The sequence below is a fragment of the Telmatherina bonti genome (genome assembly GCF_933228915.1).
Source record: "Telmatherina bonti genome assembly, chromosome: 8".
Lineage (NCBI taxonomy): Eukaryota > Metazoa > Chordata > Actinopteri > Atheriniformes > Telmatherinidae > Telmatherina > Telmatherina bonti.
Genome location: NC_136626.1, coordinates 7,161,915 through 7,234,003, shown reverse-complemented (window position 1 = coordinate 7,234,003; position 72,089 = coordinate 7,161,915).

Sequence of the window (72,089 nt, the reverse complement as noted above, 5' to 3'; positions counted from 1 at the left end):
TGACAATATTGCCGTCTCTAACTTATTTCTCCTTTTTTCCGCAGGTCTTCCTGAATAAGTGCAGTTGTACATGTTGATCTGTCTTTCCTGTCCTCTCCACCCCAACCAGTCGAGGCAGATGGCTGCCCTCCCTGAACCGGGTTCTGCCGGAGGTTTTCTTCCTGTTAAAGGGGAGTTTTTTCCTTCCCACTGTCGCCGCGTGCAGCTCAGGATGGAGGATTGGATCCAAGTCATGACTCGATGCAATCAGTTGGTTTCTATGATAGGATATGTATGAATTGGCTTGAAATGATGTTTATGTAAAGTGTCCTAAGACGACGTTGTTGTGAAGTGGCGCTGTACAAATAAAGCTGAATTGAAAACGGCTCCTGAAGGAAGAGATGGACCAGAGTTGATCAGCAAAGAAGCAGTTTGAAACTGGATCTTTTAGCTTCTTTGTTGAAACAAACATCATTTGTTCTCATTTCTTCACATGAAGCTGGATGCATGGAGGACAAAAGAAGACGAAGCAGGACAAAAAGACACCTGAACCAGGACCTGAGAGACACATCTGGACCTTTCAGCTGATCCATGCTGGCCGAAGCCTCATCAGAAATGGTCTCCGTGGCAACGGGGCTTCAAGAAGCCAGAAAAGGCTGAAGTACGTCGCATGATACAAGAACTGGACTGAAGATCAGTGGAAACGGGTCTGATGGAGGGATGGATGGTCCCCAGAACCAGGACTGGAACAGGACTGAAGGAGTCTGGGAGCATCCGGACAGACATCTGAACAAAGCAGGAAGAGCCAAGAGGAGTTTAGAAAAAACCTTCCGGAAGCCTGGAGAATGTTCATGAAGAGAAATGACAGAAGTTTCTCTAAGAGGTTCAGACTTTTAGAAAGAATAAATCAGTTTTTATGTTTCCTATGGTGTGTTTCCACAAATCACGGCTCCACTTCCTGCTTTCCTCACGATACATGAAGGACTGATGGAGCGAGACTTAAGTACGGTGGCTGGGAAGTCCAAAACAAATTAAAATCTCAGAAAACACACTTCAAAATTCAAAAACTAAATTACATTTTTAAAACCAATTCATGATTTAAAAAACAAATTTCAATTTCAAAATCCAAGTTTAAATAAAAAACAAAACAAAATATATATATATATATATATATATATATATATATATATATATATATATATATAAACAAATTCACTTTTTAGGAAATAAATATATATTTTAAAAAACAAATTTATATTTCAAGAAACATTTTTACATTTTTAGGAAACACATATATATTTTAGAAAAATAAAATCAAATTAGGAAAACAATTTTCTATTTGAGGAAACAAATTTATATTTCAGAAAACATGCGGAGACAATCTACAATTGGCAGAACATTTTTACAAATCCTGAAACAAATGAACAAAAGGAAAGGGAGGGACTTAAACACCGGCGGTGGCACAATGGTGATGTCATCTTGTAGGAAAAACTAAGATTTTGTAGTTACACAAGCAGCGTCAGTATCATAGTGGTTAAAGCAAACTGCTGTGGTGAAGATGTTTGTGGGTTCAATTCCTGCTTGTCTGTTTTTACAAATCATATCAGGTAATTGTGCTTCTTCTTCCCGTCAGATGTAGGTTGCTTTGGATAAAAGTCTCAGCTAAATGACTTTATGATGTTTCTGATTTGTGAAAGTTTTATTTTATTTGTAATATTTCAGTCCCGGTTTGAAGAGTAAGTTAAGTGGTTTTTGTCAGGACCTGGTCCAATGTGGTCCAGATGCTAAAAACATCAGAAAATGAGCCTAATTTGCATTTTCACAACACAAATTAGGCTCATTTTATTAGATTTTTAGCATAAAGGCGTAAAATGTTTTAAGTTTGCTCCACATTCTATTCTATTCTACAGTCATTCAGAACCTTCATATTTAACATCGTGGAAGTTAAAACAAGTTGATTTTGGTCTGATTTGTCCCTTTTCTTTTTTTACTACTACTAATATTTCTGTCTGAGTGTTTTCTGTGCACAGATCCCAGATAGATTGTTGACCTAACGTGACCTGTTGACTGGCAGATGACGCTTTCATGACACGGTCAAAGGATGGAAACTTGTCAGCTCTTCAGCTGTCAACATGAAAACTTCTATCTGCAACTTACAGGCTACAAACATATAACGGGTTTAGCAGATGACTGGAAAAAATCCCAGAGCATGCTGTTATTAAGGATTTTCCCTCCGTTTGCAGACAGAGGTGGTCCATGGAAGCTGAGCCGTAACAGGGAGGACTGGAGCGAGACCTTCTGTTCGGAGATTCTTCTGCAGGATCTGTTGTGTCGCAGAACTGTGGTGTTTTATCATGTAAATATTCTGAGGACCAAAGCAGGACATACTGATCAGTAACCAGCAGAAATGTTGGATTTGTGTGTTTGCAGATCCCATGAGCCTCCTGCTTGCATTCTGTTGACTTTGAGGACAAGGACGAGGCCCATCTGCAGCCCGTCGGGTGGAGTTGGGGCAAAGTTAAGGTTAAAATGTGACATTTCTCATTTGTGAAATGCCCTGCGGTGTGCTTCCTGCGCCTCCCGACGACCGAGCACTGGAGCGTTTGGTTCAAACCTCTGGATTTACGTCCAGAGAAGAAGGCTAGTGGAGATTCATCACACCTGTCAGGAGGGTGGTGGGTGGGAATCCCCCCTGGAGAGGGAGCTCACCCCACTCCTGATGAGACAGATTCATCTTCCACATCCTGTCAGACCACCGCAGTTATGTAAGGAGAGCGATGAATGAGTGGCAGCGAGGGTGGAAACGAGAAGGATGCAGGGCCGTTGCCAAGACAACCAGAGATGTGATACCAACAGAGCAGTGAGGTCTAAAGAGCTCGTGCCTTAAACGTCATGAATGCCGACCAGAGATTGAATCTTTTGCTACGGACGGCGTGTAAACACAGAACACGTTTGCATCATGATGTGTTTGTGGTGCGCCACTGTGCAATCTGTAGGTCTAACAACGACGTTGGCATGCAGCGCTGCCAGAGTTTCATGCAGACTTCTGCACCTTTTAGGCCTCATGAATCAGCATGTTCCTCCAGCTCCCTCACTCTCATCTTTTCCTCACATCTTCACATCTTCCAGCCTAAACGTGCTGAAAAGATGCAGGAAGGATGCAGCTGTGAAAGGATTGACAGAAAGCTGAAGACGTCTCTGCTGCTGAACATATCTGCTGAGAAGAGATGCTTCACAGACAGACCGCGCATGCAAATGTCAGTTTAATTTCATTTAGAAGCGTATAGGTGTGCATGTCTGCATGCAAGTGGCTTGAATGCAGAGGAGAAACGCTCTGACTTCTGCACCGGGGAAACTTTCTGCTCACAGATGTTACAGTTCTCACACGTCTGCACTGAAATGTTCAGGTAACACCTGCTTCACTCGAGATAACAGGGAGCTCGGGAACCTGTTGGGTTTATTATTCAAATAAACATGAAGTCATTAGGAACAAAAGGAGAGTGAGGGCAGAAAAACGAAGCCCTGTTACGAACATGAGCTCTTTTTTACATTTGCCATGAAGAGTTGGCAGCAACGACAGAAAAGCAACTTTTTTCCAACAATTTCTAAAGCTGTTGTAGTTAAATATGTTTTTAAAGATACTCCAGAAGCATTTCATCAAATGAACGTGTGACCCCAGTGGGGGAACGGCAGTCTGTATTTACCTGAGAGAGAGATCAAGAATGTCCCAGATTCTGTTCAAATATTCATAAATTGCTCTTAAAAATAAACCTCATGGCGGCTCTGCATCCGGCCGAGCGGAGGATCTCCATGTGCAAGAGGACATGATACTCCTGACTGTATCTGACTGTAGCACATCATCTTTACAACAACCGGCTTAAATAACATCTGATTTTTTAGGTGAAAAATCTCCAAAGCGTTTAAGTAAAAGAAAACATGCAGTAGTAGTTGCACATTCTGTTGCGTGTGTTGCTAATGAAAAGCTGAAAACTGATGAAACATTCATAGCACGTCGCTTGACCAGACTTCACACCACAGTGACCGGATAACAACCAAATCATGACGATAAAAAAATAACAGAAAGACGGAAGGAAGGCAGAAAGGTTTGTGAAATAAAGTAAATAAATCTGAGCCAGACTTTATGACATAAACAGCAAACAGAAAGCATTAAAATATTAAAGCTTTTCTGTTTCCTCCTCCAATAAACTGTTACATGATTATTTACTGAATTCAACTTGAATATTTAGTTGTTTTTTTTTTTATACATTTCAGTTTCAACAAATTACCTGAATGAAAAAAAAACAGCTACACCACATAAGAGCAACAGAAAGTTAATACACTGAGAAAAAGCAGCAGAAAGGAGACGTTTTATATCATATTTACATTTTTATCATTAATCAATTGTAAAATTAAACTATTATACACACATGCGTATATCTATCTATCTATCTATCTATCTATCTTTAGAGAAAGATTTGTGTACTGTATGTATACTGTATATATACACACACAGTATATATATATATATATATATATATATATATATATATATATATACATATATATATATATATATATATATATATGTGTGTGTGTGTGTGTGTGTGTGTGTGTGTGTGTGTGTGTGTGTGTATCATGTCCTTAAAGGAACACTACTTGTGACTTTTACACCAAGCTGAGGTTGTTAACATCATCAGAGCCTTTTTCCTGCATCATCCTGAGGCTGAGAAAACACACTTTGTTTTTTCTTTTCCTGATGGGGCAATCATGTGCATCACATGACAACTTAAAGGCAACATGTTACACACCAGCAACACAATGGCTGTTTTGAACCTGGGCCTTGCTGATTTAGCAAAGAAATGCAAGAAGACATTATCAGAATGGGGAAAAAAGATACAGAGCAAGAGGTAAGACGAGAGTCACCATCAGTTGACTTTTACCGGCTAGACAGAGCTCAGAGAAGAGAAAGGATGCAGGATAGATGCTGAATTGGTCTTCGTTCGGGAGATAGCAAAGTTCAGAAGTGCAGCTTTAACACTGATGCTTCTAAATAATCATGGAGAAGGAACATTGAGTACACAGAGATACAGGTCGTATCAGCAGACAAAACACTTTCCTGTAAAATAAGTGATCTCTATGCTGCATGGTCATTAGATGATCTTCTCAGGAAAGACTGGAAACGCTGGAAATCTAGACAGATATGTTATTTGGATGTTAACATGTGATGTATGTTAACTGTTCACCCCTAAACAGACAGAATGGATCGTCGTCGGTAGGATGACTGCTGCGGTTGCCACCTGAAACTTCCCCAACTCTCCAGTACAACTCATACTCACAGCGGAGGTAACAGACTATAAAGTCAAACCTGTGAACCCCTCCACTTTTTGTTTCTTTGACAGTCTGAATGTGTGATGTTACCAGAAGAAGAATCTGTGCTCAGACTGCTACCTCTGTCACCTGGTCCTGGAGGATGGACAGTCCCTGTGTGCAGGTGAAGATAAACCCAACCTGCCTCTTCAACGTGAGAAACGACGGTAACGGCCACAAATCATCCACTCTTCATAAGGCAACGATACATTTCTCACAATCTGTCTGCATGTTGTCATTCAACCAAGGTGAGAAAGCAAAGAGGAAACTCATGTTCATGTGTGTGTGTGTGTGTAGGAGTGTGTACCTTCTTTGGAGGTAGCGGGTTAAACATTGACTTCTGTTTAGCTCACATGGGATGCTCCTAATCTGATCTGATACTGCATGTCATAGAACTAGCTCTCATGAAATATTCATGAAACAGGCAGCTGTGTGTGTGTGTGTGTGTGTGTGTGTGTGTGTGTGTGTGTGTGTGTGTGTGTGTGTGTGTGTGTGTGTGTGATGGGTGGTGGGATGTGTTGGGGGTGTCGGAGCACCCAGTCGGAGGTCAATTTCAGAAGCAAGTAGGGGGAAAGGTGCTGAGTTACCAAGGAGATAATTCTCACTCCAGCCAAGCAGATTGACACTCCTCAAAGACACACACACACACACACACACACACACACACACACACACACACACACACACAGCACTGATTTCAACCTTAATGCCAACAATACATCCCCAAGTTGCACCATAAAGAACCTTTAAAACTGATAAAATCATATGAAACTATCAGAAAATCTGAGAAGACAAGAGTCACCATCAGACTGACTTTTACTGGCCGAAGAGAGTTCAGAGAAGAGGCAGGATGCAAGATGGTTGCAGAATGGCCTTCATAAGACAGCATCTCACTGAGAAAATTCAGTCGTGTGGCTTTTAAGTCCAAATAAAAATTTATGCCAAAAGACCATCTCATTCTTCGCACTAACAAGATGTTTTGGAGTCATTTTAATAAAACTCGACAAAGGAAGGGAAAACTCCTTTGATCCATCCGCTTGCAGATTCGTTCACCGTCCTGGTGTTTTCCCTTCTTTGCTTTAAAAGCTGTAACTATAATCTGTGTCTGCTATGTCTGGAAGAAACCCAGCACCTCTGATCACCCCAAAAACCACCATCCCCACAGTGAAGCACGGTGGCGGCAGCATCATGATGTGGGCATGTGTTTTTACCAGGGAGCTAAATACTAGAAGAAAACTTGCTTAATTCTTTGAGATTTGAGATTGGGATTGATTTAATCTTCCAGCAGGTCAATAGCAGCAAATATGATTGTTAAATAAACCCCCTAAAAAACATTGGTATGCCTAAGATGAGCACGATGCAGGATTTCCATTTGATTTAAGCTCATTTTTTCCCAGCCAAGGCTTGATTTGATTCATGATTAAAATCCCAAATTTCCCAAATTAAAACCACTAAAATGTACCTGAAACTACTGTAAAATCTAAAAATCGGTTGGCAAACCAGAAGATGAAGATGGGGCAAAGAGAAAGTGGTCAATCAAAAGGAAATCTCAGTGAATTATTCAGTTCCATCTGTAGCTGCTACTCCACCTTCACTGCCATCTCTGTTAAAATCTACACCTCTGCAACAGAAAGGGATCCATAACTGCCTGATAATGTACAGTACGTGTGTTAGCGTTTTATCTATTTTGATGTATATTGTTTTATTATGTAAAGCACTTTGTATTGTTTTTAAGCATGAAAAGTGCTATAGAAATAAAGTTTGATTTGATAAACATCGACAGATTTCTGCTTCAGGATCCAGATGTTGCGTTTGTTTTGTGGTGTTCTGTGGAAGACCAGCTTAGTTTCAGCCGATCCTTCAGCCATCCAGGCAGCTACTGATTAATACATCTGTTCTGGGTGTAAATGTGTTGCGGTGTACAGCTCTCTAACGGGGACAGTCCATTTCTGTATCCATTTTCCTGAATTATTGAAGGCGGGGCTAAAGCCAGGTGCTGTACATGAGTGGCAGCTGTTCTCTCCGAATGACACGAGTCAACTTTGAGATTATTTATGCATCTACAGCCTCTTGCCAAGCACATTTACTCATTTCTTCATGCTCAAAAAGAGGTTAATATGAAGCTACCCGCAGGTTCCACCAGTCCAGCTTAATCTAAAGGGAATTTTGCTGTTTTTTATGCATTCTGACCAAACTGTGGTCGAGTCTGTCTGGAAGACATCGCTCCAGAAGCCTTGTGGTTTGTTCAGATGATGCTTTGCCAACATCAGCTGTTCTGTTCCTTTTAGATGTACTTTCTCCTGCTGCAGGCAAGCCATACTTGTTTCCAAGTGGTTGTATCTTATTTTCCGAGACTGTATATATTGGTTATATAATCATTTAATAGAATATTTAACTAGAAAAGCACTCGGTGGAGCAGAACAGCAGCAGAACAGCTGATTTCCAGACCATATTGTGAAGAATCCTTTTAGAAACTCCTGTGTCCAAGTTTCCTTCCAGATCATTCTTACATTTAGTGGAATATAAAATCCACTTTAAATCCACCCAGTAGACAAACACGAGTAAAACCATGAGTTCCTCTGTGGAGATGAAGAAGCACCAGTATCGCGACTGCTTCAGATCAGTGGTTGCCAACATGTTTTCCTTGAGAAACACCTTCATGCATCGACTAAAATGGACACCGGCCCACCCTGTGCTGAAACCATGATTGGTTTTATGCTTTAAAAAGTGACAATCTCACCGTGAAAAACCTATTCTGGCTGAGTTCTGTCCTTCACTAAAGCCAAAGTTAAATTTACAACATACCTTATTTAACATACCTTACCATATCGCCTTATTTCCTAAAACAGGGACGTGTGGTACGATCGCTCTGAATGTTCAAAGCCTACGGGACCCCCTCCGCTCTGTGGGGTTGGGTGGCCAGATGTCACGCTTTGTGCGGGATCGTCCCACATTTCTATTACTTTTCACACGTCCCACAAAACGGGGCGCTGTCCCGCATCGTTACGACCAGGCTTCACTTGCTTTACTGGCTTTTACGAATTGTGTGTGGCAAAATATTTGACGGCTGTTACATCACACCGCCTGCTGATTTGATTGAAACTCATGTTAATCAAAGTAGGAGGCGGGACTGAATGCATATCTGGGATGGACCCACTAACGAAAATAAATAAATATAAAAACAACTGATTGATCATGGAGGACAGGGAGACGACCGCAGTGAAGAAGAAAAGAAAGTTTTGTTACAGCAAAGACTGGGAAAGCAGAGTTTCCTGGTTAAACCTGTTCGAGGAGACGGTGAGGGTATTTTGTAATGTTTGTCAAAGTAATTTTTCCGGGTCACACGGCGGAGAATATGACGTGAAACGGTACCAAAAATCCGAGAGTCACAAAAAAAAAACCGCGCTACTCAGAGGGAGGCTTTATAATAACAGATTTGGTTTGTAATTTTATTATCAAAGAGCAGATCAGAAAGTTTATTTTTTAAAAAACTTTGTCAAGGCAGAGTGGAATCTCATATTGTCCCACATTTGGTGAGAGAAGATCTGGTCACCCTACTGTGGGGACCCCTGTGGGGTAACCTGTAAGGGACCAGACCACAGAAAAATGCATCTAATCTTTTTTTTAATGTTTTATCTGACACACATTTGTTCCCTAAATACCGTTTAGTTGACTTCTTTTAGCACAGAAACATTGTTCCTGTCATGACATCCCTCTGCGTGCGCGTTCATGTTATCGCATCTTCAATGTCAAGATCCAACGGTTGCATCCTTTTATGCCTCCTAACTGAGATGGATTTATAAAGTTTTAGATCCAAAAAGATATTCAGATGAAAGTTTAGTTGTGTTGCAACAGTCGAGATAAAAATCACAAAGAAACAAGAAAATAAAAAACAACAAGCGAAGCTCAGCAGAAGCACGTTGAGTGTGCTTCCTTTGCACTCCTTGCTGTAATGTATTATACAGTGTGTGATCCCCTGAAAGCCCCACCTGACCGGGCCTCTCATACCGCTTCAAACCGACCCGTGTGTTAACATGCACGGGTCATAATCAAGTCTTTCTGGAAAACTGCTTGTCAGCAATTCCATTTTCTCATCAATATTAATCCGAGCTGGTCAGAGGCTGCATAAGCATTCATTAAGCCTCATAAAAACTAATCATGGCAGCATCTAAGGTCAGAGGACATGCAGACCCGCATGACAACATGCCGGACGGGACACTCAGCAGTGTCCTCTCCATGACGACGGCGGCTTTAAATCAAACGCATATAAACCAGCTGCTTCTAGCAGGAGCAACCTTTTCCTTTTAAACTGTATGAGACATCTTTAGAAACAGTTTTCTCTACATTCAGTCAGTCTTTGGAGCCTCCAGGTTTGATTGAAGACACTGTTATTCATGGATTTACCTGGTCATAACAGCATTTACTGCACTTTTTTTTGTTAATCACTATTTACTGTTGCTGTGCAGCAACACACGGCGGCCATTGTGACACATCACGTCTCTTTTCATTCACGTGCGCTAAAATGATGTCATCTCGCTAGCTTTCTATCAGTTTGTCACTAAAACAGATTGTTTTAATGTGTGGTGGTTTCTGAACTGGCTGAGCAGCCACCAGTGTTGCCAACACTGGTGGCAAGCAACCGTCTCCATGGAAACAAGCCAAAAAAACTGAAACTTTTGTCTCATGGATCAGAAAGTTTTGCTTGTTTAGTGCCAGCTGTCTGCTTGGCGTTTCGCACACCATCATGTTGTGGTGTTTGTGTGAGTTGTTCTGGGCCTTAGGTGGGGCGGAACGACTCCTGGCCGGACTCTGCTCCATTCCTGCAGACAACCTGTTCTTCTTCTGCACTTTTTAAGAGCCTGCAGGATCCTCCAGACTTCATACAGTCCCTGTTTTACATATGAAAAACATTTCTCCAGAGTTGCTAACATAGTCTCACCTTGGGTGGTTGGGGTCTGTGCCTGGGGGTGACTGCCGGTTGCCCGGGTCTCTGGGTTCTCCTGGCCTGCCTCTAGCCGTGGGTGGGCGGGGTCACATTGGCATGATCACTCTTCTCTGAACACGTTCCACTCTGAATGTTCTGCATGTGTCACAGTCACTGAGTCGCCTGCAGGTTTATTCATTAGCAGCAGGTAGCTTTCTTTCTGTCTTTCTGATTTAACTTGCTAGTTTCTGGTCCTCCTGATAGTCACTGGTTTTGTTCTCTATGAATCTAGAGTTGGCCTGTGTGGGAGTACATGTGTGTGTGTGTGTATGTACATATGTATGTATGTGTATATAAGTGTATGCATTTATCTCTTTCTCTTGTTTTCTCTGTTTTCTTTTCTGTTCTCTTTCTGTCTCTCTTCTGTCCTCTCCAGTCAGGTCCAGCAGCATAAACTCTGTAATACGAACAATTATCCAAAACAAATAGAAAAATTAAGTAAGAATCCAGAAATATAAGGGGATCATTATATCTATAAAAGCTCCACCTTGGCAAAATAAATTTGCTCAGCAGAACACAGCATCCAGAACATCAGTCTGCTGCTTAAATGCTGGACAAGACAATTTATGAAAAAAAAAACAAAAAAAAAACTAGTCTCATCTTCCTGCTGAACAGTTCTGCTGCCCGCAGCCCACTTCCTCCCCCCTGTTCAGACTCCCACCTGCATCCAGTAAGAAAACCAGAAAGCTATTTGGATTTTTTTTTTTTTTTATCTCTTACGAGAACTCCTATGTATGATCTCTCTCTGTCGTCTCAGAGATTCTCGTGTACTTGGATCATCCTTCTGGCTCCCAGCAACCTTTATTCAATCAAACTTTATTCATCTCTCGTCTTGCAGCATCTGGTCTTGACTCCTCTATATGAATTCTAGTTCCTCTAGATCAGTGTTTTTCAACCACTGTGCCATGAGAGATCATCAGGTGTGCTCTGAGAAATTACCCAATTTCACCTGATTGGTCAAAAAAAGCAGCTCTGTGTTCATCCAAAAAGAGGCCCAGGTGAAAGATAATAAAATTAATTTTTCTTGTGTTTATCTTATTTCTATTCAAGACACTTTGACAAGATGGTTTTATATTAATAATATGGGTTTTTTTTTAAATAAAGACATTTTGGTTTGTGGTGAGTTTTCAGTGAAGAAAGATGTGCCTTGGCTCAAAAAACACTGCTCTAGATTGTACGAATTTAAACCTCACATCGGATTTTCTCTCTAACTTTCTGATATTCAGTTGCCAACAAATGAATCCAAAACTCACCACGATCATTTAAAATAAAAGAAAAAAGTCCTTTAATGCATCTGCAGAAGTACAGGAGCATCTGACTGGGTGTGACTGAAAGATTCACATCTGGGATCAGTTCTTTTTTGGCATATCAGACGTAACAACGTGGAATGAATTTGTGTAAAAAGTGGAAACCAGGTGAAGTCTCCCTGAGAACAGAAGGACAGACGGCGTTTCAGGGACTTCTGCTTTCAGGGATGTTGTCGCATCAAAAATGTCCGAACTGGTTCCAAAAACTTCATCCGGAGGCCTCGACGTGTGCGTGCACGCCGACGTCCAGATCCACCGCTAGATGTGCAGCTGCAGCTCAGCCTGCAGCTAAAACACACACCGAGGCGGTGTGTACACGCCGCGAAACGTGCACACTTACGTCAATGTAAACTTTAAAGACATCTTTTTAAGTTCAGAAATGCTCTCGGCGCTCTTTATCTAGACTGGACAGACCTTCAGTCAGCAGGTTGGTTTAAGAGAACGCACACTTCCACATCAGCAGCATGGACACACACACACACACACCGACACACACCAGGGCTGAGCAAACAACATCACCAGCACATAAACAGGTGTAATCAAACGCACAAAGTGCTGAAGAGGGAGGAATCTGTGACGTGCATGATAAAAGGAGTCTTTGAGGAGCTATAAAGCCGACGTTGAACACCACAGAAGAAGAAGAAGAGGCCTTGGCCCGAGGCTTGTTAGTTTGTGTCTCTAACAGCAGTTTGTTTGAACCTCTGCGTGGCCTCTTTTCTTATTGACAGCTTCTCCTTCATCACCCTGCCAGGCTGCAGCGTGTGTGTGTGTGTGTGATGGCGAAGACGGGGTGTGGGGGGGCAGGAAGCTCCCAGGCATGGTCGGGGTGGGGGGGTTCGACACCTCCCTTCAGAGCTGGATGCTGCTGGTAAAGCGCTGATGGTTAGCTAGCACAGCTCCCTTTGTGCTGAAGCATGAGCTTTAAAATGCTGCGTCTGCCTCCAACACACACACACACACACACACACACACACCTCAGCAGAAACACACACTCCGCCCCATGGATACACACCCGTCATCTGGCACTTGGAAACAAGCGGGTAAAGTGTGGAAGACGCACACAAAAGTTACACACATGCTGCCAGCAACGCCTCACCTGAGCACAGAGGAGCCTCCCTCAGCTGTTCCACGCACACACACACACACACACACACACACACACACACACACACACACACACACCCTCAGAGGACGCCACCTGCCCCTCTGGCTGTGATGCGGTCATCTGTGGGGTCATTCATTGTTGTGTCCTCAGGGGGCAGCATGGAGAAGCTGTTTGTGTGTTGTTGTTGTTGTGTGTTTATCTCTGTGAGGACCAGTTTCACATGGTGGGAATTTTTGGGAAAAATGAGGATAAACGGGAATATTTCTGTAAATCCGAAGTTCAATGAAACATTTCATGAACTTTCTTCTGGAAGCTGAACAGAAAGAAAATAGCAACTTTATTTTATTCTACTCTGAGGAAAGCGAAGCGAGTCGTGGTTCCTGCTGAGGTTTGTCTCTGATCATAGCATGACGGTTACATTATCAATCAGTCAATCAATCAATCGACTTTTATATTATCAATCAACCAGTCAGTCAGTCAATCTTAAATTTAAAAAGATATTTGTTATGCAAAGAAATGCGACAGAAAGAGCTTTAGATTAAAAAAGTATTGAACAACTCCAAACTGAGTTTTTGTCCATCTGGTCCTCCAGACACAATCCACGAGTCACATACACAACATATTCACATAAACACACACACACACACACACACACACACCTCCATAAAGAGATGTCTCACAATGTCCCACACGGTTCCTACTGCACCAGACGCTTCAGTAAAAGATGGAAAGCTGAAATAAAAGAATGATATGTCTCCCCATGGCGAAGAATCTTCCCAGATGCAGATCTGGATCGTCTCCGAAATCTAACCGCGTATTTCCAGGATCCGTCCATTACTGTTTGAGTTTTATTATTAACATGAGTACAGACAGACCAATGCCACCGAATCTCCATCTTGGTGGAGAAAATGAAATGAAATGATAAAATAAAATAAAATAGAATAAAATAAAAAATAAATAAAATGAAATAAAAAAAATTAAATTAAATTAAATTAAATTAAATTAAATATTTATACAACACATGAATATAACATTAGAAGTCTATTAAATATCACGCTAACAGCACTTAAACAAGCGTAATTTTGAAACCAGGTAACTGGTCGCCTGGCGGCTCGTAAGGCCGACTTGGGACTAAAGGAACCCGGTTCAAGACCCTGACAAGTCATGAAGGTGATGGGCCCAAATGCTCCTCGTGTAACTAGGCAGGATTAAAAGTAAAGAAATAAATTCCATTTGGGATCCTTTTATTGTATGAAAGGTGCTTTATCAATAAAGATTGATTGATTGATTAGTTCTCATTCATTCTCACACAAACTCATTCTTACTCTGTTTGTCTGGACTTGACTTAGTCCTCTAACGTCACTCACAGACGCATCAGCATGGATGCTGAATGAAAACAGCCTTCACAAGGTTGGACTCAACACAGTTTCTGGCTCAGAGATCAGGTATCCCCCCCCCCCCCCCCCCCCCCCCCCCCCATCCCTCCCCCTCATGGAATGTCTCTGAATCTCTACGAAGTAAGCACTAATAGAATGACGTTTCCCTGATGTAACGCTCTGCAGGAAGACTGTCAGCATGCAGCTGCAGAGCCAGGAAGCGATGGTAGACCCTGTTTGGTTGCAGCTGATGCACACGTCTCTCTAACAAGCATCAACAAAGTTGTTTATCGCTGAAAAAATGATCCCACTCTGTTCATTTCATGGGCCAGGAAGATTCTGCTGCAGGTTTTAGATGTTTCTCTGTTTCATTTATTCTGTTCACCTTCAGCAAATGGATGGAAACATCTTGGCCAAGTCTTTTAATGATCTTTCCATTCCAGGTGAGGTTGTAGGTCAGGGTTGGTTTCTCTGACAAATCATCAGCCTGATGTTGCACTTCCACCCCTACACAAGCACTAGGTAACATAGGTGTAGCTGGTTGTTCCTGCTAGTACAGATTCCATCCACTGGGTGGAGGAGGGCCGATTGGAAGCCTCTACTTCAGCAGTTTGACTTCTTTTTGTATTTTGCAGCCAGAAGTGATGCAGGCGATGGAAAACAGCTCGAAACTCTGCAGTCTGTGTGAAAACAGAACTTTAAAAGCCCCACCACTGAACTTTTCCAGATTTGACTCTTTGTTGCCAAATCTGGCACCACAGCTAACGACGGCTAATCCAGCACACCTCTTCATCCTGTCTCCTCTCTGAGATCTCTCCAGCCAGTAAAAGTCAGTCCGACACCGACTCTTATCTCTTGTTCTGTCACATTCTTTCTTTCTTTTCCTCTTTTCATTTATGTCTTCTAGTGTTTGCTGACTCGGCCATTTCGCACATTCCAAACAGCCAGTGTTTTGATATCCAGTTTCTGGTGTGTGATGTAGTGCAATCTGATGCCCTTAATGGAAAAGTCCCTTCATACGTGGCTGTTGTAAGTAAGTCGCTGGTTTATTCACATTCTAAGTCCGAACTGTTTAACTCCTCTGCAATGTAAACGTTCAATCTGCTTTAAGTTGATGCTGATTATTCTGCACATTGTAGTTACTTCGTCCCGTCCTGATGACGCACATATTCCGCGTGTTGTTTGGCCTCCTGTGTTTGGTGGTCTTTCTTCCTTCTCTTTCTCAGTTGCTGCAAAAAGTGAATAGTCTGCTTGTGTTGAGCTGCTACTTCAAAATTGTAATCAAAATAACAGCAAAACTGGTTCTTATTATGTTGTTTTCTGTAATACGACCGCAAAGACAAGAAGCAGGAAGCAAACTTTGTTTATTTCAGATAGACGTCAGTATGGCACGTCCGTCCTCCGTCCAATCAGAACCTGGGAAGGATCAATTACGTAAGGATATGTTTTTGGTAAAACTCCATTTTTTATTATGCCCATATAAAATCTTAGGAGAATAATGTTAACTCAGAATCATTCATTCTGATAAAACATCATGTAACCGTACCAATGGCTCCAGGAATGAGTATAATTAAGGTCAGGGTGCAGAACAGAACAGAAGGGGGAAAGTTATGCTGCGTTAATTTCAGCTTTAAGATATTTTAAATAAGTTTATCTTTTTTTTTTTTTAAATTACTTTTTAATTACTTGATTTCTTCATCTCCCTGAGCCGTCACCTTATGGTGGTGGAGGGGTTTGTGCGTCCCGAAGATCCTAGCAGCTATGTTGTCGGGGGCTTTATGCCCCTGGTAGGGTCACCCATGGCAAACAGGTGTCTAGAGGAGGGACCAGACCAAGCACGGCTCATAGACCCCTATGATGACGACCAACCTGGGCATGAATGTTCCCTTGCCCGGACGCGGGTTACCGGGACCCCCGTCTGGAGCCAGGCCTGGAGGCGGGGTACGAGAGCGAGCGTCTGGTGGCCGGGCCTTTGCCCATGGGGCCCGGTCGGGCTCAGCCCGAAAGGGTTACATGGGCCCCACCTCCCGTGGGCTCACCATCTGCGGGAGGAGCCGTAGGGGTCGGGTGCAATGTGAGCTGGGCGGCAGCAAGGGGCGGGGACCCTGGCGGTCCGATCCCCGGCTGCAGAAGCTGCCTCTAGGGACGTGGAACGTCACCTCTCTGGTGGGGAAGGAGCCTGAGCTTGTGCGCGAGGTTGAGTGGTTCCGGCTAGATATAGTTGGACTCACCTCGACGCATGGCTTGGGCTCTGGAACCAGTACCCTCGAGAGGGGCTGGACCTTCTTCCACTCTGGAGTTGCTCATGGTGAGAGGCGCCGAGCAGGTGTGGGCATTCTCATCATCCCCCAGTTTGGTGCCTGCACGTTGGGGTTTACCCCGGTGGATGAAAGGGTAGTTTCCCTCCGCCTCCGGGTGGGGGGACGGGTCCTGACTGTTGTCTGTGCTTATGCACCGAACAGCAGTTCAGAGTACCCACCCTTTCTGGGGTCCTTGGAGGGAGTGCTGGAGGGTGCTCCTTCTGGGGACTCCATTGTTCTGCTGGGGGACTTCAATGCTCACGTGGGCAATGACAGTGAGACCTGGAGGGGAGTGATTGGGAGGCATGGTCCCCCCCCTCTGAACCCAAATGGTGTTTTGTTATTGGACTTCTGTGCTCATCATGGATTGTCTATAACGAACACCATGTTCCAGCATAAGAGTGTCCATATGTACACCTGGCATCAGGATTCCCTGGGCCGCAGTTCGATGATCGACTTTGTAGTCGTATCGTCGGACCTGCGGCCACATGCCTTGGACACTCGGGTGAAGAGGGGGGCGGAGCTGTCAACTGATCACCACCTGGTGGTGAGTTGGCTCAGATGGTGGGGGAGGAAGCCGGTCAGAGCTGGCAGGCCCAAACGTGTTGTGAGGGTCTGCTGGGAACGTCTGGCTGAGTCCCCTGTCAGAGCGAGCTTCAACTCCCACCTTCAGCAGAGCTTCGAACATGTCCCGGGTGAGGCGGGGGACATTGAGTCCGAATGGGCTGTGTTCCGTGCCTCTATTGCTGAGGCGGCCAGCCGGAGCTTTGGCTGTAAGGTAGTTGGTGCCTGTCGTGGCGGTAATCCCAGGACTCGTTGGTGAACACCAGCAGTGAGGGATGCCGTCAAGCTGAAGAAGGAGTCCTATCGGGCCTTCTTGGCCTGTGGGACTCTGGAGGCAGCTGATGGGTACCGACGGGCTAAGCGGCATGCGGCTTCGGCCGTTGCCGAGGCAAAAACTCGGGCATGGGAGGAGTTCGGCGAGGCCATGGAGAAAGACTTCCGGACGGCTTCGAGGAGATTCTGGTCCACCATCCGGCGGCTCAGGGGGGGGAAGCAGTGCTCCATCAATACTGTGTACAGTGGAGATGGGGTGCTGCTGACCTCAACTCGGGACGTTGTGGGTCGGTGGAGGGAATACTTCGAAGACCTCCTCAATCCTACCAACACGTCTTCCCATGAGGGAGCAGAGCTGGTGGACTCAGGGGTGGACTCTCCTATCTCTGGGGCTGAAGTCACTGAGATGGTCAAAAAGCTCCTTGGCGGCAAGGCCCCGGGGGTGGATGAGATCCGCCCGGAGTTCCTTAAGGCTCTGGATGCTATGGGTCTGTCCTGGTTGACATGCCTCTGCAGCATCGCGTGGACATCGGGGGCAGTACCGCTGGATTGGCAGACTGGGGTGGTGGTCCCCCTTTTTAAGGAGGGGGACCGGAGGGTGTGTTCCAATTACAGGGGAATCACACTCCTCAGCCTCCCTGGTAAGGTCTATTCAGGGGTCCTGGAGAGGAGGGTCCGCCGGATAGTCGAATCCCGGATTGAGGAGGAGCAGTGTGGTTTTCGTCCTGGTCGCGGAACAGTGGACCAGCTCTATACCCTCTCTGGGGTCCTGGAGGGGGCATGGGAGTTTGCCCAACCAGTCTACATGTGCTTTGTGGACCTGGAGAAGGCATTCGACCGTGTCCCCCGGGGGTTCCTGTGGGGGGTACTCCGGGAGTATGGGGTACCGGACCCCCTTGTACGAGCTGTCCGGTCCCTGTACGACAGGTGTCAGAGCTTGGTCCGCATTGCCGGTAGTAAGTCGGATTCGTTTCCGGTGAGGGTTGGACTCCGCCAAGGCTGCCCTTTATCACCGATTCTGTTCATAACTTATATGGACAGAATTTCTAGGCGCAGCCGAGGTGTTGAGGGGATCCGACTTGGTGGCCTCAGGATTGGGTCCCTGCTTTTTGCGGATGACGTGGTCCTGTTGGCTTCATCTGGTCGTGATCTCCAGCTCTCGCTTGAGCGATTCGCGGCCGAGTGTGAAGCGGCTGGGATGAGAATCAGCACCTCAAAATCTGAGACCATGGTCCTCAGCCGGAATAGGGTGGATTGCCCTCTCCGGGTCGGGAGTCAGGTCCTGCCTCAAGTGGAGGAGTTTAAATATCTCGGGGTCTTGTTCACGAGTGAGGGAAGGATGGAGCGTGAGATCGACAGACGGATCAGTGTGGCGTCTGCAGTAATGTGGACTCTGCGCCGGTCTGTCGTGGTGAAGAAGGAGCTGAGCCAGAAGGCGAAGCTCTCGATTTATCAGTCGATCTACGTTCCTACCCTCACCTATGGTCATGAGCTGTGGGTCGTGACTGAAAGAACGAGATCTCCTCCGCAGGGTGGCCGGGCTCTCCCTTAGAGATAGGGTGAGGAGCTCAGTCATCCGGGAGGGGCTCAGAGTAGAGCCGCTGCTCCTTCGCATCGAGAGGAACCAGTTGAGGTGGCTCGGGCATCTGGTCAGGATGCCTCCTGGACGCCTCCCTGGTGAGGTGTTCCAGGCACGTCCCTCTGGGAGGAGACCCCGGGGAAGACCCAGGACACGCTGGAGGGATTACATCTCTCGGCTGGCCTGGGAACGCCTCGGGATCCCCCCGCAGAGTTGGCAAATGTGGCTGGGGAGAGGGAAGTCTGGGCCTCCCTGCTTAGGCTGCTGCCCCCGCGACCCGACCCCGGATAAGCGGCAGAAGATGGATGGATGGATGGATGGATCTTCATCTGAAAGTAGATTATTGTATAAGATTAATTTCTCAGATGCATCTTCTGCCTCTTGTGGCCACTCAGGGAACTGCAGCTTTTGGCGCTTTCACATCAGCTTCATGTTTTTCATAGTTTCCCTCTGACTTTGCCTTTAACTTTGCACAACATTCCTCTCTCTGGAGTGTTTCCTCTCGTCCAGTAAGAAGCAAATGTTGGAACAGCTTTGCTTTGTGTGATCAGGTGTATGGTGTCTCATCTTCATTTATCTGCAGCCTCAGAATCAGAAAACATAGCTTGACCTTGAGAAAGGGAGCTCTGGATGCAAACATTTCTGGGTAAAAACCAGTTGGGGTGTCTGCAAAGTGAAGTCAATAGAAAAGTACGAAGATATAAAAATTAAATCTGGAAGTGAAGCAGAAACATGTCAGTGAGGCTTCTCAGTAGTGTAGAAGTGCAAAGCTAGATTCTTTTTGTGTGTGTGAGTCTGTGTGTCGGGGGGTCACGACGCTGCATCTGGCGCGAGGTGGACATTCTGCTGCTTTTGCATTTCAGCCTGCTGCTGCTGTGGTTGCATGAGCAGTGCATGCACGGGGGGGGGGGGGGGGGTAAATATGTGCATGTTTTTGTCTGACTGTGCGAGTTAAATATCATCCTCACGGTGGCATTTATTGTCACGCATTCCTAAAAGAACCGAAAGCAGAAAGGGAATTAGGGGAAGTGGTGTATGGCAGGCCAGAGTAAACAGATCATTTACATGTGGATGGATTGGCTCTCGTGCACGTGAAGGATATTTTTGTGGGTTAAATGAAGTAAAGCTGCACGTCTCAGCTGCTCACCGAGCTTCTGCTTTCTGTTTTGCTGATTGTTTGTGTCTGTTTAAGTGTGTGAGACAATGAAATAGTGCATATGTGTTGAGCTGTAAATCCCCTCTGTTTGTCGGCTTTCTCCCTCATTAGTGCGAGAGAGTTAACGTTAGCACAAGTGTCCTGCGCTGGACCGTGAGATTAGTAATTAACGCCGAGTCTAACGAAGGGAGAAAAAACAACACCTCGACAAACTCCGACCATCAAGCAGCCAGACCTGCTGACGGAGACAAACTCATCCCAAACCCTGCCTGGGGTGCACAGCCAGCGCGCGGAAACGCCTGTGTGTTGCTTTTAGGATGTTTTAATTCATTTTTTTTAGAGATTGACAGTTGAGGTTGGGGTGGGCAGGAGGAGAGCAGGAACAAAGCAGAGGCGGAAAACCTCGAGTGTCTGTCTGCAGCTCTTCACTTCAATCCCCAGCTCATGTTTTCATTTCAAAATTCACCCACAATATCAGCTTTCCGGCCAATCGCATGCTTGGGCCTCCCAATCTCCCAGAACCTCTCTCCCCCTGACCAATCCCCTCTCCCAGCCCTTCACCGTCTGGCTTACAGAAATCCCAGAAATCCAAGTGGATGGTTAATGATGTCACAGGCTGATCCATTCCTGTGTCCGCTACGCTCCCGCTCAAATCCCTCACAGTTCCCATATGTGCTCCGTGATAAGTCCCATCATGCCTTTCAGCTGACCCTCCGTGGCCTCCTCATTCATTTGGACCTGTCTCCTCCTGAGCCCAGATTTGGGCGGGTTTGGAAGGGTTAATATGAAGCTAAGAGGCAGGAAATGAAGGAAGGAGGAGGAAACATTTAGTACACCTGAAAAAAACAAAAACTTTTAGATAGATGAACAGGGGATGAGCTGCATTTCACACGGAGGCGTAAATCCTTTTATTGACCCGGCTGGGATGCAGAAGTTTGGATCTTTTATTGCTTGGATGCTTCATGTTTTTAAAGTATTATCTTCAGACATATTTTAATTCCTTGGCTTTAAACTCAGTGTGAGTCTGCTTCTGGTCGGTGGGCTATATTTTAGTTTTATTGTTTTATTTACTATTTATTTATTTATTTTTGTTTTATTCTTCTTATTATTTTTATACCTGGACGGATGATGGATGGATGGGTGGATAGATGGATGGATAGATGGATGAATGGATGGTTGGGTGGATGATGGATGGATAGATGAATGAATGGATGGTTGGGTGGATGATGGATAGATGATGGATGGAAAATGGAAATGGATGGATTAATGGTTGATGGATGGATGGGCAGATGGACAGATGATGGTTGGATGGATGATGGATGGATGGATGGATGATGGATGGATAGATGATGGATGGATGGATGATGGATGGGTGGATGATGGATGGATGGATGGATGATGGATGGGTGGATGATGGATGGATGGATGATGGATGGGTGGATGATGGATGGATGGACGGATAGATGATGGATGGATGGGTGGATGATGGATGGATGGATGGATGGATGATGGATGGATGGATGGATAGATGGATGGATGAATGGATGATGGATGGGTGGATGATGGATGGATGGATGGATGGGTAGATGATGGATGGATGGATGGATGGATGGATGGATGAATGGATGATGGATGGATGGATAGATGGATGGATGCATTGATGGATGGATGGATTGATGAATGGATGATGGATGGATGGATGGATGATGGATGGATGGATGGATGGATGGATGGATTGATGAATGGATGATGGATGGATGGATGGATGATGGATGGATGGATAGATGGATGGATGGATAGATGGATGGATGATGGATGGGTGGATGGATGATGAATGGATGGATGGATAGATGGATGGATGATGATGGATGGATGAATGGATGGATGGATGGATGGATGGATGATGGATGGATGGATGGATGATGGATGGATGGATGGATGGATGATGGATGGATGGATGGATGGATGGATGAATGGATGGATGATGGATGGATGATGGATGGATGGATGGATGATGGATGAATGGATGGATGGATGGATGGATGAATGGATGGATGATGGATGAATGGATGGATGGATGGATGGATGGATGGATGAATGGATGGATGATGGATGGATGGATGGATGGATGGATGACTGTTTAATAATAATGAACTGTTTTCACTTTCCTGACGAACATTTTGTTGTTTTTGGATGAACTTGGATCATTCTACAGGATGGTTGCTGAGGTAGATTAAATTCTGTGTATCCCGTTAACACAGTTAATAACAGTTAATATCACTGTTTACAAAATGAATGATATGCATAACATGCATTACCATCTTATAAAATATAAACAATAAATAATTCAATGTAGAAACAAACATAAAAATCCTGCTTCAGATGACAGGAAGAAGATCTGTTCTGATACTAGAATATACTGATTACTGAGTACTTTTCCTGATGTGAATATTATAATGAATTAATCCTTATAAAGAATCCCTGCTTCCCTCGCTGCTGTTGGACCCTCCGGTGATGCATTCCGACCCCCGGAATGTGGGTTGAACGTGGACCTGTTTGGGAAATCAGGATATTTTCTTCCTGCAGCCTGGAATCTGGTCCTGAGTCCTGCCATCGGCTGGTCGGGCCTCCATTAGGATGAAATGAATGCTTAATGTCATGATTTTAAAGGTGGAGTATGTAAGATTTTCAATATTTTCAAAATAAATTAACTAAAAAAATAACTACAATCATAATTAGATAGCTTTTTTAAACATGTAGGTTCCAGTCTGTCCTTATCTGATGTGTTATTAAATTACAAGTTTAATTAATGACAAAGACCCGTCTTAAATGTTTTCCTACCAGTAAAAACAGTGCTTTTTGTCATTTGTCATTAATTAAACTTTTAATTTAATAACTCATCAAATATGGACAGACTGGAACCTACATGTTCAAAAAAATATGTAATTATGATTGTAGTTATTTTATTAGTTAATTTATTTTGAAAATATTGAAAATCTTACATACTCCACCTTTAAAGAAAATGGTCATGAGGATCCCAAACATCCAAACATGTGCATGCATGTGTGTGTGTGTGTGTGTGTTTGTGGCTTTGTTTATGTGCAGCCGGTCACTAAGGAACTCAGCCTCCACCTGCCTCTCTGAGGGAGGAATGAGAGGGAGGCCTAGGTGTGTGTGAATAATTGATAATAAGTAGATTTCAATAGGCTGAACATGTCCCTCCTGATGAGCCACCTGTCCATCAGTCCGGACCTCTCTGTCATTGGGTGCTTACATGCTGATGCACCAGAGATGGAGGGAATGGAAGGAAAAAGGGAAGGATGGAGAGATGTGGAAGGTGTTGGTGGAAATGAAGCTTTTCTTCACCACCATCATGTACCTGGAAAGACTCAGGCGTAACTTTCCTCTTTATACCTCAGGGACGTCAAACCCAAAACGTGTCTGAGGTGGAACGCTGTGAACCTGTGGCGAGGAGCTGAATTAGAGGAGGAAAGTGGCTAAAAAGCTCTGAGGAAGCTGCTGACGGAGGCACTTGTGTGGATCAGCTCTCTCAGGTGGCTGCCAGCTTTTTTATGTTCCTTCTAGGCCTTCCCAACCCCAGCGACTCGGTTTGATGGTGTATGTGTGCCCATCTGGATGTGTGCAAGTGGAGGGAGAAGTGACGTTGATAATGGCAGCAGCGACCCGCCGTCTCTTAGACCAAATGGGCCTCAGCTGTCAGCTGTGGTACAGCTAAACTGAGTTTAGGAGAGATTAACGCAGAATGACATCCTGTTTGCTTCAGTCTAATCCTAATCTAATCTGACGGGCCTGCATATGGGGAAATGTTGTGCTCGCTTGACCTCCCTGGAAAAACGTGTTTCACATTGTTTTATAGTGTGAAGTTTCTGGTTAGACTTTACAAGTGTGGAGAAAAGATCCCAGAGAGGTTTGCACATCTAAACGTTCTTAAACACTTGGATGGTCAATTATTTTCACAATACCGATGGACGAAGATCAGTCAGAGATCATAGAAGAGGGGAAGATGAATAGGTAGTTGGGTAAACGGGTAAATCGAAGGTTGATGGGTTGGTTGACGAGGAGATATGAACAGGACATTGATCTCAGTGGTGGTCCTGGCTTGTTTTACACCCTGAGTGAATATCCTGCTTTACTCGCTACATCAGGGGGGTCCAAAGTCGGTCCTGGAGGTTATTGATGTATCCCTGCTCCAACACACCTGACTTCCATTAAAATGTTCCAACAGCCAATGAAGATCTGCACAATGACTGATCAGTTTGAGTCAGGTGTGTTGGAGCAGGGATACATGGAGAACCTGCAGGATTGTGGTCCTTGAGGAAAGTGGAATCCTGGAAGGACAGTGGAATCTGCAGCAGACTCTCAGTTTGAAGGAGGTGGAGCCAAAAAGTCAGACGAGGAACACCAGACGGAACATTTGCCATCTTTAAGAACTCAAACTTCAACATTTTATAACGGTGTGTTCAGACCAAACGCGTTTTGAGCATCAAGAGCGGCAGGTTTCCATGTAAAGTCTATGTGGAGGCACGGCAAGGGGGCTTCGAGCTTTCTCGCGTCGCGTTTTGAGCGTTGGCGACGGGTTTAAGGAGGTTTTTAAGCTCGACGCACGTTCCGCGTGTCAAAAGCCAGCGATGGAAAATCTGAACTTTGGCCGCTTGACGCGGGGCATCAACCAATCAGAGCGATCAGCTCGCAGCTCCTGGAGGATTTCTGTAGTAAACCCAGACACGGGGCTGAGACGCCCTACGACAGTGTTCCTCATCGCATGCGACTCACCGACTCTTGACTTGCGGCTCGTGAAGCAGCCGCTGGCTTTCTGAAAATGCATCTAAACAAGTCATAATGATCCTCAACGCTGCAGTTCTCTCCACAAACAAGAGCTGCAGGCTGCTTGCAGAAACTTTGCTGTCCTAACGGCCCTAACCGACCTGGTCAGAGTTGCCAGTTCTGGCTGATTTCAGCTGCACCGAACTCAAAGAGCTGCTCCGTCGGTAGCTCCGTATATATAATGAAGAAGAAACACCAACATTCTGGAGGCATTATTGTATTTTCACCACATACTGTTGCATAAGAATACCATTACTCCGTGTAATATTTAGGATAACCATTCCTTACTAAAAAGCTGAATGTTACTGATCTGGCAACGTAGCCTGGGAATGCTTTGTTTGGGGGTGGGGGGGTGGCAACTCTCTGCTGAATGCGGCTCTTGTTGCATTAACAGTGACTATCACTGTTCTCTTGCTTTATTTATTACATAAAACCATACCATCTCTGTACTGCACCATCATTCAGACTGACCGGAAGGAAAGCTCCTCCTCTCTTTTCTGCCGCGTCTGCCGCTCGCTCTAGACAAGTGGCAAACGCGTTTTGGGCGTCGAACACAAAAGTGGCAGTTTAGTGACCAGCGTCGAGCGTTCAGCGTTTTGAGCACATTTGGTCTGAACACGCCGTAAGTACTTTAAGAATAACTGGGGATTTTTATTCAGCATCACTTTTGCAGCCAAACAAATGTTATTAACCCTTTTCCACTATAGAATGTCTGCGTTGCGTTGCATCATCGTATGGCGATGGTGCGATGGATTTCTTGGAACACGTTTTCATCTTTACGTACTTTAACGTGTAATGTAACATTTGCATTTACTGCAGGGTTGCAGGACGTTTTCAGATCCCCTCTTACTTTCTCCATGACATAGAAAATAATAAAATAATTCCTGCACAAAATGATAAAAGACTTGTTGATGTAAAACTAAACTGTTGCTGTAACAAACTGTAGTTGTAGGTCATCTTTAGCAGCATTTTCCTCCCATCACCAGCTGTTGGAAAACAACATGCAAACCCACAAATAAGTTTTGTTTCTAATGATTGATGCACACCTTTTCTGATTACAAAATTGTGTTTAACGTCTGCATATTTCAAATAAATCTAAATATTTTCTATAACTTTTAACCAAAAAAACATCCAACAAAAAACACAAAAACTGCATTAAAAAACTGTCAGTTATTATTTTCTGAGTACTTCCGCCAAAGAGTTTTCCTTGCTGGACACCCCTGCTCTTCGTGATATGCATCTAAAGGACTCAGAAGACAGGCAGAAGACTTTGTACGTATGTGTGTTAAATGCAGAGGCTTTAAACTGCTTGTATTAAACCCCCTTCTGATCAATTTACATGGATTGAAGATTCAACAGGCTGGCAAAAGTCTTTTAAATTGAAAATATTGATGAAACATCAAAGCATCAGTCATTTTTAAGGTGTTGTTAATCTATGTGTCACTTTATGACATTTAAAACTTGATGACACAGTGACATTTATTATGTTGCACATTCCTGGAACCGTTGTTGCCCAGCAGCGTCCTATCACTGAGAGCCCGCACTTCATAGCTTTTCTTCCAGGACGCACCTTGCCACTGTAGGAACTGGATGTCAACACAGTTGCCAGTTTAAAAATCCACTATGACTGATTCATAAAAAGATTTATTTGGACATTGCTCAAAAAGAGAGAGAAAAGAAGTGAACTAAAGTTAAGACGAGAGTCTAAGTCAGATGGACTCTTACTGGCTGGAGAGCGCTCAGAGAAGAGGCAGGATGCAGGGGGGGTGCTGAATTCCTTGTCCTTGGGGAGGGGGGGGTGCCAAAGTGAGAAATCTGACGAAGGTCATAGTGGCTTTAAAGGCCTATTTAAACTCCGTTTATGTACGTAAATCGTAACATCCATGTCAAACATCACTGCTCCCTTACTATAATCCATCCCTTACATTAGCATGGTTGTTGGTTGTTGGTTGCTTCATCCACCAGAGGGCAGTGTAGAGTTCACCTCAACAAACATGGCGATGGTGGAGAAAATCATAATGTTCATTCTTAGAAAGACACATAAAGGAGGCAGCGCAGTAGATTAAATACATTGTGATGACCTCTTCTTCTCCTTCATCCTTTCATGGGTCACATATCATCTGCACTGCTCCAACCTGCCTCCATAGTTTTTTAGTGGCACCGTTTGTTTTGTTAGGTTATTGATCTGCAAAGGCCCCAAAAACAGATCAAATCGCGCCTGCTAATGATGCAGAAAATGGACTTAATACTCTACATGGAGCATACATGGACTTTAAGAAAGAACACCTGGTGAGATTTTCTTTTTTCTAACAACCAAAATGTCTGTTCTGATTTGTTAAACTCCACTGAAATGATATAATCCTTTATCATGATCAAACTTGTGATTTACATCCCTATCAGGTTGTCGGGTGAATAGCTACGTCGATGACTGGATGGTATAATTAGGTGGGTAGAAAGATGGATGATAAGTGGATGGGTACATTAATGGCTAGATGGATAGAAAGAGGGTAGATAGATTGATGTGATGCATGATAGATAAATTGATGCAGTGATGGATAACTAGATGAATGATAGATGATCAGAAAGACAGTTATCGGCAGATTGATTGGCAGATACCTGAAGTCTGGCTTCCAGCATCAGAACAAACCAGAAACGTGGCAGTGAACACACCACGTCATATGACAGTAACACTTATTCCACATGTATTCAATCACATACACTTTACTGTACCCCCCACTCACACACACACACACACACACACTCACACACACACACAACACTCACACACACACAGAGGGTGTGGCGTCCGACATGAATTTTTCACCATGGTGATCTCTGACGTAAGTGGCAGGCCCTCAAATCTTCTCCCTGCCATCTCTGCTGGGAGCTCCTCCACACATGCAAAACACTGCTAACAGCTACCCAGGGAGGAAGAGGAGGATGATTGTGTGTGTGTGTGTGTGTTTTAAACACCCCATGCAGTGTGAAAACTGCATGAATAATGACCCCTGTCAGATCTGCTTTTTCCCCGATACTTCCCGACATCTTATAAACCGATCAGACATATTAAACTTTATTCTGAATTCCCACACGAAGACAAACATTCGTGCCTCTTTTTGTCTCCAAACACATTATTTCAGGTGTGTAAAGCCGAGCGAACCTTCGTCTGTCCTTGACAGACCTTTTGAAAAATTAAACTCGCTCCTCTCAGCCGCTCCCCTCACCCTCTTTCCTCTGCCTCCTCTTCCTCATGCTCTCGTTTCTCCTGTCAACCCTCATGAGCTCTGAGTGAGGTCAGAGGTCAGGTTGCTGGGGTTTCCTCTGACATTCAGGGATTAAACATGAAATAAAACATGTTTTCTCAACATGTAATATAAGCTCGTAATCATAAACATTAAAGGATACTTCAGGTCAGCACGGTTCGTTGTATAACCAAACAAAAGCTGTTACGACTTCTATGGGACAAAGTTAAGGTCATGTTGGCCTCCATGGACTCAGACAGGATCTTAAGTTCTCCTTTTGGAACATGAAGGTGTGTGGAAGATGTCGTCCTCTCTGCCTCTTAAAGACACACTGGAGAAGTTCACAACTAAAGGCTCATGTATGCTTCCTGTCATACGTATACAGGTACGTCCATTTTAAACGTTATACATCACTGCCCTCATACATCCATGTGCCATGGTTGTTAAGTCAGTTCATCCACTAGAGGGCAGTGCTGAGTTCAGAGTTAGTTAGTTAGTTAGTTAGTTAGTTTGTTAGTTTATTTCGAACAAATGAAAGAAAATAAGAAAAGAAAAATATACGTACAAACCTATACATACATATGTACATATGTACATACACATACGCATATAGATACATATACATACTAATTAAGAAAATAATAATCACAAATATTAATATTAATAACAATAACGCTAATAATTCCTCATCAGTTTGATAATTAAATAAATTTGTGAGACAAAAAGAGTTCGAAAAAGGAGTGGGAAGAAGTGTACACTTATTTGGTGTTTCCACACCTTTTTCTACTCATCTCGTTTCCCATTCTGTTGCTGCACATCACAACATACTTTACATTCACATATTTACACTTACACACACATTTCCATGTACCTCCAGTCATAAAAACGCATCCACACAGATATACACACATACATATACTTACAGAGTTCCCTTACAGAGTATGGACACCGGTTGGTCGCAGTAATGCACCGCTTTTAAGTGCTTTATAACAGACCGAAAAGAATAATATGAAGAAGAATAAAACTACAGAGCTTTTTTGCTTTTCTTAACTTCTTTGGCATTTTCTTCCCGTTTGTCTTCTTCTTCTCTGGTGTGTTCTTTTTGTTGGCTGTATCGGCTTTAGATATCAGCCCTGCCCCCTCATGATTTCTGGTGTTATAACTCCAAAACAGACCTAGTTAGGTGTGTAACCAACGCAGGAGACAGACTGTCTGTCCATCTCCGTATCTGTCTTCTGTGTCGAGCATAAAAAGGCCTGAAGGCAGGGGTGCCCAATGCCAGTCCTGAAGGGCCGCTGTCCTGCAGGCTTTCTGTGCATCCCTGCTCCAACACACCTGGCTTCCATTAAATGGATCCAACAGCCATTGAAGTTCTACACAATGGAACAGGGATACGTGGAAAACCTGCCGGCCCTCGAGGAGCTGGACACCCCTGCCTTAAGGGTCATGCAGCCAGGATGAAAAATAGACCCCGTAAATCTGAGGCCAGAATTCTCAAACATAAATCAGAGCTGGACTGTCCTGTTGCTGCTGTATTTGGAGGTGTTTCATGGGATCTTGTTGGTGAATAAAGTGAATGAGCTGAAACACTGAGCTTCATCAGCAGTGATGAGTTGACTGCAGGTCAGAGGAAGTACTTGAGCTGTGAAGTGGTCCACCTTCATTCCAGCTCTCATCTATGGTCATGAGATTTGATAAGACAGAGAAAGTGAGCTCCAATTACGAAGAAGTGAAACAAATTTCATCTATTTAACTGGAGGATTGAGGGGAAACAGTTCTTCCACAATGAAACAAGTCAGCTGAGTGGATTTGGAGAGGTAACGTGTCGCATGCCCAACAACACAAGGTCAGAGTCCTCTTGGACCTTGTTTACAACTACTGGCATCTTTATGAGTTTTCCTCCTAAAGCCAATGAGTTGGCAACAGACCAGTAAACTGTAGTTTACTGCCACTAGCGCTGACCTAGCGAGCATTTTAGCTAAATCCTGCCAATGATTACATCCATGTTTGTGTACATATCAAGTATATCACAGCTCTACTAAGAGCCGATCCCTGGGCAGATCCCAAACAGGGACTGTATATCCCTCCAGAATCCCTCAGGAGGAGCTGGAGAGTGCACTGACCTGGACCTGAAGTGAAACAAGTGGAAATGGAAGGAAGGAAGGATGCATGGAAGGATGGTGTCTCGCCTGTGACAGACTCTCAGTTTGGAAAATCAGCGAGGAGGTGGAGCCAAAAAGTCAGATGAGGGACACCAGACGGAACATTTGCCGTCTCTAAGAACTCAAACCTCAACATTTTATAAGTAGATTAAGATAGACTAAGGATTTTCACTCAACATCACTTTTGCAGCCAAATAAATATTCACATTTTTTCACCGAAGAATGTTTACATTGCGTTGCCTTTCATCGTCGCACGGTGACTGAGCGATAGATTTCTTGGAACACATTTCCTATTTACGTACTTCGACGTAATTATGTAACATTTGCATTTACTGCAAGGTTGCAGGACGTTTTCAGATCCCCTCTTACTTTCTCCACAACATAGAAAATAATAAAATAATTCATACACAAAATGATAAAACACTTATTGATGTAAAACTCAACTGTTACTGTTACAAACTGTAGTTGTAGGTCATCTTTAGCAGCATTCTCCTCCCATCACCAGCTGTCGGAAAACAACATGTAAACCTACAAAAAAGTTTTGTTTCTAATGATTGATGCACACCTTTTATGATTACAACAATGTGTTTAACATCCGCATATTTCAAATAAATCTAAATATTTTCTATAACGTAAACCAAAAAACATTCAACCAAAAACACAAAAGCGGCATTAAAAGCTGTCAGTTATTATTTTCTGAGTACTACAATCATAAAGTTTCTCTTTAACATATTTCATATTTCTCTAAACCAGAGTTGCCCTCTAACGTATATACACACATATTTACAAATAAACTCAGAAACAAGACAAAATACATTACGGTCGATGTCACAGACATGCTTTGTCGCATTACAACGCCAGCCGCCAACATATTTGGTACCTGCGCTGGGATCTGATGCTACAGCGACTCATTCAGGTTGTCGGAGATCCCGTCCAGGTGTTGTGTGGTTCAGTCTGACAACAAGAACAGACACCCAGATATTTCTTTTTGTTGATCACCAAAAGAAGAAGAACATAGTCAGAGACGCTTTCAGCAATCAGGAGGGCCAACTGGACGCCATCTGCAGTGCACATCTTCTATCAGGTGAGTATAAATCACACAACAACTGTCACGCTCTGGAGCAAAATCATTTACAGTTATTTATATTTAAAGCTATATTTTATTAATGACAAATTAATCTTTTACAAGGTTGATATTTCTTTAACTAAACAAGTTCAGTGTTGTTATTAGGGATGAAGTAGGATCTTAGCTAATACACTAAAAATCTGCTAAATTCATTGAAGTAAATTCCAACCTGTTTTCCTTTGATTTGTACCAGAATCCTCCATCCTGGTCCCGGAGAACTGGGATCCTTCAGGTTTTAGAAGTTTCCCTGCTGCAACACACCTGACTCAGATCAACTGGTAGAAAAATAATCAGGAACACGACTTTAAATCAGAATATGAAACTGAAAACATGTGTTAAGTGAAAAGCTTAGTTACTGACAGGCAGTCTGTGACTTCAGAACAAACACAAGAGGTCCTGCAGTCGTGGGACGAAACGAAGGTTTAGAAAGAAGAATTTGTAGCAGTTGCTTAGAAATGAGTTCCTTGAATGTGATTTAACAGGTTGGCAAACTTATTCACCAAAATGTTTCCCGCACCTGTCGGTGTATAAACTTATAATGCTCTTACAGTCTGAACAAGCAGGTAATCCATAAAAACTGGGTGCATTTTGTAAACAAGTCTTAACTCTTTTCAGGTGAATATGAATAATTTTTATTCATGTTTTGACGTGATGTTTGTGCTTTTCATACACTTTAGAAAATAAATAAAATTAATTGATATTAAGTTCTGCAGAAGTGTGAGTCTAAATCTGGACTGTTGCAGCAGGGAAACTTCTAAAACCTGCAGGACCTGGATTGAGGATTCTTGGTGTTAAAACATGTTTAAAGTAAACCATCAAACCACAAATGTTGGTTATTATGATGTGATGGGGACTCTGGTCATGTTGGTTATTCCTCCAGGTGAAGATTCAAACTGAATCTACTCACACAGACATAAAACACACATGTAGGACACACACACCTGCAGCTTTAGCTCAGAATGGCTATTTTTGGGCAAAAGGTCATCATGGTTCCTACAGTGTGTGTGAGAGAACTCCCTGATGGTCCGTACACGTCTTTACTGACATCACTAATTCATGGCCCTTCTGTCTCACACAGGTCCACTTAAAACCTTTGTCTCCACACACAGTTTGAGAGGCACTGATCTTCATGTGTGTGTCTACTTCAGCTTCTTTGTTGGTAATCCACCCAGTAGTGTGATCAGATGCAACGCCTGTGTGTGTGTGTGTGTGTGTGTGCAGAGTGATAATGGTGTTGTGGTATAATAATGAATGTTCCAACAAACAGCAGGTCAGTGTCAATCGATGCACTGTTATGAATAACGTCAGCTGATCAAATCTTTGTTTCCACGCGCTGAAGATCGAACCATAATCCTAATCTCAGCTCTTCATCCTCAAACAAAGGCGGAGAGCTGGAAGTTGTGTCCTGATGGACTTCCTGCCAGTCTCACATCATGTCCTCTGGCAGCCTCTCTCTAATCCGAGGAGAGTGGTCTTCTTGATCCCGTGGAAGCTGTTTGAAGAGTTTGAGTTGCTGTGCCGCTCTGACTGACGGCCGCTTCCCTTTGGCCGTTGGCTGGCCTGAATCCCTCGGCTTTGGATCTCTGCAGCCGGAACTCATCCAGCCCTGATCCCAAAGAGGGAGAGCCGCTGTGCCGTCAGGACGGATTTGAAAGTCCTCCCTCATCCCGAGGATGTCCAAAAGTGCTTTTCTGAGTGAGTCGACACCCCCACTGCCACTTTTTCCAAAGCAATTATGTGTCGAGCATGTGTGTCTCAGTCCTGTGTGTTTGCTGGTGAGAACTGAAACGGGAAATCGTGGTTTTTTTGTGCAGGAGTGTCCGGCTCCAGTCCTCGAGGGCTTCAATCCTGTAGGTTTTAGATGTCTTCCCAATCCAGCTTGTGTTCTAGTTCTCCCCAAACATGTTGACCCATCAGCCTGATTCAGGTTCTGATCCAAATCCTGCAGTACAGCGGCCCCCAAGGACTCATTCGGACACCCTTGTTTTTGCATAATGTGGTTTTGGATGAACTGGCGGCTGAATCTGTAGGACTGGAGCTCTTGGGAATATTACAAGATTCTCCCAAATCTGACATATATGCAGAACTGAGCAACTCTACATGTTTAAAATTATTTTCATGCCAAGCAGTCGGACTTCCATCATCTTTACCAGCGGTCTTCAAATCCTCATTTTCGCTCCAGTTCTTTTATCTAAACCGAGCGTCACTCACCACTGAAAACAATCGCTTAAACCTGTAAAAAATAACAACAATCAATCAGTAATTGGCTTTAGTCAAAGATTAGAAAGTGTTTGTTTTAGTAATCTGACTTCCTCATGAAGACAAATTTCCTGGAATATCCAAACAAAACATAAATATGAGAAATAAAAAAGATTTAAACAAATTAATTTCGAAGACCAAATGTGCATTAATCGATATTAATGTACACCTGTAACAGAATTAGCCTATAGCAGCTCATTTGCATCTTTTTATCCCTTGGCAGGTCACAACAATACACATAACAACAAGATACAAAGTCCAAGCTGCTCATAGTAAATAATGTATAAATTACATGAAGCTGGAGTGTAATATTACCTATAATCTAATTTCAATAAAATCTACTATATGTTACACATTATTCCAAGTATTACTGAAATAATAAAAGCAAAACACTTAAAATACCTGCCAAAAGAATCAATCTTTTTAATTTACATTGATAAGGAAAAACTTTGAGTTGATCAATTTTTATTTAATTTTTCCAGCCGAAGACTTTTCTTAAATCCTAGAAGGCCACATTTCCAGATAAAATACCTAAAGAACCAAATCTAAGATGGTGAAGAGTAAAACGTTCGTCATACAGCAGGAAAATATGCAAGATAAAGGCCTGGCAGACACACACATCGTGCATGTAAACATGCCTTCCACAAAGGAGATGTTTGCAGCTGGATGTGTTCATGTATCTGTGATGAGGATATAACTGGGAGAACTGGTTTCTTATTCCAGCTGGTGTCATAAGTGTGTTATGCTGGTGGTGTGTGTTATGCTGGTGGTGTGTGTTTAGCAGGTGGTGTGTGTTATGATGGTGGTGTGTGTTATGATGGTGGTGTGTGTTATGATGGAGGTGTGTGTTATGCTGGTGGTGTGTGTTATGCTGGTGGTGTGTGTTTAGCTGGTGGTGTGTGTTTAGCTGGTGGTGTGTGTTATGATGGTGGTGTGTGTTTAGCTGGTGGTGTGTGTTATGCTGGTGGTGTGTGTTTAGCTGGTGGTGTGTGTTTAGCTGGTGGTGTGTGTTATGATGGTGGTGTGTGTTTAGCTGGTGGTGTGTGTGATGATGCTGGTGTGTGTTTAGCTGGTGGTGTGTGTTATGCTGGTGGTGTGTGTTTAGCAGGTGGTGTGTGTTATGATGGTGATGTGTGTTATGATGGTGGTGTGTGTTTGGCTGGTGGTGTGTGTTATGCTGGTGGTGTGTGTTATGCTGGTGGTGTGTGTTATGCTGGTGATGTGTGTTATGATGGTGGTGTGTGTTATGATGGTGGTGTGTGTTATGCTGGTGGTGTGTGTTATGATGGTGGTGTGTGTTATAATGGTGATGTGTGTTATGATGGTGGTGTGTGTTATGCTGGTGGTGTGTGTTATGCTGGTGGTGTGTGTTATGATGGTGGTGTGTGTTTGGCTGGAGGTGTGTGTTTAGCTGGTGGTGTGTGTTATGATGGTGGTGTGTGTTTAGCTGCTGGTGGTGTGTTATGATGGTGGTGTGTGTTTAGCTGGTGGTGTGTGTTATGATGGTGGTGTGTGTTTAGCTGGTGGTGTGTGTTATGCTGGTGGTGTGTGTTTAGCTGGTGGTGTGTGTTTAGCTGGTGGTGTGTGTGATGATGCTGGTGTGTGTTATGATGGTGGTGTGTGTTTGGCTGGAGGTGTGTGTTAAGCTGGTGGTGTGTGTTATGATGGTGGTGTGTGTTATGATGGTGGTGTGTGTTATGATGGTGGTGTGTGTTTGGCTGGAGGTGTGTGTTAAGCTGGTGGTGTGTGTTATGATGGTGGTGTGTGTTATGATGGTGGTGTGTGTTATGATGTTGATGTGTGTTTAGCTGGTGGTGTGTGTTATGATGGTGGTGTGTGTTTAGCTGGTGGTGTGTGTTATGATGGTGGTGTGTGTTATGATGGTGGTGTGTGTTATTATGGTGGTGTTTGTTATGATGGAGGTGTGTGTTATGCTGGTGGTGTGTGTTATGATGGTGGTGTGTGTTATGATGGTGATGTGTGTTTAGCTGGTGGTGTGTGTTATGATGGTGGTGTGTGTTATGATGGTGGTGTGTGTTATGATGGTGGTGTGTGTTATGATGGTGATGTGTGTTATGATGGTGGTGTGTGTTTGGCTGGTGGTGTGTGTTATGCTGGTGGTGTGTGTTATAATGGTGGTGTTTGTTATGATGGAGGTGTGTGTTATGCTGGTGGTGTGTGTTATGATGGTGGTGTGTGTTATGATGGTGATGTGTGTTTAGCTGGTGGTGTGTGTTATGATGGTGGTGTGTGTTATGATGGTGGTGTGTGTTATGATGGTGGTGTGTGTTATGATGGTGATGTGTGTTATGATGGTGGTGTGTGTTTGGCTGGTGGTGTGTGTTATGCTGGTGGTGTGTGTTATAATGGTGATGTGTGTTATGATGGTGGTGTGTGTTATGATGATGGTGTGTGTTAAGCTGGTGGTGTGTGTTATGATGGTGGTGTGTGTTATAATGGTGATGTGTGTTATGATGGTGGTGTGTGTTATGCTGGTGGTGTGTGTTATGCTGGTGGTGTGTGTTATGATGGTGGTGTGTGTTTGGCTGGAGGTGTGTGTTTAGCTGGTGGTGTGTGTTATGATGGTGGTGTGTGTTTAGCTGCTGGTGGTGTGTTATGATGGAGGTGTGTGTTTAGCTGGTGGTGTGTGTTATGATGGTGGTGTGTGTTTAGCTGGTGGTGTGTGTTATGCTGGTGGTGTGTGTTTAGCTGGTGGTGTGTGTTTAGCTGGTGGTGTGTGTGATGATGCTGGTGTGTGTTATGATGGTGGTGTGTGTTATGATGGTGGTGTGTGTTATGATGGTGATGTGTGTTATGATGGTGGTGTGTGTTTGGCTGGTGGTGTGTGTTATGCTGGTGGTGTGTGTTATAATGGTGATGTGTGTTATGATGGTGGTGTGTGTTATGATGATGGTGTGTGTTAAGCTGGTGGTGTGTGTTATGATGGTGGTGTGTGTTATAATGGTGATGTGTGTTATGATGGTGGTGTGTGTTATGCTGGTGGTGTGTGTTATGCTGGTGGTGTGTGTTATGATGGTGGTGTGTGTTTGGCTGGAGGTGTGTGTTTAGCTGGTGGTGTGTGTTATGATGGTGGTGTGTGTTTAGCTGCTGGTGGTGTGTTATGATGGAGGTGTGTGTTTAGCTGGTGGTGTGTGTTATGATGGTGGTGTGTGTTTAGCTGGTGGTGTGTGTTATGCTGGTGGTGTGTGTTTAGCTGGTGGTGTGTGTTTAGCTGGTGGTGTGTGTGATGATGCTGGTGTGTGTTATGATGGTGGTGTGTGTTATGATGGTGGTGTGTGTTTGGCTGGAGGTGTGTGTTAAGCTGGTGGTGTGTGTTATGATGGTGGTGTGTGTTATGATGGTGGTGTGTGTTATGATGTTGATGTGTGTTTAGCTGGTGGTGTGTGTTATGATGGTGGTGTGTGTTTAGCTGGTGGTGTGTGTTATGATGGTGGTGTGTGTTATGATGGTGGTGTTTGTTATGATGGAGGTGTGTGTTATGCTGGTGGTGTGTGTTATGATGGTGGTGTGTGTTATGATGGTGATGTGTGTTTAGCTGGTGGTGTGTGTTATGATGGTGGTGTGTGTTATGATGGTGGTGTGTGTTATGATGGAGGTGTGTGTTATGCTGGTGGTGTGTGTTATGATGGTGGTGTGTGTTATGATGGTGGTGCGTGTTATGATGGTGATGTGTGTTTAGCTGGTGGTGTGTGTTATGATGGTGGTGTGTGTTTGGCTGGTGGTGTGTGTTATGATGGTGGTGTGTGTTATGATGGTGGTGTGTGTTATGATGGTGGTGTTTGTTATGATGGAGGTGTGTGTTTGGCTGGTGGTGTGTGTTATGATGGTGGTGTGTGTTATGATGGTGGTGTGTGTTATGATGGTGGTGTGTGTTATGATGGTGGTGTGTGTTTGGCTGGTGGTGTGTGTTATGATGGAGGTGTGTGTTATGCTGGTGGTGTGTGTTATGATGGTGGTGTGTGTTATGATGGTGATGTGTGTTTAGCTGGTGGTGTGTGTTATGATGGTGGTGTGTGTTATGATGGTGGTGTGTGTTATGATGGTGGTGTGTGTTATGATGGTGGTGTGTGTTATGATAATGATGTGTGTTTAGCTGGTGGTGTGTGTTATGATGGTGGTGTGTGGTAAGCTGGTGGTGTGTGTTATGATGGTGGTGTGTGTTTAGCTGGTGGTGTGTGTTATGAGTGTGGTGTGTGTTATGATGGTGGTGTGTGTTTAGCTGGTGGCGTGTGTTAAGCTGGTGGTGTGTGTCATGATGGTGGTGTGTGTTATGCTGGTGGTGTGTGTTTAGCTGGTGGTGTGTGTTATGTTGGTGGTGTGTGTTATGATGGTGGTGTGTGTTTAGCTGCTGGTGGTGTGTTATGATGGAGGTGTGTGTTTAGCTGGTGGTGTGTGTTATGATGGTGGTGTGTGTTTAGCTGGTGGTGTGTGTTTGGCTGGAGGTGTGTGTTATAATGGTGGTGTGTGTTATGATGGTGGTGTGTGTTATGATGGTGGTGTGTGTTATGATGGTGGTGTGTGTTTAGCTGGTGGTGTGTGTTATGATGGTGGTGTGTGTTATGATGGTGGTGTGTGTTTAGCTGGTGGTGTGTGTTATGATGGTGGTGTGTGTTTAGCTGGTGGTGTGTGTTATGATGGTGATGTGTGTTTAGCTGGTGGTGTGTGTTATGATGGTGGTGTGTGTTAAGCTGGTGGTGTGTGTTATGATGGTGGTGTGTGTTTAGCTGGTGGTGTGTGTTATGATGGTGGTGTGTGTTTAGCTGGTGGTGTGTGTTAAGCTGGTGGTGTGTGTTATGATGGTGGTGTGTGTTATGATGGTGGTGTGTGTTTAGCTGGTGGTGTGTGTTAAGCTGGTGGTGTGTGTTATGATGGTGGTGTGTGTTTAGCTGGTGGTGTGTGTTTAGCTGGTGGTGTGTGTTATGATGGTGGTGTGTGTTATGATGGTGGTGTGTGTTTAGCTGCTGGTGGTGTGTTATGATGGAGGTGTGTGTTTAGCTGGTGGTGTGTGTTATGATGGTGGTGTGTGTTTAGCTGGTGGTGTGTGTTTAGCTGGTGGTGTGTGTTTGGCTGGAGGTGTGTGTTAAGCTGGTGGTGTGTGTTATTATGGTGGTGTGTGTTTAGCTGGTGGTGTGTGTTTAGCTGGTGGTGTGTGTTTAGCTAGTGGTGTGTGTTATGATGGTGGTGTGTGTTTAGCTGGTGGTGTGTGTTATGATGGAGGTGTGTGTTTGGCTGGAGGTGTGTGTTATGATGGTGGTGTGTTATGATGGTTGTGTGTGTTTGGCTGGTGGTGTGTGTTATGATGGTGGTGTGTGTTATGATGGTGGTGTGTGTTTGGCTGGAGGTGTGTGTTAAGCTGGTGGTGTGTGTTATTATGGTGGTGTGTGTTATGATGGTGGTGTGTGTTATTATGGTGGTGTGTGTTATGATGGTGGTGTGTGTTATGATGGTGGTGTGTGTTATGATGGTGGTGTGTGTTTAGCTGGTGGTGTGTGTTATGATGGTGGTGTGTGTTATGATGGTGATGTGTGTTTAGCTGGTGGTGTGTGTTATGATGGTGGTGTGTGTTTAGCTGGTGGTGTGTGTTATGATGGTGGTGTGTGTTTGGCTGGAGGTGTGTTAAGCTGGTGGTGTGTGTTATGCTGGTGGTGTGTGTTATGATGGTGATGTGTGTTTAGCTGGTGGTGTGTGTTATGATGGTGGTGTGTGTTATGATGGTGGTGTGTGTTATGATGGTGGTGTGTGTTATGATGGTGGTGTGTGTTATGATGGTGATGTGTGTTTAGCTGGTGGTGTGTGTTATGATGGTGGTGTGTGGTAAGCTGGTGGTGTGTGTTATGATGGTGGTGTGTGTTTAGCTGGTGGTGTGTGTTATGAGTGTGGTGTGTGTTATGATGGTGGTGTGTGTTTAGCTGGTGGCGTGTGTTAAGCTGGTGGTGTGTGTCATGATGGTGGTGTGTGTTATGCTGGTGGTGTGTGTTTAGCTGGTGGTGTGTGTTATGTTGGTGGTGTGTGTTATGATGGTGGTGTGTGTTTAGCTGCTGGTGGTGTGTTATGATGGAGGTGTGTGTTTAGCTGGTGGTGTGTGTTATGATGGTGGTGTGTGTTTAGCTGGTGGTGTGTGTTTGGCTGGAGGTGTGTGTTATAATGGTGGTGTGTGTTATGATGGTGGTGTGTGTTATGATGGTGGTGTGTGTTATGATGGTGGTGTGTGTTTAGCTGGTGGTGTGTGTTATGATGGTGGTGTGTGTTATGATGGTGGTGTGTGTTTAGCTGGTGGTGTGTGTTATGATGGTGGTGTGTGTTTAGCTGGTGGTGTGTGTTATGATGGTGATGTGTGTTTAGCTGGTGGTGTGTGTTATGATGGTGGTGTGTGTTAAGCTGGTGGTGTGTGTTATGATGGTGGTGTGTGTTTAGCTGGTGGTGTGTGTTATGATGGTGGTGTGTGTTTAGCTGGTGGTGTGTGTTAAGCTGGTGGTGTGTGTTATGATGGTGGTGTGTGTTATGATGGTGGTGTGTGTTTAGCTGGTGGTGTGTGTTAAGCTGGTGGTGTGTGTTATGATGGTGGTGTGTGTTTAGCTGGTGGTGTGTGTTTAGCTGGTGGTGTGTGTTATGATGGTGGTGTGTGTTATGATGGTGGTGTGTGTTTAGCTGCTGGTGGTGTGTTATGATGGAGGTGTGTGTTTAGCTGGTGGTGTGTGTTATGATGGTGGTGTGTGTTTAGCTGGTGGTGTGTGTTTAACTGGTGGTGTGTGTTTGGCTGGAGGTGTGTGTTAAGCTGGTGGTGTGTGTTATTATGGTGGTGTGTGTTTAGCTGGTGGTGTGTGTTTAGCTGGTGGTGTGTGTTTAGCTAGTGGTGTGTGTTATGATGGTGGTGTGTGTTTAGCTGGTGGTGTGTGTTATGATGGAGGTGTGTGTTTGGCTGGAGGTGTGTGTTATGATGGTGGTGTGTTATGATGGTTGTGTGTGTTTGGCTGGTGGTGTGTGTTATGATGGTGGTGTGTGTTATGATGGTGGTGTGTGTTTGGCTGGAGGTGTGTGTTAAGCTGGTGGTGTGTGTTATTATGGTGGTGTGTGTTATGATGGTGGTGTGTGTTATTATGGTGGTGTGTGTTATGATGGTGGTGTGTGTTATGATGGTGGTGTGTGTTATGATGGTGGTGTGTGTTTAGCTGGTGGTGTGTGTTATGATGGTGGTGTGTGTTATGATGGTGATGTGTGTTTAGCTGGTGGTGTGTGTTATGATGGTGGTGTGTGTTTAGCTGGTGGTGTGTGTTATGATGGTGGTGTGTGTTTGGCTGGAGGTGTGTTAAGCTGGTGGTGTGTGTTATGCTGGTGGTGTGTGTTATGATGGAGGTGTGTGTTATGATGGTGGTGTGTATTATGATGGAGGTGTGTATTTAGCTGATGGTGTGTGTTATGATGGTGGTGTGTGTTTAGCTGGTGGTGTGTGTTATGATGGTGGTGTGTGTTTGGCTGGAGGTGTGTGTTTGGCTGGAGGTGTGTGTTAAGCTGGAGGTGTGTGTTAAGCTGGTGGTGTGTGTTATGATGGTGGTGTTTGTTTAGCTGGTGGTGTGTGTTTGGCTGGAGGTGTGTGTTAAGCTGGTGGTGTGTGTTATGATGGTGGTGTGTGTTTAGCTGGTGGTGTGTGTTTAGCTAGTGGTGTGTGTTATGATGGTGGTGTGTGTTTAGCTGGTGGTGTGTGTTATGATGGAGGTGTGTGTTTGGCTGGAGGTGTGTGTTATGATGGTGGTGTGTTATGATGGTTGTGTGTGTTTGGCTGGTGGTGTGTGTTATGATGGTGGTGTGTGTTTGGCTGGTGGTGTGTGTTGTGATGGTGGTGTGTGTTTAGCTGGTAGTGTGTGTTTAGCTGGTGGTTCGTGTTATGATGGTGGTGTGTGTTATGATGGTGGTGTGTGTTATGATGGTGGTGTGTGTTTGGCTGGTGGTGTGTGTTATGATGGTGGTGTGTGTTATGATGGTGGTGTGTGTTTAGCTGGTGGTGTGTGTTATGATGGTGGTGTGTGTTTAGCTGGTGGTGTGTGTTTGGCTGGTGGTGTGTGTTATGAATGTGGTGTGTGTTATGATGGTGGTGTGTGTTATGATGGTGGTGTGTGTTTGGCTGGTGGTGTGTTTTATGATGGTGGTGTGTGTTTGGCTGGTGGTGTGTGTTATTATGGAGGCGTGTGTTTAGCTGGTGGTGTGTGTTATGATGGTGGTGTGTGTTATGATGGTGGTGTGTGTTTGGCTGGTGGTGTGTGTTATGATGGTGGTGTGTGTTTGGCTGGTGGTGTGTGTTATGATGGTGGTGTGTGTTTAGCTGGTGGTGTGTGTTATGATGGTGGTGTGTGTTTGGCTGGTGGTGTGTGTTATGATGGTGGTGTGTGTTTAGCTGGTGGTGTGTGTTATGATGGTGGTGTGTGTTTAGCTGGTGGTGTGTGTTATGATGGAGGTGTGTGTTTAGCTGGTGGTGTGTGTTATGATGGTGGTGTGTGTTTGGCTGGAGGTGTGTGTTATGATGGTGGTGTGTGTTATGATGGTGGTGTGTGTTATGATGGTGGTGTGTGTTATGATGGAGGTGTGTGTTTACCTGGTGGTGTGTGTTATGATGGTGGTGTGTGTTATGATGGTGGCGTGTGTTATGATGGTGGTGTGTGTTTGGCTGTTGGTGTGTGTTATGATGGAGGTGTGTGTTATGATGGTGGTGTGTGTTATGATGGTGGTGTGTGTTATGATGGTGGTGTGTGTTTGGCTGGTAGTGTGTGTTATGATGGTGGTGTGTGTTATGATGGTGGTGTGTGTTTGGCTGGTGGTGTGTGTTATGATGGTGGTGTGTGTTTGGCTGGTGGTGTGTGTTATGATGGTGGTGTGTGTTTGGCTGGTGGTGTGTGTTATGATGGTGGTGTGTGTTTAGCTGGTGGTGTGTGTTATGATGGTGGTGTGTGTTATGATGGTGGTGTGTGTTATGATGGTGGTGTGTGTTTGGCTGGTGGTGTGTGTTATGATGGTGGTGTGTGTTATGATGGTGGTGTGTGTTTGGCTGGAGGTGTGTGTTATGATGGTGGTGTGTGTTATGATGGTGGTGTGTGTTTGGCTGGAGGTGTGTGTTATGATGGTGGTGTGTGTTATGATGGTGGTGTGTGTTTGGCTGGAGGTGTGTGTTATGATGGTGGTGTGTGTTATGATGGTGGTGTGTGTTTGGCTGGTGGTGTGTGTTATGATGGTGGTGTGTGTTATGATGGTGGTGTGTGTTTGGCTGGTGGTGTGTGTTATGATGGTGGTGTGTGTTTGGCTGGTGGTGTGTGTTATGATGGTGGTGTGTGTTATGCTGGTGGTGTGCGTTTGGCTGGTGGTGTGTGTTATGATGGTGGTGTGTGTTTGGCTGGTGGTGTGTGTTATGATGGTGGTGTGTGTTTGGCTGGTGGTGTGTGTTATGATGGTGGTGTGTGTTATGCTGGTGGTGTGCGTTTGGCTGGTGGTGTGTGTTATGATGGTGGTGTGTGTTTGGCTGGTGGTGTGTGTTATGATGGTGGTGTGTGTTTGGCTGGTGGTGTGTGTTATGATGGAGGTGTGTGTTTAGCTGGTGGTGTGTGTTATGATGGTGGTGTGTGTTATGATGGTGGTGTGTGTTTGGCTGGAGGTGTGTGTTATGATGGTGGTGTGTGTTTGGCTGGTGGTGTGTGTTATGATGGAGGTGTGTGTTTAGCTGGTGGTGTGTGTTATGATGGTGGTGTGTGTTATGATGGTGGTGTGTGTTATGATGGTGGTGTGTGTTTGGCTGGTGGTGTGTGTTATGATGGTGGTGTGTGTTTGGCTGGTGGTGTGTGTTATGATGGTGGTGTGTGTTATGATGGTGGTGTGTGTTTGGCTGGTGGTGTGTGTTATGATGGTGGTGTGTGTTTAGCTGGTGGTGTGTGTTATGATGGTGGTGTGTGTTTAGCTGGTGGTGTGTGTTATGATGGAGGTGTGTGTTTAGCTGGTGGTGTGTGTTATGATGGTGGTGTGTGTTTGGCTGGAGGTGTGTGTTATGATGGTGGTGTGTGTTATGATGGTGGTGTGTGTTATGATGGTGGTGTGTGTTATGATGGAGGTGTGTGTTTACCTGGTGGTGTGTGTTATGATGGTGGTGTGTGTTATGATGGTGGCGTGTGTTATGATGGTGGTGTGTGTTTGGCTGTTGGTGTGTGTTATGATGGAGGTGTGTGTTATGATGGTGGTGTGTGTTATGATGGTGGTGTGTGTTATGATGGTGGTGTGTGTTTGGCTGGTAGTGTGTGTTATGATGGTGGTGTGTGTTATGATGGTGGTGTGTGTTTGGCTGGTGGTGTGTGTTATGATGGTGGTGTGTGTTTGGCTGGTGGTGTGTGTTATGATGGTGGTGTGTGTTTGGCTGGTGGTGTGTGTTATGATGGTGGTGTGTGTTTAGCTGGTGGTGTGTGTTATGATGGTGGTGTGTGTTATGATGGTGGTGTGTGTTATGATGGTGGTGTGTGTTATGATGGTGGTGTGTGTCATGATGGTGGTGTGTGTTTGGCTGGTGGTGTGTGTTATGATGGTGGTGTGTGTTATGATGGTGGTGTGTGTTTGGCTGGAGGTGTGTGTTATGATGGTGGTGTGTGTTATGATGGTGGTGTGTGTTTGGCTGGAGGTGTGTGTTATGATGGTGGTGTGTGTTATGATGGTGGTGTGTGTTTGGCTGGAGGTGTGTGTTATGATGGTGGTGTGTGTTATGATGGTGGTGTGTGTTTGGCTGGAGGTGTGTTTTATGATGGTGGTGTGTGTTATGATGGTGGTGTGTGTTTGGCTGGTGGTGTGTGTTATGATGGTGGTGTGTGTTTGGCTGGTGTTGTGTGTTATGATGGTGGTGTGTGTTATGCTGGTGGTGTGCGTTTGGCTGGTGGTGTGTGTTATGATGGTGGTGTGTGTTTGGCTGGAGGTGTGTGTTATGATGGTGGTGTGTGTTTGGCTGGTGGTGTGTGTTATGATGGTGGTGTGTGTTTGGCTGGTGGTGTGTGTTATGATGGTGGTGTGTGTTATGATGGTGGTGTGTGTTTGGCTGGTGGTGTGTTATGATGGTGGTGTGTGTTATGCTGGTGGTGTGCGTTTGGCTGGTGGTGTGTGTTATGATGGTGGTGTGTGTTTGGCTGGAGGTGTGTGTTATGATGGTGGTGTGTGTTTGGCTGGAGGTGTGTGTTATGATGGTGGTGTGTGTTATGATGGTGGTGTGTGTTTGGCTGGTGGTGTGTGTTATGCTGGTGGTGTGCGTTTGGCTGGTGGTGTGTGTTATGATGGTGGTGTGTGTTTGGCTGGAGGTGTGTGTTATGATGGTGGTGTGTGTTTGGCTGGTGGTGTGTGTGAGGAGGCAGACGGGACATTGACCGGCTCAGGAAGTGGCTGGAGTGTGTAGACGTGGGGTTGGGAGCGGAGCTTCATTGATAAAACTCCTTCCGTCCAGACAAGGAAGGAAGGAAGCAGTGCGGCTGCAGGCACGGGAAGGGACACGCTATAGATCCGGTATTGGGGCGGGAGTCCAGCCATTGATCAGATCACAATCGATCAGGAAAGCAGTGAACACCAAAAATAGAGTGAAGAAGCAGCTGAGAGGAGCAGATATCAGGGTCACAGCTGACCGCTTCAAGACTCCTCACTCGCTCCTCGTTACTTCCTTCCTTCTACTCACTTCCTCCTCCTTCCCACCTTGCTCCTTCCTTACTCCCTACTCGCTCCTTCCTCACTTCTTCCTCACTTTCTACTCTCTTCCTCCTCCTTTTCTACTCACTGTTTCCTTGCTCTCGCCTCATGTCCATCTTGCTACCTCCTGGCTTCCTTTCTGCCTCCTCGCTTCCTTCTTGTTCCTTTCTCGCTCCCTCCTCTTGTCCTTCTCGCTCCTTCCTTGCTCCCTCCTCATTACTTCCTCGCTCCCTCCTCACTCCTCTTCTTGCTGCCTTTCTGCTCTGATCGCCTGGGAAGGGAGTGGATCAGAGATGGGTTCCATAACCGAGCTGCCAGTATTCTGCCAGATGACCTCTGACCCTCAGTCCTGACTGACCTGTGTCGTCTCTGGAGCCTCTAATGTTGTAGCTTAATGAACCATGTTGATGAAGCTGTGATTCAAAGGAAACAAATTGATAAATCTTCATGTTTTGACAGCATGAGTTTGGTTATGTGAAGTCACAACCCTGGGATTCTGTTTTTGGCTCCATCTAAAAATGTGCAGATTGTTTGCTGCTCCCTCATTATCTCCGTATAGCTTCCTCTTCACTTAATGCTGCATTCACTGTACGTCCGACATGGAAAATGTGACTCCTTAAACATTGTCTGGGCTGGTTTTTATGCAATAAATGCATTTCCTGTCGTTTATGTTAACATGTGGCTCCAAATTATGTTGATTTAGTGGGAAAGGTGGTAAAAATGGTGCTTTTAACTTGTAAAGACCTATTTATGCTCCCTTCAATACACAGATGGGGGCATTCGATTCAGATATTGTCACATGTCCGTGCGTCTTTTCATGGTCACGTTTTTTCATGTCATCTCATCCACTAGGTGAGTTCAGAGTTCACCTTCGCATTTCAGCATCAGTTAGTAGCGATTTAAACTTGTTCATACCTTCTAAAAACACCAAAAGAAGAAGAATAAATCACAAAGATTTTTTGCTCCGCTGCTTCTGGGTTGTCTTCAGGTGCTTTTTATTTGACTGTTTCTGTGCCATCTTTACTGTGTTGTTCCCCTTCTTCTTCTCTGTTTTCTTACTTTTGCTGAGTGTCAGTTATACTCTCTGTATAACTCTGCTCTATTTTCTGTCATAAAAATAAAAACCCCCTAAAAGCAGACTCGGGTTACCAACACAGGAAACTGAGGAAACGGTCCGTCTTTCTGCGTTATCATCTTCTGTGGCTTCAATGGCCTTAAGGCCAAGGCCGGATTATGCAATGGGTATGAAGGGCACAGGCCCAGGGGCCAACTCCCACTTTGGGCCCATGTAGGGCCCATGTGGTGCCCATGTGGGGCCCAAGTAGGGCAAACACCAGCAATTTGGACATAAAACAAAATGTACATAAAAGCCAGATAGTTACACCACGGTGTCCAGTGTGTTGCTATTGGTACCATTGGAGAGATGTTAGAAATGTAGTGTCCCAGTGAATCATTCACAGTTTTCACAATGTTGCGGTGGGGAAGGGGCCCTGGAACACACTGGGCCCAGGGGCCTGTACACTTTTAATCTGGCCCTGCTTATGGCTTGATAGATGCAGGTAAACATACTGTTTTCCATTCTGAAACTAACCAACAGACCAGCCGACGGTTGTGATTCAATCTGACTGAAACCTGGCAGCTGCTCCAGATTTGTGAAGTCAACCACTGAGAAGTGGAAGTAAAACTTCCTCAACAACTGGCCTGCATTTCTTCAGTTTAAAGCTCTAATTTATGGCCTGTAATTACCTGTGAGAGGTGGAAACGCTTTAATCCAGGCTCCCACAGATTCCTGGACATACCTGCGTTTTAACCCGGAGAATAAAACGCTCCTTGGGACTGAAATATCACCTTAAGCTGCTTCACAGCGAGCCGACGGTGGTGCCAACGTGGAGTAAATCTTCCTGCTTGTGTGTGTTAAAGCGTCAGAGGAGGAAGGAAGAAGGCTGGAGGAAGAGTGAGGAGGAGGAGGGGGGCCACTGGAAGATGCCTCGGTCCTGCCCACAGGAGATAAGTGTCCTTCACTCAACCTCATACACCAGACCCTGAGAATATGTACAGTATGTATATGATATGGAGATACACACACACACACACACACACACATATTCTATCCAGATAATCTGCAGGAGAAGGTTTACACACCTTACATCCTTCACCCAGTGTACACACACACACACACACACACACAAACAGGTTTTCACACACATGAACGTATCCAAAGATAGCGTTTAATGTGGCGAAGACAGCGTGCATCCGGTGGCGGCTGTGGAGAATCGGCCTGACTAAGCTCTGAATTTACATGGCTAAGCAAAGTTGTTAACCCTGAGAGGAAGGGCCAGAGAGGCAGCTAATGGGATTTCTCTGTTAATGAAATTTATGAAAGAGAGAGGGAGAAGAACGGGAGTGGGAAAAGGATGGAAAGATGGTCCGAGCACTGGAAAGAAATTGAAAAAAAGGGCCATGTGGATTCTTGATGAATGTTTCCAGCCATGTTTTTCCTGCGTATTATTACAGACACATCGTGATGAATACATATAGAATGTGGAAATCTGCCACGTGAGCTTTTAGCATCTGCTTTTATTCACACGATGTTACACACTTTCATTACAAAAAGACAAACAAAGACACACTCTCCTCGTTTTCTTTTTTTTCCTGCAGACTTTGTATAGGAAAATAATGCAGCCAGTTGTCAGTGACAACGGTATAAACTATGTTTAGGTGAACTTCCACAACCTACTGCAGTTATTCTACATTGACCTGCAGCCGGAGCCGACTGAGACTGGCCGCCTGGGAGTGCTTTAGGACGGGAGAGGCTCCCGCTGCTCCTTCCTTACAGTAACTGCAGAACAATATGTGCCTTCAAGTCAGTCGCCTAAACACCAGAAAAGTCTCTAATAACTCCAGTAAAAGCTGCTAGATTTGTCGCTTTTAACAAAAAAAGTCTCCAGATTTAGAGAGAGAGTCTCCAAGTTGGCAACAGTGTCTGAATGAAAGCAAAGCGGCTGTGGGAGGAGTTTACAGCACAGCGCTGCAACGCCAGAGACGCTCGATTAGCAGCTGAAGACAGCAGGAGAGGAAACTGCAGAGAGAAAAATAATCACACCCTTTTATTTTTATCATCGATGGAAACCCAGATCGTAGTTGAGATTAAAATCCGATTAATATCAACTTAATTTTATTTGTATAGCGCCGCTTCACAACAATGTTGTCACAGGACACTTTACATACACGAATCAACATACACATTATTTCGAGCCAATTCATACACATCCTATAACAGAAACCAACTGATTGCATCGAGTCATGACTTGGATCCAATCCCCCATCCTGAGCTGCACGCGGCGACAGTGGGAAGGAAAAAACTCCCCTTTAACAGGAAGAAAACCTCCGTCAGAACCCGGCTCAGGGAGGGCAGCCATCTGCCTCGACTGGTTGGGGTGGAGAGGACAGGAAAGACAGATCAACATGTACAACTGCACTTATTCAGGAAGACCTGCGGAAAAAAGGAGAAATAAGTTAGAGTCGCCCAGTCCTAACTGATTGGTGAAAAGAGTCATCACTTTCTGTGTGACAAAACAGGAACTCAACTCAACTTTATTTATAAAGCCCTTTGGAACAACTACAGTTGAAACAAAGTGCTGTCGGCCAAAGCAACACAGGAGAATAAAACAGGTTAAAAAGGAGACAAATAATTGTCAAACAGTAACAGGAAGAACTTTATGTGCTAATATTCCGTGGATTTAACGTTTAAAGCCACAGAAAACACAAACTGCTTGATGCCACGACGTCACGTAGCTGAAGCATCTATCGCTAAGCAACCGATACCTCACCTGCTGGGTAAAGGCACGGTGGAAACGGACCAAAGGTCAGGATTTACTAACGGACCCGGACCTGCTGGTGGAAACGGGGTTTAGGTTCTGCTTCTGCCATCTGAGGAAGGCTTTAGTCCACACATGCAGTCGTAAAGACCGTAACTTATTTCTGCTAGCTGACTTTCTACACACAAAGCGAACAACTTCACCCTGAACCCAGTAAGACCTGCGGCGCGTTTACACGTTCTGAGAGAACAAGTTGACATGTTGGATCATGGAAGTTTGCGTTTCTTCGCCGCGCTCCAAGCGGCCGTCCTCTGGGTGTGTGAGCTGGATCTCGGCCTCTCGACACACACCCTGCAGCGGCAGGAAGGTCTCGTTCCCCCCTCTTTGCCCCGGAGTGAGTGGGCAGTAGATTGTGATGAGCATGGAGGAAGAAGGGGGCAAGTGAGTGAGGGTGTGCTGAGCGGGGAGTAAATTACCTCCGAGTCTGCACATTCTCCTGCACAAACACACAAACACACACCTACATTTCCCTGAGTTTGGTTTGCTGTTTTAGTTTGATGCTGAGGCAGATTTCTTTACCCCCCCCTCCTCACCACTACCTCCATTAACACACACATACACACCCAACACCCCCCTCCCATCGCCTCACCCCTTCACCCCTCTCGCCCTCCGAACCCGGCACAGTCAGCATCGGCATGGCGACGCCAATCGATGCTCCGCGCCCCGCTGAGCGTGTCCACACAAGGCCGAGCGAAGGGCCCCTCCGCAGGGGATTCTGGGAAATCTGATTTATGATGCCCGTGGTGTTGCTGACCACTAACTTTTCCTCCCTCTCTGTTTGTCTTTCCCTTTGTCTCTCCATCTCTCTCTCTCGCCCTCTCTTCTTCTCTCTGTGACTTACCTGTTTAAGCGTCTCTTTCCGCAGAACATCGCGGCTTCATGAAAACGAGAGCAGCCATGGAAGAAGCGTCCGCGGGCCTCTCTGCAGTCGCACTATAAGACAGAGAATTGGGCAAAAGGAGGCGACCGGAGAAGAAGGGGTTTGTTAAGGAGGATGGGGTGAGATAAAGAGGTTGAGAGAGAAAAGATGATTCCATTTCATAGGGATGTTTGTGCAGAAGGAGGAGAATGTGGAGAGGATTTTCATGGAGGCTTTGCTGCTCAGCCGTCCTCATCCTGCTGTTGTCTCTGCCCTGGCTTGCCTACTTTCAACCACCAGGCAGAGCACACAAGATGACGAATCACCCAGGTCTTTTGTCCAGGTGTAGGAAATTAGCTAAAAAAAAAGGCACATCCTTCAACTACGGGTCGGTTCATCAGTGTGGATGGTTCAACTGCTGAGGAAATAGGAACAACAGGATCATAGACAAGGCCGAGCAAACCTCCAACACTGAAGCATCCTCTGCAGAGAACAGCGGAACGAGTTGTCGGGACATAATCTGTATTTATAAAGCACTTTTCATGCATAACAGTTCAATTCAGCTTTATTTGTTCAGCACCACTTCACAACAATGTTCTCACAGAACACTTTACATGCACATCATTTCAAGCCAATTCATACACATCCTATAATAGAAACCAGCTGATTGCATCGAGTCATGACTTGGATCCAGTCCTCCATCCTGAGCTGCACGAGGCGACAGTGGGAAGGAAAAAACTCCCCTTTAACAGGAAGAAAACCTCCGGCAGAACCCGGCTCAGGGAGGGCAGCCATCTGCCTCGACTGGTTGGGGTGGAGAGGACAGGAAAGACAGATCAACATGTACAACTGCACTTAACAGCAGGACAAAGTGCTTTTTGCATGTGAAAAACATGTCACACACACCCAAGTTATCATAAAACAAATCAAAGCACACACACACCTAAAGATACTCTCTGTCACACACACATAAACAAACACAGAGACCCCCCCCCCTAAAAACCCCACAGTAAACGAGAACAGCCCTGTGAGAGGTCAGAGCAGCTCATTTCCAGCCTGTTCTGGTCCTACATCCATCTAACATGGATCCACACATGGATACATGGTGGTGTTTGTTCCATGTTAGTTCTCCTGCAGAGATGAAAAGTTGTTCCAGTTCTGGATGGTAGTATCCAAATCCAAGTATTTCTAGCTCATCACTTTACTTTGGTCTATCTTAACTGAGTTTGAGTCCTGGGTTCAGCTTTGGCCCAGGAGGACTCATCTCTCCGAGGGGTCTAGAAGAGGAAGTAGGAGAGTTTAATAGCTTGGACCTGGAGTGAGAGTAACAGACCGGAGCAGCATGCAGGAGGACGCTAGCTTACCATGCTTGCACAACAAAATAAAACATTGATTCATCAGGGTGATGCTGTATGAATACTCACCTGGTGGAGGAGCTGCATCCTGTAGGAGCTCCAACTCAGTGCACCTAACCTGGGTTCAATCCCAGCCTGCAGGCCGCTTGCTGCAAGTCACCCCCTCTCTGACTCTTCGCTGTACTCGATCCCGCAGAATCTTAAAAGTGGGTGTAGCAATGATGACATCAGAACTAACAGAATATACAGGATACAAAGTGAAAGCACCGAAACCATTTACACATTTAATTAGAAGTTCCAAACAATGCTGAACGTTTGTCAGTGAATAATGTCACTACACTGCTGCACATGTCAGAGCTTTGGCGAAGAACTGAGCAATGTTGGTGCTTTGTTTATTGAGTTTTCAGACCCCTCTAAAAAATAAGTCTCTGTCTAAGTCTAGTGACTTTTTCTGCCATTATTGAAGACTGTGGGTGACTGAAATTTAAGAACGAGTGTCTCTCTCTCTTTATATATATATATATATATATATATATATATATATATATATATATATATATATATATATATATATATATATATATATATATATATATATGCGTGTGTGTGTGTGTGTGTTGGTGTGTGTGTATATATATATATATATTTATGTATATATTTATGTATTATGGATGTGAATCTAACAACAACTCACAATTCAATTCAATCACAATTTTCAGGGTGACGGTTCAATTCAGAATTCAAACAGATTTTCAATTCATAATTATTACACTTTAGTACCAAAAGGTGCTGATTTCACAAGTAACTTCATTCTTCTACAAGCCAGAAAGAACTGAAAAATTATTCAGGCCGATTCGATTTAAATTGCGACAACAAAACTTTTTTTACTCGTCATTTTTCTTTATTTCAGTTAGAAAAAAAACAACCCAATCATTCTGTTGCTATAATGCCAAAGAAAACAAGTAAAAAGATCAATAAAAGCAATAAAAATGACAAAAAAGGTTTATGATGGATTCAATTTATTTATTTAAAAAAGAAAAAAAGATTTTTTTAACAAAAATATCAATTTTAAAAATGTTAAGCAAAAATTCCAGATTTTTGATTTTATTCAATTCCCCATCCCTTATATATATATATATATATATATATATATATATATATATATATATATATATATATATATATATATATATATATATATATACGTATATATATATATATATACGTATATATATATATATATATATATATATATACGTATATATATATATATATATATATATATATATATACGTATATATATATATATATATATATATATATATATATATATATATATATATATATATATATACGTATATATATATATATATATATATATATATATATATACGTATATATATATATATATATATATATATACGTATATATATATATATATATATATATATACATACATATATATATATATACGTATATATATATATATATATATATATACATACATATATATATATATATATATATATATATATATATATATATATATATATATATATATGTATATACATATGTATATATATATATATATATATATATATATATATATATATATATATATATATATACATACATACATATACATATGTATATAGCAGTTTTTTGTTTATTGTTTAAACTTCATAGAGTTTCTTTTTTCTTCTTTCAGTTTTACAGCTAAGGGTGCACATAATGGTCCAGTCCTCCTCTCTGCTTCCTTCTGAACTACTCGCCTGTGAAGCAAAGAAAACCTCATAAACCTCTGTGATCATTTAATGCTTTTAGTCCCCCCCTTCTATGAGTTGTAATTCTATAATCACAGTGAAAGGAAGATGTATATTTAATATCTCATCTAGCTGTGCTGATGATGTGGCATGTTTTGAAACATTGGTTTCATAACTATATCAATACCTCATCTCTTTTTCATGCCATTGATAATTGTGTCTCCTCAGAGGCAACATCCGCCCGTGAGGCACTTCCTCGGCTCCTTTCAGTACCTGACTGAAATCTGCTGCTTTGCTTTTATTCACACACTCATCAACATGTCATAAAGCAGTAAAAATAGGAAAAGTTTGCGTTGGACCACAGAAGGAGATGGACGGATTTCACAGGACATTAAGTTGATGAATACAAAGCTGATATGCAGATGGAAGTTTATGCTTTTCTGTGTTTTCCAACCGATTTACCTCTGCCGAGTGGAGCCTCGTCTGTGTGCACGTTTATGGAGTCTGCAAGGGGAAAGTTTGTTTTCACAGCCTCTGCTGTGAGATTAAGTAGTTGTGACATCTCTGCTACCCACAGTCCCACGCGGGAGAAGGTGGCTGTTAGCGATATTTCCCCAGCGACAGGCTGGGCTGGAGCTTTACACCGTGTTACAGCAATTAGATCTCAATTAGCTCAGGAGTAAACACACACACACATGGAGAGAGGTGGAGTACGCTATGAGGAGGGCTGTTAGCAGATGTAAGAAGGGCCCTGTTCTCTCTGGGGCCTTGTTTGAACCTCCGGGTCCCATATGTACACACTGTAGCCCTGTGGGCCAGATTCAATCTACAGCTGAACCCGAACCGTGACAACAAACAGGGACCATGGTGATGCATCACGAGGCATTAAGCTACAGCTCCGTAAAGATGACGCCTCTTCTTTTATTCTAAAATAAACCTCCTCAGTTCTTTGGTTTTCCCATTTCTGACCTCATCTTCCCTCCTCTCTTCTCTCCCTAACCCATCCTCTCCTCCTTCCTCCCCACCTTCCCTCTCCTCTCTGCCGGGTCGCTGTGCTTGTCGCGGGTGATAATCCGTGTCACGGCGGCTGATTGGGGATTAGGACTAGCAGTTTATTCACGGCGGGGAGAATGATACAGCGCTTAGTGGCACAGGCTCCCGCGGCAGCCGCTCTCTGCTGAATTAGCAACATGTTTGAATGAGATAAAAGAGACAGCTTACCCCACCACACTCCACCACCTAATCCCTATACAGCTGTGAAATGAGCCGGGCCGGCCGCACCGCACCTAGACCCACGCTGGCTTTTGCTTTTCCCTCTTCTGCACACATGCTCACACACACTAATACGAATCTGGAGAGCCCTCAGCGAGCACATACCTGCACCAAGCCTGCACAATCCTCTCAGTGTGTGTGTGTGTGTGGGTGTGTTTTATGTGGAACTGCATTAAAATACTGCCGGTGGCAGACATTGTCCACGATTTCAGTGCAGCACCTTAAATGTGACGTGCATTCTCAGGTTCGCAAACAAATTTAGCAAAATTTTCAGGAAGTGTCGACAGAATCGCCAAACATTTGCTGGATGCTGCGTGAAGGTTTTGCAGTTACACACATGTGACTGATGGTGTCTTAAGGCCGGTTTATACTCGCATGCGGTTGGTTACCCTGTAACTGCTGTAGGTTCTGCGTAGGTCTACAGAGGCTCTTCAGATCTGTCCTGGATATGTCTATGTCAACGCACTCATGCAGAAGTGCTCCCTTGTGATTGGTCATTCCCGGATGTTTGGGTCCTGTAGCTGAGTGCATAACACGTGTAATAACATGTGTGAATGGATGAATGGATGCCATTAGTCGCTATTGTTGTTCTAAAACAGCAAATACTTGTTGCAACTGAAGCGAACCAACAAAAGACACTCCGCCAGGTGGCGTTTACCAGCAGATACCAGCCTGACCCCAGACTCATTAGCATCAGCTACACAGGCCAGACCTGATGCTGGTCCAGGAACAGCGCGAGTATGAACCAGCCTTCACAGTGGCATACAGGACAGGTTGTTATATCTTGCATACCTATTGTAGATCTCTTAAGAGTGGATGGTTTTATCGCTGAAAGTTGCAAAGTCTTTTTTTTCCCAGAATGACTCTAGCCGAGGGTTTTAGCTCGCTTTATGACGTATTTCACACAAACCTTCACCCTACTTTGTAAATGACTCACAACAGACTGTTGAATCACATTTCATAGGTAAAAAGTTTGACTCCCACTTCTCATGTTTCACATTTTAAATGTAATTTTTGGATTCAGTTATTGCTCTTATAGAGAATAAATTAACCCACTAAGTAATATTACACAAAGCAACGTGACTGCAGAAAGGATGACAGACACCTTGTGTCTCCATCGTTGAAAGTTGCATTTTCTGTTGAATTTGGAGAAAAAACTCATGACAGTAGTTGTGTTGAGCTGTCTAAAAAATCCCTGTTTGATTTGTTTAATGCAAAGAGCTGCTAGTTTGTTGAATAATTTTGATTGCAACTGGATGCCATATAATACTGCTATAACAATATAAATGTGCTTTTTTCTTTTCTGCTTGTAACTAAAACAAACTTTCAACAAACACATTTTAGTTATCAAGCTTTTAATGCAAAAAGCAGCAGAAAGTGTTTTAGATTATAAGAACAACTGTGCACAATTAAAAATAAATCACTCACAAGCAAAAAACCTCATCATTGAAAACACACACCTGGTTGTACGACATGCAAACAAACACACAACATGCATGTACATCCCCGTCCCATTTCTAGTTTCTTTCTGGTGATTGAATTTTAGTAGGAAAGTATGAATGAAAATTAATGTTTGGCTTGATGACGCAGTGAGGAAATAATATCTTTGGTCCACATGGATCCCTCACCCCAACCACTCAGACAAAGCAGATCCGCATGGCAACGACCTCGCAGACGGAGTTTTAGTTCTGATTTTAAGAACAAGTAAATGGCTGGTTCCACAACTTTTAATTTATAGCGGGTCAGATAAATAAAAAAGCCGAGGACCATTTAGACATGTATAAACTACCAAAAAGGACCTTAAAGAACTGAACTTTGAACTATTCGGAATCAAAATGGGGTACTATGGGGGCGGCTGTAGCTCAGGAGGAAGAGCAGTTGTCCTTCAACAGGTAAGTTGAGGGATCGATTCCAGGCTTCCCCTGAAATGCCGAAGTGTCCTAGGGCAAGACACTGAACCCCAAACTGATGTGCCTATCAGGGTATAAGTGTGAAGAATGAATGAATGAGTGTGTGTGAATGGGTGAATGTGTGTAAAGTGTAAAGTGCTTGAGTGGTCTGTATGACTAGAAAAGCGCTATAGAAGTACAAGTCCGTTTACCATAACTATGAACATAAACGATTCAATTGAACCCGAAGAACTAAACTTTGAACTAGTTCAGAATCAAAATGGTGAACTATTAAAACAAACGGTTCATTTGAACCTAAAGAACTGGACTTTGAACTAGTTCAGGATCGAAATGGTGAAGAACTGAATCAAAATGGTGAACTATGAACCTGAAGAACTGAACTTTGAACCTGCTCATGAGAAGCTTGAACTTACACAACGCTGTACATCAGAGCAGTTCACCTGCAGCCCTGCAAATTCTCCACGTGTCCGTGCACAAACACACCTGCTCAAATGCAGAACTTCATAGGCTGTTGGATCATTAATTTGGGTCAGGTGTGTCGGAGCAGGGATGCATTGAAAACCTGCAGGGCTGCAGCCGAGTTGAAAAGGCCTGATGTACATTATAAAGGATAAATTTCTCATTATTCACCACTTTGGCTTTTGCTGTTTCTTATTTTCCACAACTGATTAAGCTTTAAAAATAACCTCCTTCCTCTCACAACGCTACACAACAATTTAAAAAACTACATGGAGACAAAGAATGGTCCATTTTCTTAATGGTTTTGGCCAGAAGGGATTGGCCATCTCCACCAATAAGCCCCGCCGTACATCTCACTTCATTTGGCTTGTGTGGTGTCAGCAAAATAAGGCAGGGAAATAATAATGTGAGGCTATCTACATATGGAGGAGTAATGAAGGGGAGAGGGATGGAGCGCAGGGAGGAGAAGTCAGGACAAAGAACACAGAACTGAAGAATTACATCTGAGTTCAGAAGTGGAGGATTTACAGTCATCGCTATCAGGTGAATCTTCACGTCTCCTGTAACTTCCAGAATCCTTCAGTCATCCGTCAGATGCCAACTTAGCCCCGTCACAGGTTTTATTTTTATCCTGACTGACGTGTGGAGTTGCTGAACATTTCATCATATAAATAAACTGGGAAGTCATCTGACACTGCATTTGTCGCCAACAGGTCAGATGTGCGGGGCAGCTTTTCCCCAGGGTTTGCTTTCTCACCATCCCCTCTCTCTGCTGCTGGTTTGTTACTGGTTTTAAATAAAAATCAGACCCCAGAGAGGCTGATTTTGACAAGGAGGATCCCTGGTTGCAGCACTATTTCATCAGAAAGTGTGAGATGCCGCTCTGAACTGGAGGGAACGTGGCGAGGAGCACCTCGACACAAGTCACAGTGGGAAATCCGCCCTGGGCTGCTGTTAATGAGAGCCATGCAGCTCGCAGCCCGATTGATTTTTTGGTGATAAACACACACCTTCTCCACACCTTTCAGTCCCTACGAGGAAAGTATTAACATATGCATCGTAAAAGAGATAAACGATAGGTTTAATTAAAAGTTCGTCATGCCAATCCTTTAGTCTGTAAAGCAGCTTGTAAACTTTGTAGACTCTAAGAGAACTTTGATCCGATCCAGTGGAAAACAGGAAAACTGTACGATCAGTTACGCATTTAGGACTACATGAATAAGCGATTGGGTTTAGCCGTGTCCCGCCTTCGCCCACCCCAGCACCCTGCGTTGGAATGAGCAGGTATAGATAATAGATGGATGGACTAAATGAGCCTGTTCCATTCAGGAACTCCCTCACTGACCTTTGATTTTTCTTTTTTTTTTTACACACTGCACCTTTAACGACACACTACAGAACTTTTGCCATTTTTCCGTCACGTACTCCCAAATCGACGGCTAATCTAGCCTCCATCTTGCATCTTACCTGACCTGTTAGCTCTCTCCAGCCAGCAGATGATGATCTTACCATGACTCTGTTTTTCTCTTTCTCTCTTTTAAAGCTGGGGTGATGTTGGGGAGCTAGCAAGATGTAGAAGTGGCGTCCTGTCTTGGCTCCTCCGCGTCTGACTTTGTTCCTTGCGTGATCCGAGGCTTTTTTTTTTAAAGAAATGAACAACTTCCTTTTGGCCCAAATGTTTGGATTGGTCAGAGTTTTACAGATTTACAGTAAACTGAGGGGTCTGACTATATTTCTTATCGTTCATGATTACAGAATGTATAGACTGCTATCAGGACGAGGAACAACTTCACCCAGAGTAAAAAAATGTCTCTTAGCGACATTACCTCCCCCAGCTTTAATTCTTTCGCATTTCTTAGCAGAATCAGCGACGTTGCGTGTTCAAAACAACCAGTTCTTTATTATACCGTGAATCAAAACTCGTCGCGACTCGGATGGAAAAGTTGTAAAGTGTCGGGTTTCTCAGCCTCGGGACGCTGCTGGGCAGCAGCGGCTGTAGAAATAAACGCGATAGATGTCACTGTGTCATCGAACAAGTGTGCAGAGTTTTAAAGGTGATATTGCATGAAAAAAAAATCACTTTTCTAAGTGCTTAGAATTGTCTTGTGTGGCGTTTTAAGTCAGGAACGGACAAAAAAACGGCGGTAAAAAAAAAAAAAAAAAAAACAAGCCCAGAACTAATTAGGTTTTAACAGACTTTGAAATTAAGCCTCTAAATGGCTCATTTTAAAATCTCCATTTTCATGATTTATGATTTCAAGTTCCTCGCTCTGCTGTCTTCAACACCGCCCATGTCTGTGTGCGGCTCTTCAGCCCATCTTCAGCCCATCTTCAGCCCATCTTCAGCCAACAAGAAGCAGTAGGAGGTGTGTCCAGCCAGATGGAAGAGGCTTCTCTACAAAAACTTCCAAAATCAGAGGAAAAAGGAGCTGCCTGGAACGAAGCACCGCCTGAGCGGTGCTGTCGGGGGAGGTGAGAGAGGAGCAGCTGTGCTCAAACTATGGACTGCCTTTGGCAAAGGAGGGCTCCAAAGTTTAATTAACATATCAGTAAACTGTTTCAGATTGGGTATGAAGTGCCTTCAGTTTCTCCTTTAAGGTCAGAAAGTTATGTAATCAGTCTTTAAGTATTCCTATCGCTACATGTTTAGGTTTAACGTTCAGCAACTGGAAATCATCCCACTGACTAGAAGTTAACTGGAAAAATATAATCCTCCCTCAGGAGGCAAATTCTGCTGTTTGTATGTAGAAATCAGCAGCACTAAAACTGTATTAAAGGTCCCTCATTGCACGTTTTTCCAGTAATTTCATTTGGATGTCAGAGGTGCAACAACATTGTTGTCAAAGTGTTTTACTCCAAATGGAATATTTTTCCTTCATTCCAGCCGTTTCAGGTCTAGTTTTAAGGTCAGTCTGGTCCAGCAGAGGTCACAAAGGGAAAGATTTCAGACTCACTCGTTCACTGGAAAGTGGTGCAAGCAAATGGGAGAGGTGACCAGTTTGGGGTCAAACACAGGAGATGGACACACATGGGACAGTTAGAAAACCTTTAGAAAGTAAATTTAGCATTGTATTCAACCTTTAAGTCCTTCTAATGCAGGTTTTTTCATGCTGTTCAGTGTAAGTTTCCTCACTAGGGATGGGCGTATCAATACTCTCAAGTCGATATATCGATATTTGCCAGTTAAGAAATCATAGACGATACTTTTGAGTATTGAAATACTACTCTGCTGATACAAAACATAGCATCTGTTTTGGTATTCACACCTTACGTTGGATAAGGTGTGAATCCCAGAAACATCATGTTGCTTTTGTCACATGATTGTTGCAGCCCATCAGATGTCATGATGATGTTAATGAAGATGATGTTTTGATGTTACTAATTTAATGCAGGTTATTGCACATTTTATTACATTTGTCTCAATATTTTCACATATAATATTTTTAATTTTTCATGTAAGTAATATAAATAATCTCAAATTAATCCGAAGTACAATTTTTTGCCATTTTAAAATAATTCATTTATTCTTATTTTTAATGCACTTCTTAGTGTAATTTTATTAGTGTTTCAAAAACATTTATTCAACAACTGATGTTCTTGAGCTTCATTTATTTTCCATATTGGCAGAAAGATATTAATCCTGTACAAATTGGTATTTTAAGGGGCAAGAAGTATCAATATTGATATCTGTATGACAGTAAAAGTATCATAAACTCCTGGTATCAAATCGACAGGTAAAATATTCGTATTGTCCATCCCTACATGTATGCATCATCTCCTGCTTTTACCTACAGTTTCCATTAATTCTGTGATTACTTAAACTGCTGATAGTTAGTTAGTTAGTTAGTTAGTTAGTTAGTTTTGTTTTGGATCAGTCACAATTTCCAAAAAAAAAAAAAAATCAAGCATCAACAACAAAATTGCCAGAAGCAAAGCTTGAATGTCTAATAATGTACACTTCCAAGTAGAGTTACCTTAAATTATACAAATACCAACTAAAACAAATACACAACATACACAATGTGGGATAGATGACTAATTATTAATCTAATCCTATTTGCCATTTACTTGGAGTTAAATATATAACTCTCTATATATAAAGGTCACAATGAAGATGCATGTTTGTTCAAATTACTCCTCAACGTAGCAGATATTTTATTATCTTATTCTTAGGATGATTATTTCTTACAGATAATGAAAACAATTTCAGTTTGATTAAAAAAATACATACAAATACTTTTGACACGGTGATTTATAAATATTTTCTCTCATCGTCTCTTTGTTCTAAATGAATCTGCACGAGCAACTCTGCATATAAGTTTATTACAATTGGTGTGATGAGCTTTACTGACAAAACAAGCCAAAAGAAAAGAAAAATTTGGTTAAATCCAAGTTTTTTTCTATCATTAGCTGCATTTTCCATGACATTTTTTGCAAAATAAAAGTGCTATTTCTCTGGCAGACTAGATTTTACGAGAATTGCGGCTTATTGGTGGTCACGTAGCGTGATTTTGAGATTTTCTACGTGCAGCAGGGAATTTGCTACGTTTCTTTAAAGTCTTTTTTCCTTATTTTCTTTTCTAAAACTCTGAAATTTGCTGTTGTTTGTTCCACACCGCGCCGTCTTTACTGGGAATGAACTGGTCACAACCCCCTACGTCACGTCCAGGAACAAATAAATGTGAAAAAAGTCTTTCTATTACACTTCTGAGATCTAAACGTCTGAAAAACTTAATGTCATGAAAGGTGTAAAAACTTTTTATAGATATTACAGTCTTTTATTTTTAAATGTAGGTGTTTCCATTAACATTTTTTTAATTGTTATATTTAGTTTTTGCACAATTCTAGGTGTAATTGGACGTAGCTTTGGACTTCATCAGTGAATTTGAGGTCTTTGTGGTTCATCTCGGGGCTCAGAGGCCACATCCGTGTCACCTCCGCATGCTCCCGCCTAACAGTCATCTTTGGTTACCAGTAGATAAGCACTTTCCTCCTGATTGGTTTAGCCAGCGTCTCCTAATATCATATTGATGATAATTTCCCTGTAATGCGCCATTTGCACTAATTGTGATGCAGAGAGTGAGTAATGGCATGTGACTGCAGCCGCTCCCCAGCCACTCCTCAACACTTAATCTCCTGATTGTCCCAGAGAGACGAAACGTGACAAGATCGCCATAAACAATCTGCCTCCCTTGAACACACACACCCCTCCACCGCTGACCTCTGAGCTACCCTACATCTCTCTCCTCCCTACATTTATTCCCCTTTTTGCCATTTGTTGCCTTGTTTTCAGTTCAGCTGGAAGTTTACACACAGTCATTATGTACATGAATGTCACGGCAGTAATTGGCTTAAATTGGCCTTTCAGTCGTTCATTTTAGCTGTTCCTTCCAAGTGCCTGCATGAAAACATGTCTTTACAGCATCCCCAATATTTACCCCAATATCCCATTAGAGTTGTACTATATTAGGTATCTCGTGATCTGATTATATTTACGGTGGCTTTGATTTAAATAATAAGTGATTATCATGATTTACAATAAATCTTTTTTCCCAACTGAGAGTTTTTTTCCTCACTCCATGGCCACATTTAAGCTACTTTATACTCTATTCAGTATCCATCAGTTCAAGTTAGCCGACAAATTTATCTCCATTATCTTTTGTTTATGTCAAACCATAAATAAGGCAAGTAAGTTTATTTATGCGGCACTATTCAACAAGGTGACTCAAAGTGCTTCACAGAGACAATAAAACATTAGAAAATAAGAAGCAAAGTTTAAAATAAAAACAAGAAAGCAAGGAAAAGGAAATAACATTAAATAAGAAACATGCATGTTTGGACTGAAATAAACTTTGAATAAAAACTACTGAAATGTGGCTGAGAAGAGGAGGGTCTTTAACCTGGACGTTCCAGCTGATCCGACGCTTCCTGGGAGTTTCTTCTAGATATGTGGTGCATAGAAGCTGAATGCAGCTTCTCCATGTCTGCTTCTGACTCTGGGAACAGACAAAAACCAGAGATCCAGATGACCTGAGGGGTCTGGTAGGTTCATAATGGAGCAGGAGGTCTCTCATGTACTTTGGTCCTGAACCATTCAGAGCTTCATAGACCAGCAGCAGAACTGTAAAGTCTATCCTCTGGCGGACAGACAGCCAGTGGAACGACCTCTGAACTGGACTGATGTGGTTTTTAGCGAGCAGCAGAGTTCTGAATTACCTGCAGGTGTAAAATAAATGTTTCAGGAAGACCAATAAAGACCCTGTTACAGTAATCAAGCCAACTAAAGACAAAAAGCCTGAACTAGTTTTTCCATGTCTATAATATCAATCATCTCTGATTCAACTAAACTTTTCCATTACAAATCAAATCAATCAAATCAAATCTATCAAAGATACTTTATTTATCCCCGAGGGGAAATTTAAGGTTCGGTCACATCCGTTTCCATGAAGCATTTATGTGAATTTCTCACCAGAAAGGAGTTTAATCCTTGAGAATCTTTGCAATTAAAGGAACAGACATCCTTTAAAATTTTCCCATTTTAAGCCACAGAGTGTAAAAACCCTCATTTCACAAGCTTTAACTAAAAAGCACACAAACAGATTGGCTCAGTCACTGGGCCTGTAGTAACAAGGGGGACACTATAAGCCTGAATAGAAGTCTTGACACACAAAAAAAAAATCATCTTTCAGTTCAAACAGGGAGGATCTGTAACATCCTCATTCTCTTGTCTTGTTTGTAAGTCTGTCTATAAATGAATCTTGATTTGCTATCACAGAAGTAACCAGAAATACAGTCTGTCCGCTGCTGGAGAGACACATATAACTGAATATATATGCTAATACCACTTAAGCAAATGAAATCACATAATTGGTTGTCGCGGTTTAACCTCAGAACAGTGAATTACAGCGTGTCCGTGCTCCATATGCAAACCATTTACATAAGAGTGCATAATTTAAACGCACTCTACCTTTTACCATGCTACTAAATCCTCAGTGCAGGTTTGCGTTCGCACACGTCGAGCGCACAGTCCCACATGACAGCTGATTTTCTCTTTATCTGAGCTGCGGGTGTGAAATCGATGTAGGTGGCCCATCTTCAGCCCTGCAGGGGGTAAAAACATCAACAGACCTCAGCAGCGTGAGGGCAGTAGGAGGATGGAAACCTGGTGAAATGACAATTATAATCACATAAACAAATCATTTTGTTGGAAAGAGGATAAAAAATAAGTCAGAGTCTGTTTTTAAAGCGGAATAGAAACTGATTTATGTCTAAATGTGGGAAGGGAAATATTTACAAGAAGGAATAAACATTCATCCACTGGATTGTTTCCCCCACCTCCTCTCTGAGCTGAAGAGGATGAACTACTGGTTGGGGGGGGGGGGGGGGGGGGGGGGTTTAAGGAGAGCTGAGAGGTTGATTCAGGGACGGGGAACCCCAGGGGAGGCTCTGAGCATCGGACCCGATTCCCAGGCCATCCCATTGTTCCCAGCCCCGCTGTGATTTAGGAGGAAAGCGGCGTCAAAGTTCCCCATAAATCGTCCACATGTGCCGAAAGCCTTCCAAGCTCAATCTGTCAGTGAGTCGCTGGTCAGCCGGTAAATACTCCTCAGCTGCTTCTCCTCATCACACACAGACAAAACTGTTTTGTTTGTGTGGATCTACTTTTCTAGTTCTACATGACGAAGCTGCTCTTGCTGAGGATGCAGGTTTGCGAGATGAGCAGCAAATGCACAGATGTGCAAACGCACCCACACAGCACACTGACATATGCACGGCTTTTACAGGCGCTGTTCGTGGAGGATGAAACCCCCAATCAGAGCAAGCGGCGCTGGGTTTAGCTGAGGTGGTAATGGTCAACTACTAACAGTTTACCTCTATATTAGGACTGTAGAGCTAACATCACAGTAAAAGAAGTCCTTTTGCAGGTATTTAAGCTCAGTTAAATATGCAGCATCTTCAGCTTCTGCAGGATTTCATTTCCCTTCGTTAGCTGGGTGGGAACATGAGGAGAGAAACAAGGAAGGGCAAGAAAAGAAGGAATAAATGAAAAGAGAACTGGATGAAACGTGTGTTTAGATGCGTTTTGGACTTTTTTTCTGTCTCATGAAGACGTTTAACTTCTCATCCAAAAGGCTCCTGCGGTTTGAACCTGACTGGTGAGGAGTTCCCCGATAAGACGGAAACAGTTTCATCCCTCAGGAGGTGCAACATTCCAGCATCTCACACCCAGCAACACGGTGAGGCAGAAACTGGTCCACCAGAGATAAAGACACCCAGACACAAGCAAACGAAACCCAGAACCACTCTCTGCTGGGTAACGGTCGCTGATGGTCTTCCTGTGATCTGTTGGAGCCACTCTTCCAGTTTGGAGGTCAAGATCCGATTAGGTACCACTGTCACCTTTACATCACATCAGTTTACCTTCCTCCTGCAGCCCTCGGTGTTCTCTAGCTTCTCATCTTCCTCCTTCTTGATGTTGCTGTCGTTTGGGATCAGTACAGCTATCATTACTGCCTTCCTCTGCAGTTTGTTGACCACCACCATGTCCGGTTGGTTAACCATCACCACGTTATCAGCGGGGATCTGGACGTCCCACAGGATATTAGCTCTATTTCTCCTCTCTGCCCTTGTCATTGGCCGTGGACAAGGGCACAGAGGAGATGACATGTGTGCATGTACAGACATATATAAAGGTACAGCTCAAAATCCCATTGGATTTAATGGAGAAGTGAACCAGGAGGGACAAGGTCCCCTACCTGGACTTAAGAGGCTTCTTTCTGAAAAGTCTTTCACTGAATAAACCTGAGAGTATTTGGAAGGGCAAGAAAAGCATCGAGCTACCTTCAGCTTCCAGCTGCTGTTTGACTCATAATACTGATAGTAGAAACTAGAAAGGCTCCCACAGAGCTCAGTCCTCCGCTAGGACCTCATTTCCACCTGTATAGTGGTGTCCGGCCTCCACTGCGGCTCACGCAGGACGAAAACAAAGCAACACAAGCAGCAGCTTGCTGATACGGTGTAACTGCTAAGGAATAGTGAAGGAAAGAGCCGCCAAGAAGTCAAGCTACCAAGTCTCAGGTTGAGCAGAGATGGACTGGCAGAGACTGGGAGGCAGGCCGGAGACTGGGAGGCAGGCCGGAGACTGGGAGGCAGGCCGGAGAGACTGGGAGGCAGGCCGGAGACTGGGAGGCAGGCCGGAGACTGGGAGGCAGGCCGGAGACTGGGAGGCAGGCCGGAGACTGGGAGGCCGGCTGGAGAGACTGGGAGGCAGGCCGGAGAGACTGGGAGGCAGGCTGGAGACTGGGAGGCAGGCTGGAGACTGGGAGGCAGGCCGGAGACTGGGAGGCAGGCCGGAGAGACTGGGAGGCAGGCCGGAGACTGGGAGGCAGGCCGGAGACTGGGAGGCAGGCCGGAGACTGGGAGGCAGTCGGGAGACTGGGAGGCCGGCCGGAGACTGGGAGGCAGGTCGGAGACTGGGAGGCAGGTCGGAGACTGGGAGGCAGGCCGGAGACTGGGAGGCAGGCCGGAGACTGGGAGGCAGGCCGGAGACTGGGAGGCCGGCCGGAGACTGGGAGGCCGGCCGGAGACTGGGAGGCAGGCCGGAGACTGGGAGGCAGGCCGGAGACTGGGAGGCAGGCCGGAGACTGGGAGGCAGGTCGGAGACTGGGAGGCAGGCCGGAGACTGGGAGGCAGGCCGGAGACTGGGAGGCAGGCCGGAGACTGGGAGGCCGGCCGGAGACTGGGAGGCAGGCCGGAGACTGGGAGGCCGGCCGGAGACTGGGAGGCAGGCCGGAGACTGGGAGGCAGGTCGGAGACTGGGAGGCAGGCCGGAGACTGGGAGGCCGGCCGGAGACTGGGAGGCAGGCCGGAGACTGGGAGGCAGGCCGGAAACTGGGAGGCAGGCCGGAGACTGGGAGGCAGGCCGGAGACTGGGAGGCCGGCCGGAGACTGGGAGGCAGGCCGGAGACTGGGAGGCAGGCCGGAGACTGGGAGGCAGGCCGGAGACTGGGAGGCCGGCCGGAGACTGGGAGGCAGGCCGGAGACTGGGAGGCAGGCCGGAGACTGGGAGGCAGGCTGGAGACTGGGAGGCCGGCTGGAGACTGGGAGGCAGGTCGGAGACTGGGAGGCAGGCCGGAGACTGGGAGGCAGGCCGGAGACTGGGAGGCAGGCTGGAGACTGGGAGGCAGGCCGGAGACTGGGAGGCAGGCCGGAGACTGGGAGGCCGGCCGGAGACTGGGAGGCAGGCCGGAGACTGGGAGGCAGGCTGGAGACTGGGAGGCCGGCTGGAGACTGGGAGGCAGGCCGGAGACTGGGAGGCAGGCCGGAGACTGGGAGGCAGGCCGGAGACTGGGAGGCAGGTCGGAGACTGGGAGGCCGGCCGGAGACTGGGAGGCCGGCTGAGCTTGCTGGCACTGGAAATCAAAACAGGGGTTTCTTTAGATTCTCTTATTTGGTTGACAAACACAAGAAACCGGTTGGCCATACGATACCGCTGGCAAGCAGACGAACTGGCGATGGCGGGAGAGCAGTCCTCAGTCTGATCCACCAGGCTGGAAGGAGGAACAGCTGCAGCCAATCAGTCAGGATACACCTGAGGAAAAATCACATCCCTCCAGGCCCAACAGTAACTTTGATTTCGCTCTGGACTGAAGTTGCTCCGATGTGGCGTTATGGTTCAGACACAACATTCAGGAATCTTTACATTGAATCAATCATGGCGTTTCATTTCAGGATTGGTTGTGAAGTGAGTTCATCTTAGCATCCCTTACTGGGATCTTTTCTACTGATGGTGGGATGAAGGGAAAAGTGGTGCTCTGTTGACTGTAATGAGGAAACGAAGGTCCGTTACGGTGAAAACAAAAGCTGAGACAAACAAGTAAAGTTTTGATGAAACTGCTTTATCTTAGTTTCACTCCTCAGCAATGTTTACAAGCTGTGAGAAGTAACAAGTGGCTGAACAGAAGCTCCTGATTGGTTGAAGAGCTCGACGTCCAGAGGGAGTCAGGTGCGAAGCTGCTACGTATCTACAACCAGCTCATCTGTTCAGATAATCCTGATTAGATGTTATCCATCCTCACATTTGGAGCACTTTAAGCATTTCCACAGAAAATATCTGCAGCTTGTTTGTGTTGTGAGGATGTTTGTTTCCACAGAAAACACATCCGTCAGCAGGAGTTTCTTTGGCTTCAGGGTCCTTCTCCCTCATCTTTAACTTCATTAAAAGTATGTGTATAGATGCCCATAAACAAATAAACACACGCGTGTCTGATCATGTCAGATGTGTACAGAGGCATCCTCGTGTTGATCAATAACCCTCATAGATTGTCAATTACTCCGTAGAAGGGAAATGAATGAGATTTGCATATATATAGAGCCGGGTTTACCCAAGCGCTCATAGGATGTCCTGAAAGTGCTGCCTTCAGCAAGCTGACCCCCACCAGAGGAGGAGAAAGGAGGTGGGGGGGTGGGAGGTGACAGGATGTGGAGCAGCAGGGCCCGAAATATGGGAGAGGACACCTGAGATGTGGTGGAGAGAATTCACATTATGCAGATTATTATGATTCGATCCAGCTCGCTGTAATCTGATTGCTGGGAGCGCCGCGCGAGGAGAGGAAGAGGAGGAGGACGAAGAAGATGACGGAGTCATGCGAGTCAGTTAGACAAAGTGGGAAACTGGTGTGTGTCGAATTTAAAACACTTCAAGCATCTTTTAGTTCTCAGATTTTGTGTTGAAGCTTTAATTTCTCTTTTTTTCTCTCGCACGCCGCCAGCGTCCTGCTTCCCACTGCAGGAGCACTGGGACCAGTCCTTTCACTAAACTGGTCCATGTGATGAAGAGAGGAGTCTGATATTTATCCTAACCTTTCAGATACTGCTTGTTCCAGCAGAATATTCTGTAGGAATGTTGTTTTCATGACGCTCAGGGCGGGGGAGAAGAAACAGAGGAGGAGAAACCATTTCTTTCTGACTGAACACGCCGGTTTGTAAAAATCAGCCTCTAAAACTGGATGTCTGGTGCCCATGGTTCCAGATGTTTCATAAAGAGTTATGTTACTTTTACCTTCTTCTCGTGCTGCTTCAGCTGCTGTTGCTCTGCTTCTGTCAGTGTGTGCAGGAGTGTGAGCATGTATTTCTGTGGCCCTGAGTCACGGCGGTGGCATCAGGGGCCAATTAGCAGGGTGGATTATGTGTCTGAACTCTGGTCCTCCGGGAGCAGCGAGGAGGGGTTGTGAAGGGGCTCCATGCATGATTCCTCAGGAATCACACTGGCATATCAGCTCGCCATGCCAGCGCTGTATTCACCGTCATCACAGCGGTGTGTGTGTGTGAGTGTGTGATAGTTGTGATATGTATCAGGTGCTGTGAATGTGTATATATTTACACTGTTTCCTGCATGTGTGCAGGTGTGAGACGAAGAAAGCCAGAAGGAGAGAGACGGCTGATTAACATTCACGTTCAGAAGGTTGATACCTGAGTCCGAAGGGACTGACAGGAAATCCATCAGAGATGAAAGTTGGATTAATGTCGTAATTATCAATCTCATTATCGTTTCTTTGAAGAAAAAAGGTTCCCACTAATAACTTTCTTTTCCGTTTGGATTCAGCAGCTTGAACAAATCACAACCAAAGCGAAGAATGGAGGCCTGAATCACGGAGGACATTCGTGTTTTTCTGAGCTCCGCATCTCACGTCATCCAGACGATCCTGTTTCACAGAAGCTGAAACCAGAAACCTGACAGAGGAAAAACCACCAGCTTTCGTACAACCAGTTGGAACATTCAGGTGTTTTTAGACCATTTTTCTGACAGTTATGGCAGTAAGCTGATGCATGTGGCAATGAGAAATGTGAGAAATGTTGGGCTGTGACGCGTTAAAGCTGGGGGAGGTAACGTTCCTCAGAGACATGTTCCTCTGGGTGAAGCGGTTCCTCGTCCTGATAGGAGTCTATACATTCTGTAATCATGAACAATAAGAAATGTAGTTAGACCCTCAGTTTACTGTAAATCTGTAAAAACTCTGACCAATCCAAACGTTCCGACCCAAATGGAGTTGTTCATTTCTTATATTTCGTAGCTTCTTCTCCCGGCTCCCCTCCTCCCCCTCCAGCAGCATACCTGATAGCCACACCCTGCATATAAACAGCGTGTTAGGATGAAAATACAAAGTAGTGAAGAAGAAACTCGGAAGGCAAACATGGCTGAGAAAATCCCGACAAGGCTCGGTTTATTTGCCTCCTCCTGCTAAACAGCCGAGAAAGAGAAAATCTTTGGTTGGAAAAAGCTGCGAACTAGAAAAACACTCCGCCAAGGCCTTTAAAAAAAATCCTGGATCCAAACGGTGATCTGAATCACCACCAAAATTATATTTGTTCTTCATTTTAGCATTTCCAACAACTTGCAAAAATTTCATTGTAATCTGTCCATAACGTTTTGAGTTATTTTGAACATAAACAGATAAATGTTGGTAAAAACCGCCTTAGCGGAGGTAAGAAAACAGCCTTGGGGCAAAACCAGAGGGGGAGGAGCCAATACAGGGGGAGGGGCCAAGGTAAGGGCAGGGGGCAAAGTAAAGGGAGAGGCCACTGCAGGGGGAGGGGCCAATACAGGGTCCTGCTGGCTCCCCAACATTACCTACCTCAGCATTAAATGGAAACCCTGTTACTTTTGGCCCAAACGTCGGCTTAATGTCAGTATTTATATTTTCCAGGATTTTAAATGAACTCCAGTTAAAAATGTTTAAAATATGTTTTATAAAACAGCATTTATCACATTTCAGCTCTTCGTTACGGTAAAAATGTGCATATTTTTTATATTTAGTTTAAAATATCTCTCCGCAGATATTTACATGTTTCCCTTTGATCTGAACAATCATCTCAGGACATCATTTAACCTCAGTTAACTTTTAGTTAACTCACCAACTAAAGGTTGAAGCTAATTTCTTGTTTAAAATTTAAGAAACTTTAAAGGAAAGAGTAATTAGCAGGATTTAATGAAGTTAATAGTTTATGTTTTAAATTATAACTAATTAAAGAACATAAATAGATCCAGAATGATTAGTTAAACTCACATCCAACCAGGATTAATGTGATGCTGATGCGTGTCTGAGTAAAAAACATGGAGCGCATTTTATCCGAACTTCCTGCTGTTGATCTTGGTTTTTTCCCACATAAATACATAAATAATCAACAAATAAATATCTGCAATCTGCAACATGTTTATGAGCTCCGACAGCTGCTGTTGGCCCACTCAGACTGTGGGATCTGACTGGTCAGTCAATGAGGACATGAAGCGTTAGCTTGAGCACCAGCGTGTCCAATGGGATTGATCGATTAGTTGTTGATTGCCATGGCGACTCCCAGAGAGTGTTTAATATCTCAATTCTCAGTGTGTGTGCACACAGCGAGCAGGCTTTGGTTCCAACCTGTGGGAGGGCTGATGTCTGAAAGGATGAGGAAGAAAAAGCAGCAAAAGGTTTGTTGGATGTCCAGCTGACATGATGGGCGACTTCCGTGTGAGTGCGTCCACGTCGGCGTTACGCCGCGGGGATCTCATCGCCGTTCAGCAGCATCAAGCTGATGTGGTCCTCCTGTGTTAAAACTGCACCAAAGGATCAGAGGCCCTGTGTCAGGGGTGGTGGTGGGGGTGGTTGGGGGGGGGGGGGGGGGTTAATATAAGTGTCTGGCAGACGGCCTCTTCACCAACCCCCCTCCGGGCACACCCCTCGCTCTCTATCCAATCTAAGCCTTTTTGTCAGTGTTCCTGTTCTGTGATGCAGGGAGGTTTGGTTCAGTCAACACACACACACACACACACACACACACACACACACACACACACACACACACACACACACCACGGTGCATTAGACTGGTGATTTCCCCTCCTTCATGCCTATGCTATGGCCTTATTTATCATAATTCATCATTTTACCATACCCTCTGCTCTCGCTATTCACATGGGCATTATCATATTGTGTTGTGGCCGCAGGGTAGCAGCAAACAGGCCCGATGTGTCTGAATGAGACCTCATCCTTTTAAACACCCTCCTCAAACAGCCTTTAAAAGCTTTACAACTGCTCTATTTTTTCTTTTTGTCAGGAAAATATGAGGCTGAAAAGCATAAGAGCAAATCATAACAGTGTGGAAAAAGGCGTGGGGGCATATTTACGACCCTTTAATACGCAGCTCCTCAATTACTGGAGCTTTAGGCGGCCAGAGAGGCTGCGACGCTGAAACGGAGCTGTGAAAAATTAAAAGGATAC